Raw genomic sequence first — 72089 nt, 5'->3', positions numbered from 1 at the left:
TAGATAAATTAAAAAAGAAATTTATAACCTTATGTCAACAGTTTTAAACAATATACAAGGGTACAATAATACTTAATTTTTAATTTTTAACACATAAAGTATTTTGTTCTTGATGTTAGCTTCACAATGTAAGACAAAACTTTCATATTGTCAATAAAAACAGGACTTAGGCTTATATTTAAACTATTATACTAAATATTAAAAAACTAAATTACTTATTAAGGTTTTGCATTCTTTTTTACTGGTAGTTTTAATTCGTTCTAAGTTTAATTTTAAACCCACCTGAAGTAAAGACAGTTATGTAGTAAACAAATGCGTTTTTTTTTAAGTGTATTACTAAAGGCTACTCGCCAAATACTTAATCATTGAACAAAAAATGTGCAACCCCACTTAAAAAAGTCTAGACACACTCCTGGGATAACATGAAGAAAATATTATGTTCATAATCTTCGTAAGATATTTTGTTATGGTTTATAAAAAAGTTGTTAATCTCCAACAATACAGTTTCATTGTTGTCTGTGTTTAGATTTATAATTTAAAATTATCCTAATAGTATTAATAAAATTATTAACGATTTTTTAGCTATTGTTGCTCAAACATAAAAGCAGATGTATAAAGATTAAAGTTATAAAGCAGCTAAGATTTACAAAACAATATTATTTCTAACAGTTAAAAAACGATATACTTTTAGATAAAGTTTAGAATAAAATTTGTAAAAATTCATAACTTTTTTATCTTGTTTTCAAATTTTAATATTTTCTATTTAATATAGAATATTTTTCTAAAAAATTCCAAGTTTATTAATTTTTTTTCTTTTTGTTAAGGTATATCTTTCTTCTATTATACTTAAAAATTATATCATAATTGACTAGACTTTTTTAGTTCATACAAAAAGTAAAAGTAAATCATGCACAGCTATTTTTACTTAATTACAGTTTTTTCTATTAAAATATACTTTAAAAATGATAAAATATATATACGTGATGTATAACTTTGAGTGAGTATTGATTATGATTAAAGAAATAAAAAAAATACTTTTGTTTATCAAGCACAAAAAATTTAATAATGTGTTTGTAAAACTTATACTACTTCGTGGCTGTCATGTTTTAAAGGAGGCTAAATATTAAATATGACAACATTTTGTAACGAGTTTTAACACAAAATTTAATTAAGCAATTAAGTTTACATGATTTAAAATAGAATTAAAACATTAATTTATATGAAACGTTTTTATCTTACATGTGAAGCATTTTAGATAAAAAACATTTAATATAATATGTCAGTCGTGTCTAATTAGTTCTATATAGGTTTTTGATGTAATAACAAGCTAAAATATAACATAAGTATTTTAACTTTTAACATTTCTATCATACTAATGTTGTGAACTAAGAGAGAAAGTTTTTCAGAATAAATAAACAGTTTTCAAACATTTTTACAAATAGTTTATTACTCAAGATAATATTTAGAATAATAAAGTTGAATTAAAATAATATCAAAATTTGTATTTAATGCTTATTTTTGCATTATAATATAAATTTTATACCAAAAATAGACTATACAAATTTTAAAACCTTACTTTATAAATACAGTTGTTTTCAACGTTTCTTAAGTACTCATGCATCTAGATAGCTTTTTATTTTTTCATGTAAACAAAAAAGTAACATGTTTATCAAAGAGAAAACTAAAGTTTAAAAAGGTTGAGAAAAAATACGTAAAAAGTGAAATGCTTCATTAGGTAAACTAAAAAAAAGCTTTTAAAATAAAAGTTATATAAAATATATCTAAGTTTAGAGCTAATTTGAAAAAAGAGAAGATCTAAAGTTTCAATAGCCAATAAAGTATAATAAGTAGCGTAAAATGTTCATTTTAAGATTTCGTCAAAACTGGAAAACCTATAAATACACAAAAATCAAAGTTCATTTATGTTGGTTCCACACAGAAACGACCTCCCGCAAATAGTTTTCACAACTTTCCGCAATTCTGATTCGTTCACACGCTCATACACCTGCAGGTTTAAGTTTCCATGACAACGAGCAATACTACGAATTATGACATCACTCAACTGTGATTATCTATTTCTATATAAGTTATGATCAGCTATAAACCATTTGTGTAATTAAGATATTTCCAACTAAATTTTTCTAATTAAATTAAGCTTAGATGTCGGAGTATGCAATCTATAATCTATTAAAAAGGCAGATTTTTTAGAAAGCTGCTTAAAAAGTAAAATAATTAGTTTCAAATATTTGAGATTAAATTTGTACTAAAATTAAAAATTTATATTGAAATATTTAAATTAAATCAAATTATTGAACTATATAAATTTAAGCATTGTAAGAAACGCAAACAATTTTAATTACGTTGAATATTTTAAACGAAAAATAATCAAACTTTGTATAGTTTTTTTACTAAACTAATATCTTAAAAATATGTAGAGCTAAATACAAAATTTAATACAATTTTACTGCTTATCTTAAAACTTAAAAGTTACTTGAGTTATCGTAACAACGGTAACGTTTAATGATGTCATAGAGGGTGCGAAATTGTTAAAACTACTTCAAATTTCAATGTTTTAAATACCTTAATTAGTTGTCGTTGTTGTTAAAACTAAATATAAATTAGAATGGAGTAATAGATTATGACAGACAACAGTTTATAGCTCCTATGACATCAGTACTCATTTCCACTGCTTTTAGGTAGGTATTTACATAAGGCAACTGTTCTACTCGACGAGATAAAAAAAAATTCGGTCGCCGTCCAGAACAGTTAAAAATTTCCCATAGTGCCGCGTAGTTTTAAAATTGTACTGTAGAATAATGAAAAATGAAAATTGTCACAATAATTTTTAATAAATTTTTAACTTTTCAAGCACTACTGCATACAACTCAGCACGTTTTAAAGTATTTGTTATTAAAAAGTATCCCGAAAATTTATCCCTTTCTTACAATCTTAAATTAAATCTTTTAAACAAAATACCTAAACTTATAAACTATTGTAAACATTTTTTATGAAATCATGGTGCTTTCTTAGAAATATTTTTGTTCTAATTTTACTTTAAATAAAAAAAACTGTATTACCTAGACCAATGTGATTAATACAAACTTTATTTTATACTTTTAATTTGTCTTCCTTATTGAAGTTCTTTTAACTAAAAAAAAGTTGATACATGCATTAAAAAATGTAAACATTTTACATGTTCAATTTAACAAGTTTGTTAAAATAGCTGGATACTAATAAAACAAAACATAATTTAAAAAGTGAAAATACTTTTAGACTTCGATTGCTGTTTTTATTTAATCTCTTTGTTTTAGTGTAAAAACTTGAATTTAAAAAAAAAGAACAAACAAAAACTGCTATAGTTATTAATATACCTATACTTCTGTATGTTTATTATGATTTATATAAAAAAAAAATGCTTAAAATGACATGATATACTTTTTAAAACTTTTTTTTACTTAAAAAACAGACTTTTGATTAATTTATTTACTTTGAAATTGTTAGAATTTTAGTTGCAACATAAAATAATTTAGTTAAAAAACGAACTAAAATGAACTTTAAAGTTTAAAAAGTTATAGCTTTAATAGTTTTCAGATTATAATAATAACCTCAAAGTTTTACAAATAAAGTGTTTTAATTTTTTCCTAACACACTTAGCAATAACCACTCATTAAAAACCAAATATTTAAGTCTACTCTGTATGTATTCTTAAAGATTTTTACTACTTTGAATAGATTATTTTGACCTATGAAACTTAACAATTACTCCTACAGTGATGATGAGCACTTATAAACTCTCAGTTGTACTGAGAGAGATTAACGATAAAAAAAGCAGATTGGATAAAATAAATAATAACTTCATAAATGTCTTCAAATTCAAAAGAAAATAGTATATACTTAAATATTTTTAGTTTATTAATAAAAAATAGAAATATGTCTACTAAAAAAATATTATGTCGTTATGCCTAACAAAAGAAAAACTTAAATTTTTTTATCTGATATTAGTTTGTTGATTTTAATATTTAGAAAAGAATCGTTTTGCACGAAATGTTGAATAGAAATGTATTAATAAGAAATATGTAAATAAATAAGTAATGTGATTTTTTAGAGTATTGTATAAATCTTTATTGCCAAATGGAATACAAAACATCTAAAAAAAAACAAAAACTTCAAAATTGCCTTTAAAATGTAATTAAAACATATTAATAAACAATTATTTATATAGCGTTAAAAATCTAAAGATTTAGTAGTTTGTAGTAATACATTAGTACATACATACTTTGTGTTCACTAAAACTTGTAGACTAGCATACCTTAAAGATATGCACTACAAAATAACTTTCGTTAAAGCATTTAAAGTATTACTTATTAGAATTAACTTTATCAATGTTTATATTAATGTTTAATGTTTTATTATATATTCTTAAGGCTTTTAAAATTCTTCCGGGTTCTACAAATTTTTGCAATTTATATATTTTATTTCAAAGTTTTAGAGTATGTTAATTTGTAAGAAAATACTTAACGTATAAAAATCAATTAAGAGTAAAACTTAAATGAAGAAGAAACTAATTATCGTCCCATAACTAATTTCTTGACCCTCTGTGATGATTAATTACTTTAATAAACGTCATGCAAATGATAGATGCGTTTTGTCAAAGTTTTTTGACAAGTTTTAATGGCTGATTTTAATAGAAACCCGTCATAATTCCAACGAAGGATTCTGTTTACGTATTTAACTAGGAAAGTTTTAAAATCCCCAAAAGAAATATTAGTATTATCATTAAAGAACTGGAGTAGTTTTAGCAACCATTTATTTTATTTATTAATTTATTATTTATTAAATCTTTGTATTTTTTTAGTTTTAGCATGGTCGTAACACTTTTTTTTTTCTAAATTGTAAACAGTCTATTTTAACATAAAAGATTTACTTTACAGTTACATTAACTAACCTAGAATTAAAAAAAAAATTAAATTAGTTCTTGTAACTTATACAATTTAAAGTGATTGAAATTAGCACTACGTAAAAACATATATTTAAGCCAAATAAATTAATCAATTATGAATTAAAAAAAAAGCAAAGCTTTAAAAATTTATAAACCAAGTTTTTTAATAGACACTAAAATTTATGTCTTTACTTTCATTTAAAGTTAATAAAGCACCTTACAGCTACATCAACATTAAATTTTATTGTCCGTTTATAGTAAAAACAAAAATAACTTACATAATGTCCATGTATCACGTTTACAGCTGAATTGACAGTTTAACAAATACAGCTTTACACTGCTTAAAATTCATGAAACTTTTGAAACTGAATTAAAAGTAGAGCACTCCTTTTTTCGTACAAAATTCATGCTTCACAACAACTTTAACACTATAAAAAACGTTCTCTTGTTAAAAAAAATAAAATTATTTAAATTTAAATTTTTTATTTGAACTTCGGAGCTTGTCGTATTAAAAAAGAATATAATAAATCTTTAAAAAAGTTAAAACAACTTAACTACTGTGTGTTAAATTGTACCATAATTTGATTAGTCGTAAAAAAACTTTACTAACCTAGATTAACTGTGAATGGTTAGCGTTATTTAACATTGTAAACAAAGAGAAATTGTAACTTACATCAAAATAGAAAATTAGGTACTGTTTATTTTGGTAAGTCATGGTACTAACGTTATTTCGTAACAAATGTTCAATAATAAAAAATTAAAAAACCCTACTGTTTATCTAATGCCTAGTCTTTAGTCTATGAAAATGTATGCTAGTTATGTAAAACTGTTTTTTTATTATTTAGCATCATAACTAGCTTTTTTGAATTTTTTTAGCAAAGAAGACCTCTTTTAAATTATTTATTTGAAATAAAGTCTTACATCTAATGATAAAATTAACAATTTTAAGAGATTTAAAGAGATAAGATGAACTCAAAAACACTGTTTATTGTACTAATAATGTTTTTTCACAATTCACAGATCATTACAAATAGTTGAGTTTTTGAGTTTTTTTTACAAAACGTTTTTTTAACGTATATTTAAAATTTAAAACATTCGCATCTAATCTATTTAAGTGATTTTATAATTAAAGATTTTATTTTTAGTAGTTTGAGTAACGCAAAAAAAAAACTTTAACAAGTACCAAAATTAATATTTAATTGAACTTATAAAAAGTTTTGTTGTTTTGGTAATTGCTTAAACACATCAAGAAACAAAAAGAGAAAACTACTAAAAGTAATAAAACTTAAATTAATGGTATAATTAACCAAAACAGGCTGTTTTGTTAAAGAAAACTTTTATTTTGAAGCTCAAATATATTAGAGTGTGATGAGATAATATCAAAGTAAACATTAAATAAAATTATGTTAAAAATAAGTTAAAGCTTGACGTTAAATTATAAAACATTTTTTTGTAAATTTAAATAGTTTTCAAAATAAATAAATTATAATTACTTTTTTTTTTACTTACAGCTTTCTAAAACATTTTAGTTTAAGTGTATTAAAATAATATAATGTATATTATAATATACTTTAAAAAACTATTTTTTTTACAGTTTTCTCATTTTTACACTTTATTTTTGTAACTAAGAAGAATTTATATTCTGTTCTTTTCTATACACATATCCGACATACTAAATACGAACATAATATCCAATAGCGAACATTCAAAGGCTAACCGGATGTGATTGTCATGTAAGCTTTGATCACATGTAAGCTTGTCGAGTTAAATTGAAAGTTTAGTTTCTACAAAATGTTCTAATCATAGGCATAGCGTAAAGAACAGGAACAAAGTTTAGTAGTTTGTTTATCGTTAATCAAATATGTACAAACCAACAAAATTCAACGAATTTTCACAACATTCACTGAAAAGTTAATTTTGTAAATCACTTTGTTCAAAACCTTTTGTTATTCATTTCCTCGAGTTTAGAATTTATTGCGAATTTCCTCTAAAAATTTAATCAAAATCTATTAACAAGGTCAATTGACCTCTAAATAAGCTATTTTGTTTTGTAGAAAGTTGAAGGAAAGAGATCGATGTTTAGTTTAGGAAGTCAATTAACCTTTCAACAAAGTTACTTAAAGTCTATATATTTAATTGTGATAAAATACCACTAATCAAAGTTACACACATAGGTTGTTTTCAACTATTGAGTAAGTATTGAATTAATAAAAATATAGGTACTGCAACTTTTGTTTCAACTTAAACAAACTTTTATTACACTGCATTTCATTAAAGTTGCAAAGTTGCCTGTTAACTAAAAATTTAGTAAAATTAACCAATCACTAAAACTGAGCATTATTCGACTAAAACAATACAACAACAAATAAATCTTCTAAGTATTGCTTTTTAAAGACTTCTTATTTTATTATAACTTATCAAACGGATTTTTATATCCAAACATAAGTTTATTTAAAATATCGTTGTCGTACAACAAAATTTTCACATAAAATAAAGAAAAATTATACAAGTAAATTAGTTTTAGAGTTTTAATACTTGGTTTTACAAAATAAATTTTATGTTTACTTAAACTCAAAGACTAATAGTTTTAATTATTATATAAAACTTAAAGTCATTTTTGCCTTTTTTTTTACATATTTTTCAAAGTAGTACACAATCACATGAAAAAGTAAATTTATTCAAATATCGGAAAAAAAATTACAATAATGTTAGTTTGATAAACTGTTAAAAAAACATAAGTTTTTTATAAGTTCTTTAATTACTTTTATAAAAGATGTTTGCTTTTATAATAAAGTTCTTTTCAACCTTTTGATTTTTTTAAGTTGATATTTAATAGTTATACTACATCAGAACTATAAGGTGTAGTTTTAAATTTATATAAAACTGTAATCGATAAAAAAAGCAATTTTTTACTTAAAAAAACTTATAACTTTTTAAATACAGAGTATAACTTCTCAGAAAAGCATTATTGAACATTGAAGTATGTACTTTTTTTGTTAGAACAACCAAAAATACATAGGTTAAATAACTTAAAACTAATTAAAACTTTTTACTTTGTTGTTATTTTAATTCCAATCCTTTATAAGAAGTTAATAAATAAGTTTAAATGTATAGAAATATTTTAAAAGTAGTAAGCATTTGCGGTAACTTAACTGTAATAATTTTTATCGTTAGTAAATTTTTAATGAATTATAGTTGTTTCCTGCTTATGTTGTTAAAGTAATATTTTTTCTATCAAATTGTCTAAAAATTTTTGAAAAGCTTCAATATTTTTTGTGTTTTAAATTTTAATCAAGGTTAAGATTTTATGTCACAGTAAATAAATAAAAAAACTTTAAATAAAAATTAAAAAATGATTTTAAAAACACTAGTTTATTATTATTTTACTTATACCACTAAGAAGATTACTGGCAGCTGTAAAAATAAGAGTCAGCCAAAATTTTAGCGATTTTATCAATGTTTATTAGTGCTATAACTGTATAACTAAACTAAATAGTACAACTTGAAGTCTTTAAATTTTTATGATATACTATCAAACAAATAAAAGTTCGATATATAGTTACCGAAAAAATCATTATTAACAAAAATTTAAATATAAAAAAGCTTGAAACTAAAATTTTTGTTGTCAATAAAAAAGAAAAATTTATAAATACTACAGATTGACAAAATAGAATACGACTTAAGGTAAAAACCGAATTTACTTTATATATTAGTGATTAATCACAACTTTAACCAGTTTTCTTGGTATAGTTCTTTCTTAAAATAACTAAGATTAAATAAAACTTATTTTATATTTTAAAAGATAACTCATATATAAATATATATATATATATACATATATAGAATTAAGTTATTTAACTTAATAAATTAAATTTTTCACACTGAGCCCACCTTGAGGGCTTTATTATTAAATAAATAAAATAAATATAAATATAAATAAATTTATATATGAGATATCTTTTAGAATTAAAAATAAACGTTATTTAATCTTAGTTATTATCTATATTTATATGTATGTATATATGTATGTGTATGTATATATATATAGAATTAAGTTATTTAACTTGATAAATTAAATCTTTCACACTGAGCCCACCTTAAGGGCTTTATTAATAAAAAGGTTGATGAGTGCATAGGCACGAAACCCGAGTCCTTTGAGTTTTACATCTTTAAATAAACCTTTATATATATATATATATATATATATATATATATAGAATTAAGTTATTTAACTTAATAAATTAAATTTTTCGAACTGAGCCCACCTTGAGGGCTTTGTTAATAAAAAGTTTTATTCAAAGATGAAAAAACGAGAAGAACTCAAGTTTCGTGATTACTCACTCATCAGCTTCAAAACAAGTTTAAAATAAAGCACAAAACAAAATCACTAATGAAGGTAAAAAATTTTTTGCATAAATAGATTATGACGTAATTTTGAAACTATCAAAAATCGTGCAAAACGGCTTGTGCAAAAACATTGTCTGTTGGTAGATTAGTTTTTGCACAAGCCGTTTTGCACGATTTTTGATAGTTTCAAAATTACGTCATAATCTATTTATGCAAAAAATTTTTTACTTTCATTAGTGATTTTGTTTTGTGCTTTATTTTAAACTTGTTTTGAAGCTGATGAGTGAGTAATCACGAAACTTGAGTTCTTCTCGTTTTTTCATCTTTGAATAAAACTTTTTATATATATATATATATATATATATATATATATATATATATATATACGTATAAATATAAATTAAGATTACTTAATACAACTAATATGCGTGTTTTTAAAGCTTAGAGTCATATGCTGATGTTAGTATGATTGACACAAATTTCTTAACTTTTTTAAAATATACCGATGGTATCAAAACTGATATTAGGATTTATTTATTAAGTATATGTCAGCTAAAGAAGCTGTTTGATTTGATTATTAATCTGTTTAATTAAACCAAATTTATAGAAATTGATTTAATTAAAGTTTCTTGACTCATGCAAAATCATGTAAAATTTATTTCTAACGGTTTAAGATTTTAATGTAAACAAGCAAATAGTGAAAATTAAAGTATACTTTACTTATTGTATATTAAAATATATACACTTTAATGAAATATTTATATATAAACTGTCACCATATTTTAGTAACTTTTCATATTTAGTAACGTTCAAAATATTATAAACTGTTAAATGACAGACAACAACAAAGTTTAAATAATCATGTAATTATAATTGTAATAAATGTAACCACAGTATAACAATTTACAGCATGATCTGGCTAAGTATTTAATTTTTTTATATACCTAAGGTGGTTTTACTGAATTATGAAAAAAGTAAATTTCAATATAAATGATGTTAACTTATACCGCTCCATATTTATTGTTAAAGTTTCACAAACTCATTTAAAAACTTAACAACAGGATCTTAAGCTAAATCAATATGCTATACTTAGAATTATAAGTTGTCGAAGTAAACTTATATTTTTGAACCCATATACTCAAACTCAGTTTAAATACTGATGGGTTAGTTAAATTAATACAATTCCATACAGCTTCATTAATAGACAAAAAATGATAGTATTAATTAATAACATTATGTCATAGTAAACAGTACATATAAGGTCTTAATAATAACTAATTGAAAAAGTTACAGTAGCTTATTTATAATACTAAATAGCTTATTTTCATTAAAACCAAACGTAAGTATTAAAAAGTTTTATAAAAACCCATATTCTACTCAGAAAACGTAATCTAAGTTGTAACTCAAAACGTTGTATAAACATTAAAAAAAACCGAAGACAAATACAAGCAATATAAAAAATGCAAAACTCACGAAAATGCGCTTTTAAAAATCTAAACGTGATTTGTAACGAGTATTACTATAATTCGAAAAATATCTGGTCATAATCTTCGTAAGCTGTTTTGTTATGGTTTCAAACAAAAACAAACTTTGTTATTCTCCACCAGTTCGTATGATTGTTGTCTGTTATTAGTTTTAAAATTTAGATTTTAAAACTATCTAACAATTTATTGAACCCAGCTTTCGTTGTTATAGCCTTACAACTATACAGTAAAATTTAGAATTCAATGATAAAAATCCAAGCTAGATTGATTGCTCTTTTATTAGTTAGTTTAGCACAATAAAAAACTTTGAGAGAAAGTGAAAAACAATAACTTGAAATATTTTTGTGCAATCTACAACGGTGAAGGTCTTCAGTTTGGGATGTTTAGTGGTTTGTTTATTTTTTCTCACCAAATGTTTACTTAGCTTGAAAGTCAAACGAAAATATGGTAAACGCTTCCTGTTTGTTTTAAAACTGAAACTTCTACAGATAATTTTATTTTTACAGTAAATGTTTTATATAAAACCCTTTCAGTAAATACTAGAGTTATTACTTTTGCTTTAATATTTGTACATTTAAAATCAAAAAAAGTTAGACCAAATCATAACACTTAGTTTAATCTATTAAAATTTGTTTTTTTGTCTAATACTAATGACTGGCATAATTATGTTGAAACTTATAAAAAAGTTTTTGAGTATTACTTTGAATAACTTAATATTTTTTATACTTTGTTAGTTTTCGTTGTTTATATAAATCAAAAAAAAGAGCATATAATATTTAAAATTTACTTTAGTTTTTAAAAATATAAATTCCCGAGGTAAACTTATTATTAAAGACATAGTAATGTTTTTTATAATAAAAAGTTTCTTTAAAAAGTTTAAAAAGTGAAATAATAACAAAATTTACTAATAAATTTAGATAAACAGCTTAAAATTTAATCTCACTTTATGACAAGTTATTTTTTATCGAGCCAAAAATCAAAACTTTTTTTTAATTAAATTTTCAACAAAATTTTTTTTAAGTGCTCTAAATACTTTATTTTTTAAAACAATTTTTCTAAACTTAGTGCAACAAATAGAACTTCTCAATAAAGGTATGTATCAGAAAGTGTAAATATAATATTTGTTAACCATTTACAGTTTAAATACTAATTAAACGATTTAGATTACAGGAATTAAAATAAAATTAAAAATTTACTTAGTGCGAAACGTATTTATTTACATGTAATTCAATTTAGATAAAAAAGTAATTTAACATTACATCTGTGTCTAATTAGCTTTACTTAGGTTCTTTATTTAATTAAAAACTTAAATCTCACGTCTGTATTTCTTATTTAATGAAACATTTTTTTTATAAACTAGACTTACTTAAGCAACACAGTTATTTTGAATACTATAAAACTTATTTTATCTAGTAACATGTTTTTTTGATTTTAATATACATATTTTTTCCATAAGTTTGAGTTATAAAGTGTTTTTAGTTTGTAAAAAAACATTAATCAAGCTAAAAATTAAATATAAAAAACATTAAAACTAAAGTGTAATACAAAGCTACTATAACAATTAATTTTTTTTATTTTTTTTGGTCGATCAGTTTTTTTAAGTACTAGTTTAAACATACTGATACCCTCATATGTTTTAATAATCTATTATTATTCGAACTACAGTCACCTCTCGCGAGTATACGTTTCTTATGTCCACAGCAAAAGTGCGTAACTAAACGAGAAGTAGAAAATTTACCTACTATGTTGGTTGTTTTTTTTTAAACACGTTTGATTAAAGAAAGTTTAGAGACTTTCTTACTTTTTGATTACAAAAACAGTTTTCATAAAAGTTGTACTATTTCGTACCTATGTGTGAGAAGTTTTATAATAAAGTTTGTTTTTTTCTGAATAGTAAGCAAAGTTTTACTTTCACCTTGTTCCTTGCCCACCTAAGATGATACTTGTCTTGCATGAAATTAAATAACAATTTTTCTCTAATACCACTGTAAACAAGTTTAATATTTGGTAAGTAAGGGACAAACTAGCTAAAAATAAGAGATTTATTCAGTTTATTTTATACTTTATGCCATAAATAATTTAAGAAATAGAACATAGTACGTTTGAATAAAAAATATAAAGATGGGCTTAAATACCTTAAAGGTAAAGAGCAAAACCATAGAGTTCAATAGGTTTCTTACGGAAAGCACAAACTATAAATACAAAAATCTCAATTTTCTCCTCCTTAATTTATATGTTTCCTTCTATAATTGTCAAAATGTTTTGAAACAAAATTAGATTTAAAAACAACTTTTTTTATAGATTTTGATAACTGTAAAATGCGTAACTAAACGAGAGTACGTAACAAAACGAGTGCATAGGTTCGCGAGATGTGACGGTAATTTAATATATAATTTATATTAAAATATTTAAATTTAATCAAAATAGTGTAGTGTATAAAATTTAAGCATTGTTAGAAACGCAAACAATTTAAATTACGTTGAATATTTTAAACGAAAAATAATCAAACTTTGTATATTTTTTTACTAAACTTATATCTTAAAAATATGTAGAGCTAAACACAAAATTTAATACAATTTTACTGCTTATCTTAAAACTTAAAAGTTACTTGAGTTATCGTAACAACGGCAACGTTTAATGATGTCATAGAGGGTGCGAAGCTATTTAAACTACTTCAAATCTTAATATTTTATATACCTTAATTAGTTGTCATTGTTGTTAAAATTAAATATAAATTAGAATGGAATAATAGATTATGACAGACAACTGTATATAGCTCCTATAACATCAGTACACATTTCCACTGCTTTAAGGTAGGTATTTACATAAGGCAACTGTTCTAGTCGACGAGATAAAAAAAAATCGGTCGCCGTCTGGAACAATTAAAAATTTCCCATAGTGCCGCGTAGTTTTAAAATTTTACTGTAGAATAATGAAAAATGAAATTTGTCACAATAATTTTTAATAATTTTTTAATTTTTCAAGCACTACTGCATACAACTCAGCACGTTTTAAAGTATTTGTTATTAAAAAGCTTAACTCAGTATCCCGAAAATTCCTCCCTTTCTCACAATCTTAAATTAAATCTTTTAAACAAAATACATAAACTTATAAACTATTGTAAACATTTTTTATAAAATCATAGTGCTTTCTTAGAAATATTTTTGTTCTAATTTAACTTTAAATAAAACAAACTGTATTACCTAGACCATTGTGATTAATATAAACTTTTTTTTATACTTTTAATTTGTCTTCCTTATTGAAGTTCTTTTAACTAAAAAAAAGTTGATACATGCATTAAAAAATGTAAACATTTTACATGTTCAATTTCACAAGTTTGTTAAAATAGCTGGATATTAATAAAACAAAACATTATTTAAAAAGTGAAAATACTTTTAGACTTCGATTACTGTTTTTATTTAATCTCTTTGTTTTAGTGTAAAAACTTGAATTTAAACAAAGTTAACAAACAAAAACTGCTATAATTATTAATTTACCTATATTACTGTATGTTTATTATAATTTATATTTAAAAAAATGCTTAAAATGACATGATGTACTATTAAAACTTTTTTTACTTAAAAAAAAGACTTTTGATTAATTTATTTACTTTGAAATTGTTAGAATTTTAGTTGCAACATAAAATAACTTGGTTAAAAAACGAACTAAAATGGACCTTAAAGTTTAAAAAGTTATAGCTTTAGTAATTTTCAGATTATAATAGTAACCAAAAAGTTTTACAAATAAAATGTTTTAATTTTTTCGTAACACACTTAGCAATAACCACTAATTAAAGACCAAATCTTTAAGTCTACTCTGTATGTATTCTTAAAGATTTTTACTACTTTGAATAGATTATTTTGACCTATGAAACTTAACAATTACTCCTACAGTGATGATGAGCAATTATAAACTCTCAGTTGTACTGAGAAAGATTAACAATAAAAAAAGCAGATTGGATAAAATAAATTATAACTTCATAAATGTCTCTAAATTCAAAAGAAAATAATATATAATTAAATACTTTTAGTTTAATAAAAAAAATAGAAATATGTCTATTAAAAAGATATTATGTCATTATGCCTAACAAAAGAAAAACTTAAATTTTTTTATCTGATATTAGTTTGTTGATTTTAATATTTAGAAAAGAATCGTTTTGCACGAAATGTTGGATAGAAATGTATTAATAAGAAATATGTAAATAAATAAGTACAAAATATGATTTTTTTAGAAATTATAAAATTTTAAATTGTTATATTAATCTTTGTTGCCAAATGGAATACAAAACATCTAAAAAAAAAAAAAACTTCAAAATTGCCTTTAAAATGTAATTAAAACATATTAATAAACAATTATTTATATAGCATTAAAAATCTATAGATTTAGTAGTTTATAGTAATACATTAGTACATACATACTTTGTGTTCACTAAAACTTGTAGACTAACATACCTTAAAGATATGCACTTCAAAATAACTTTCGTTAAAGCATTTAAAGTATTACTTATTAGAATTAATTTTATCAATGTTTATATTAATGTTTAATGTTTTATTATATGTTCTTAAAATTTTTCCGGGTTCTACAAATTTTTGCAATTTAAATATTTTATTTCAAAGGTTTAGAGTATGTTAATTTATAAGAAAATACTTAACGTATAAAAACAATTAAGAGTAAAACTTAAATGAAGAAGAAACTAATTATTGTCCCATAACTAATTTCTTGACCCTCTGTGATGATTAATTACTTTAATAAACGTAATGCAAATGATTGATGCGTTTTGTCAAAGTTTTTTGACAACTTTCAATGGCTGATTTTAATAGAAACCCGTCATAACTCCAACGAAGGATTCTGTTTACGTATTTAACTAAGAAAGTTTTAAAATCCCCAAAAGAAATATTAGTATTATAATTAAAGAACTGGAGTAGTTTTAGCAACCATTTATTTTATTTATTATTTTCTTATTTATTAAATCTTTGTACTTTTTTAGTTTTAGCATGGTCGTAACACTTTTTTTTTTCTAAATTGTAAACAGTCTATTTTAACATAAAAAATTTACTTTACAGTTACATTAACTAACCTAGAATTAAAAAACAAATTAAATTGGTTCTTGTAACTTATACAATTCAAAGTGATTGAATTTAGCACTACGTAAAAACATATTTTTAAGCCAAATAAATTAATCAATTATAAATAAAAAAAAAAAAAGCTTTAAAAATTTATAAACTAAGTTTTTAATAGACACTAAAATTAATGTTTTACTTTCATTTAACGTGAATAAAGCACCTTACAGTTACATCAACATTAAACTTTATTGTCCGTTTATAGTAAAAACAAAAATAACTTACATAGAGTCCATGCATCACGTTTACAGCTGAATTGACAGTTTAACAAATACAGCTTTACACTGCTTAAAATCCATGAAACTTTTGAAACTGAATTATATTCACAGCACTCCTTCTTTCGTACAAAATTCATGCTTCACAACAACTTTAACACTATAAAAACGTATTCTAGTAAAAAAATAAAATTATTTAAAATGACATATTAAATTTATTATTTGAACTTCGGAGCTTGTCGTATTAAAAAATAGTTTAATAAGTCATTAAAAATGTTAAAACTACTTAACTACTGTGTGTTAAACTGTACCATAATTTAATTGATCGTAAAAAATCTTCACTAACCTAGATTAACTGTGAATGGTTACCGTTATTTAACATTGTAAACAAAGAGAAATTGTAACTTACATCGAAATAGAAAATTAGGTACTGTTTATTTTGAGTAGTAATGGTACTAACGTTATTTTTTAACAAATGTTCAACAATAAAAATTTATAAAACCTTTCTGTTTATCTAATGCCTAGTTTTTAGTCTATGAAAATGGATGCTAGTTATGTAAAATTGTTTTTTTTTTCAATTTACCATCATAACTAGCTTTTTTGAATATATTAAGTAAAGAAGACCTCATTTATATTATTTATTGGAAATAAAGTATAACATCTAATGATAAAATTAACAATTTTAAGAGACTTAAAGAGATAAAGTAAACTCAAAAAAACTGTTTATTGTACTAATAATGTATTGAGAATTAACAGATCATCACAAACATTTGAGTTTTTGTGTTTTTTTTTACAAAACGTTTGTTAAACGTATCTTTGTACATTTTAAACTTGTAAACAAGCTGTTTTGTTTAAGAAAAATTTTATTTTTCAGCTTAAATATATTAGAGTGTGATGAGATAATATCAAAGTAAACGTTGAATAAAATTATGTCAAAAATAAGTTAAAGCTTGACGTTAAACGATAAAACATTTTGTTGTAAATTTAAAGAGTCTTCAAAATAAATAAACTATAACAATTTTTTTTTATTACTTACAGCTTTGTAAAACATTTCAGTTCAAGTGTATTAAAATAGTATAATGTATATATATAATAATTAGTATAATCTCATTTTTACACTTTATTTTTGTAACTAAGAACAATTTCTATTCTGTTCTTTTCTATACATATATCCCACAAACGAAATACGAACATAATATTTAATACTTGAATATTTAAAGGCTAACCGGATGTAATTGTCATGTAAGCTTTGATCACATGTAAGCTTGTCAAATTAAATTGAAAGTTAAGTTTCTACAAAATGTTCTAATCATAGGCATAGCTTAAAGAACAGGAACAAAGTTTAGTAGTTTGTTCATCTCAAATCAAATATGTACAAACCAAAAAAATTCAACGAATTTTCACAACATTCACTGAAAAGTTAATTTTGTAAATCACTTTGTTCAAAACTTTTTGTTATTCATTTCCTCGAGTTAAGAATTTATTGCGAATTTCCTCTAAAAATTTAATCAAAATCTATTAACAAGGTCAATTGACCTCTAAATAAACCATTTTCTTTTGTAGAAAGTTGAAGGAAAGTGATCGATGTTTAGTTTAGGAAGTCAATTAACCTTTCAACAAAGTTATTTAAAGTCTATATATTTAATTGTGATAAAATACCACTAATCAAAGTTACACACATAGGTTGTTTTCAACTATTGAGTGAGTATTGAATTAATAAAAATATATGTACTACAACTTTTGTTTAAACTTTAATTAACTTTTATTACACTGCATTTCATTAAAGTTGCAAAGTTGCCTGTTAACTAAAAATTTAGTAAAATTAACCAATAACTAAAACTGAGCATAATTCGACTAAAACAATACAACAACAAATAAATCTTCTAAGTATTGCTTATTAAAGACTTCTTATTTTATAATAACTTATCGAACGGATTTTTATATACAAACATAAGTTTACTTAAAATATCGTTGTCGTACAACAAAATTTGCACATAAAATAAAGAAAAATTATACAAGTAAACTAGTTTTAGAGTTTTAATACTTGGTTTTACAAAATATATTTTATGTTTACTTAAACTCAAAGACTAATAGTTTTAATTACTATATAAAACTTAAAGTCATTTGCCTGTGAATTTTTTTTTTTACAAATTTTCATAGTAGTACACAATCACATGAAAAAGTAAATTTATTCAAATATCGGAAAAAAAAATTACAATAATGTTAGTTTGATAAACTTTCAAAAAAACATAAGCTTTTTATAAGTTTTTAATTACTTTTATAAAAGATGTTTGCTTTTATAATAAAGTTCTTTTCAACCTTTTGATTTTTTTAAGTTGATATTTAATAGTTATACTACATCAGAACTATAAGGTGTAGTTTTAAATTTATATAAAACTGTAATCGATAAAAAAAGCAATTTTTTACTTAAATAAACTTATAACTTTTTAAATACAGAGTATAACTTCTCAGAAAAGCATTATTTAACATTGAAGTATGTACTTTTTTTGTTAGAACAACCAAAACTACATAGTTTAAATAACTTAAAACTAAAAAAAAACTTTTTACTTTGTTGTTATTTTAATTCCAATCCTTTATAAGAAGTTAGTAAATAATTTTAAATGTATAGAAACATTTTAAAAGTAGTAAGCATTTGCGGTAACTTAACTGTAATAATTTTTATCGTTAGTAAATTTTTAATGAATTATAGTTGTTTCCTGCTTATGTTGTTAAAGTAATATTTTTTCTTTTAAATTGTCTAAAAATTTTTGAAAAGTTTCAATATTTTTTGTGTTTTAAATTTTAATCAAGGTTAAGATTTTATGTCACAGTAAAAAAATAAAAATACTCTAAATAAAAATTTAAAATGATTTTTAAAACATTAGTTTATTATTATTTTACTTATACCACTAAGAAGATTACTGGCAGCTGTAAAAATAAGAGTCAGCCAAAATTTTTGCGATTTTATCAATGTTTATTAGTGCTATTACTGTATAATTAAACTAAATAGTACGATTTGAGTTCTTTAAATTTTTATGATATACTATCAAACAAATAAAAGTTCGATATATAGTTACCGAAAAAAATCATTATTAACAAAAAATTAAATATAAAAAAGCTTGAAACTAAAATTTTTGTTGTCAATAAAAAAAATAAATTTATAAATACTACACATTGACAAAATAGAATACGACTTAAGGTAAAAACCGAATTTACTTTATATAATAGTGATTAATCATAACTTTAACCAATTTTCTTGGTATAGTTCTTTCTTCAAATAACTAAGATTAAATAAAATTTATTTTATATTTTAAAAGATAACTCATATATAAATTTAAGAACAGATCTACGGAGTCTATAAAATGTTAACACACATTAGAAAAAAAGCAGAAAAAAGCATGTATAATTATGTATAGTGTTTATCTAGGTAGTAACTATATCTAGGTATAGTTACTACCTAGATAAACACTATACATAATTTTACATGCTTTTTTCTGCTTTTTTTCTAATGTGTGTTAACATTTTATAGACTCCGTAGATCTGTTCTTAAATTTATTTGAGAGCAGTGAAACGCCGTTAGTTGAAATAAAGTTTTAGCACAAGAACATCTGTGATATACATTCCGATAAGCTTAGCTTATCAGGATCTCCAGGATTTAACGCCTTATAACGTTACATCTTATAACTCATATATATATATATATACATATACATATATAGAATTAAGTTATTTAATTTAATAAATAAAATTTTTCACACTGAGCCCACCTTAAGGGCTTTATTATTAGATAAATAAAATAAATATAAATATAAATAAATATATATATGAGATATCTTTTAGAATAAAAAACAAACGTTATTTTATCTTAGTTATTATATATTTCTATATGTGTATACATATATATATATATAGAATTAAGTTATTTAACTTGATAAATTAAATCTTTTACACTGAGCCCACCTTAAGGGCTTTATTAATAAAAAGGTTGATGAGTGCATAGGCACGAAACCCGAGTCCTTTGAGTTTTACATCTTTAAATAAACCTTTATATATATATATATACGTATTAATATAAATTAAGATTACTTAATACAACTATTATGCGTGTTTTTAAAGCTTAGAGTCATATGCTGATGTTAGTATGATTGACACAAATTTCTTAACCTTTTTAAAATATACCGATGGTATCAAAATTGATATTAGGATTTATTTATTAAGTATATGTCAGGTAAAGAAGCTGTTTGTTTTGATTATTAATCTGTTTAATTAAACCAAATTTATAGAAATTGATTTAATTAAAGTTTCTTGACTCATGCAAAATCATGTAAAAGATATTTCTAACGGTTTAAGATTTTAATGTAAACAAGCAAATAGTGAACATTAAAGTATACTTTACATATTGTATGTTAAAATATATGCACTTTAATGAAATATTTATATATAAACTGTCACCATATTTTAGTAACTTTTCATATTTAGTAACGTTCAAAATATTATAAACTGTTAAATGACAGACAACAACAAAGTTTAAATAATCATGTAATTATAATTGTAACAAATGTAACCACAGTATAACAATTTACAGCATGATCTGGCTAAGTATTTAATGTTTTTATATACCGAAGGTGGTTTTACTGAATTATGAAAATAGTAAATTTCAATATATATGATGTTAACTTATACCGCTCCATATATATTGTTAAAGTTTCACAAACTTATTTAAAAACTTAACAACAGGATCTTAAGCTAAATCAATATGCTATACTTAGAATTATAAGTTGTCGAAGTAAAATTATATTTTTGAACCCATATACTCAAACTCAGTTTAAATATTGATGGGTTAGTTAAACTAATACAATTCCATACAGCTTCATTAATAGACAAAAAATGTTAGTATTAATTAATAACATTATGTCATAGTAAACAGTACATATAAGGTTTTAATAATAACTAATTGAAAAAGTTACAGTAGCTTATTTATAATACTAAATAGCTTATTTTCATTAAAAACAAACCTAAGTATTAAAAAGTTTTATAAAAACCCATATTCTACTCAGAAAACGTAATCTAAGTTGTAATTCAAAAAGTTGTGTAAACATCAAAAAAAAAAACCAAAGACAAATACAAGCAATATAAAAAATGCAAAACTCACGAAAACGCGCTTTTAAAAATCTAAACGTGATTTGTAACGAGTATTACTATAATTCGAAAAATATCTGGTCATAATCTTCGTAAGCTGTTTTGTTATGGTTAAAAACAAAAACAAACTTTGTTATTATCCACCAATCCGTATCATTGTTTTCTGTTATCAGTTTTAAAACTTAAATTTTAAAAATAGTTAACAGTTTATTAAACTCAGCTTTTGTTGTTATAGCGTTACAACTATACAGTAAAATTTAAAATTCAATGATAAAAAACAAGATAGATTGATTACTCTTTTATTAGTTAGTTTAGCACAATAAAAATATTAGAGAGAAAGTGAAAAACAATAACTTGAAATATGTTTGTGCAATCTACAACAGTGAAGGTTTTCAGTTTGGGATGTTTAGTGGCTTGTTTATTTTTTTCTCACCAAATGTTTACTTAGCTTGAAAGTCAAACGAAACTACAATGAACGCTTCCTGTTTGTTTCAAAACCGAAGCTTCTATAAATAATTTTATTTTTACAGTAAATGTTTTATATAAAACCCTTTCAGTAAATACTAGAGTTATTACTTTTGCTTTAATATTTGTACATTTAAAATCAAAAAAAGTTAGAGCAAATCATAACACTTTGTTTAATCTATTAAAATTTGTTTTTTTGTCTAATACTAATGACTGGCATAATTATGTTGAAACTTATAAAAAAGTTTTTGAGTATCACTTTGAATAACTTAATATTTTTTATACTTAGTTAGTTTTCGTTGTTTATATAAATCAAAAAAAAAGCATATAATATTTAAAATTTGCTTTAGTTTTTAAAAATATAAACTCCCGCGGTAAACTTATTATTAAATACATAGTAATGTTTTTTATAATAAAAAGTTTCTTTAAAAAGTTTAAAAAGTGAAATAATAACAAAATTTACTAATAAATTTAGATAAACAGCTTAAAATTTAATCTGACTTTATGACAAGTTATTTTTTTTCGAGCCAAAAATCAAAATTTTTTTAAATTAAATTTTCAACAAATTTTTTTTTTAAATGTTCTAAATATTTTATTTTTCAAAACAATTTTTCTAAACTTAGTGCAACAAATAGAACTTCTCAATAAAGGTATGTATCAGAAAGTGTAAATATAATATTTGTTAACCATTTACAGTTTAAATACTAATTAAACGATTTAGATTACAGGATTTAAAATAAAATTAAAATTTTACTTAGTGCGAAACGTATTTATTTACATGTAATTCAATTTAGATAAAAAAGTAATTTAACATTACATCTGTGTCTAATTAGCTTTACTTAGGTTCTATATTTAATTAAAAACTAAAATCTCACGTTTGTATTTCTTATTTAATGAATTATTTTTTTAAAACTAGATTTACTTAAGCAACACAGTTGTTTTGAATACTATAAAACTTATTTTATCTAGTAACATGTTTTTTTGATTTTAATATACATATTTTTTCCATAAGTTTGAGTTATAAAGTGTTTTTAGTTTGTAAAAAAACATTAATCAAGCTAAAAATTAAATATAAAAAACATTAAAACAAAAGTGTAATACAAAGCTACTATAACAATTATTTTTTTTTATTTTTTTTGGTCGATCAGTTTTTTTAAGTACTAGTTTAAACATACTGATATCCTCATATGTTTTAATAATCTATTATTGTTCGAACTACAGTCACCTCTCGCGAGTATACGTTTCTTATGTCCACAGCAAAAGTGCGTAACTAAACGAGAAGTAGAAAATTTACCTACTATGTTGGTTGTTTTTTTTAAACACGTTTGATTAAAGAAAGTTTAGAGACTTTCCCACCTTTTGATTACAAAAAAAGTTTTCATAAAAGTTGTACTATTTTGTACCTATGTGTGAGAAGTTTTATATTAAATTTGGTTTTTTTTTAATTGGATTCAAAGTTTTTTTTTTCTACTTTGTTCCTTGCCCACCTAAGCTTTAACTTGTCTTGCATGAAATTAAATAACAATTTTTCTCTAGTACCATTGTAGACAAGTTTAACCTTTGGTAAGTAAGGAACAAACTAGCTAAAAATAAGAGATTTATTGAGTTGAATTTATACTTTATGCCATAAATAATTTAAGAAATAGAACATAGTATGTTTTAATAAAAGATATAAAGGTGGGCTTAAATACCTTTAAGGTAAAGAGCAAAGCCATAGAGTTCAATAGTTTTCTTATGGAAAGCACAAACTATAAAAGCAAAAATCTCAATTTTATTATATATTCCTTCTATATTTGTCAAAATACTTTGAAACAAAATTAGATTAAAAAAAAATCTTTTTTATAGATTTTGAGAACTGCTTAATGCGTAATAAACGAGTGTATAGGTTCGCGAGGTGTTACGGTAATACAGTTTATTGAGTTATTTTTAAGAATAAGTTAACTTACCTTTACTTATTTTTGTTTTCACGTGTTTGAGTTTTATGTACTTTTAATACAGAATTTATTATAAAAGTATATAAAACGATCATACGTAAAACCACTTCTAGTTTACCTTCTAAGAATTTTATCTTTAAAAAAAATCAAACAAATTAAAAAGTAAAAAATATATAAACTTTATTAAAAACTATTTTTGGTACATGTTTTTTTTAATGAAAGATATATAGTGTGACATGATGTAAAATATTTAGTTTATGTATTCATTAAGCTCTTATGCATTTTTTTTGAGTTAAAATATATCAAGCTTTGCACATCAAATAAACTTTAAAAGCAATAAATGACCGTGAAAGGTTCTTTTTCCAAGTTTCAATCGATTATAAATACACAAAAAATCAAAGTTTGTTTATGTTGGTTCCACATAGAAACGACCTCCCGCAAATAGTTTTCACAACTTTCCGCAATTCTGATTCGTTCACACGCTCATACACCTGCAGGTTTAAGTTGCCATGACAACGAACAATACTGTGAATTATGACATCACTCAACCATGATTAGCTACCATACACTTTTTTGCATCAAAATTTATGCATCGTTTGATTTGTAAAGAAAATTGAAACTCAATATGAGTAGCTGTAATGAAATTTATTTGAAACTTATTGCTTAAAACTCATTGCTTGTTATAGTTTGAAATTTAGCAGCTTTAAAATTTTCACTGGTTTTGTGTATAGAATAAAAAATAAAGGCAAACAGTATCAGTATAAGCAGTATAAGTATTTTATCACAAATCTACAATGATCTTTCAAGTTTGAATACAAGTATTTTTATACTTTACAAAATTATACTGCAGTTCTTCTTCATCGTTTAATTTTAGTTTTAAAAGGGTGTTCTTATTATTGCAGCTTTACTTATGCTCAATTTAACTACATTGTTTTTACTTGTAGAACATCAACTAAATTAAATCACAAAAAATACACTACGTAGTAATTTTATAACTGACGTTAAATTAGAAGGTTAAAGAGAAAAAATGTTTACACTTAACTAATAAAAGTTAAGTAGTTTATACATTAAAACATGTTGCAAGAAAAAAAAAAACAGTAAGCGATGAACATTAACAAAAATCAACTGATAATAATATTTAGTTTAAATAGTTTTAATAAACTGTTACATATTTTTGGTTTTAAATTAACTTCTAGTGTTTTATAGCTTGTATTTTTTTAAAAAACTTAGTATTTTTGTTTCTATTAATCAATTACATAAATCCTTTAAGTTCTAAAAATTTGATCTTTAAAAAAGTAAAAATAGAAACTAAGTAAAATATTTTTATACACTTTAATTTGTTCAGTTTTATTTGTAAAACCTACTTATCTAATGTTTTACAGTTTTTGTTATAATCATAGCATATATAAATAAAAATTTTAAAAATAGTTTAGAACATAGTCAGTTTAGATAAACTCATTTATTTTAATAAACAAGTTTAAAAAGAACCTTTGAAAAATTAAAACTTTTTAATTGATAATGTACTCAACATTTCTTTTCTATTAAATTAATAAGATATTAAACGTTTTTTCGATTTATTACGTTATAAGCGATTAAAAAATAATATTTAATATTCTAAATTCTAAATTTAAATTGATTTATGACAGTTTGTAACACTTTTTTGAATTGTCTTCAAGTTTCAGGATTTACTTTTTTTATAATTAAAATCTCAATTTAAGCCACTTGAAGCGATGTTGAGCAACAACAAGGTCTTAATCATGTTGAGAGAGAATGCCGATGTTGAAAAAAAGTTACTGAATTTCCCCAACTGTTCTCGATTTTGACAACTCAATGCACACTGCATGCCTAGAGCTTAATTGCAAAGTTTTTGTTGTTAGTAGTTGAGGTTTTACTTTCTAAGTTTCAAACTTTCTTTGAATATTAAAAGTAACTTATGCACTTTACATTGTTTTGAGTAGATAAGTTTGTTTATTTTTACGGAAAGTATGTTAAAAGAAAAGTTTACAATGGTATTTGTTTGATGTATGCGTTTTTATATGGTTGTTTTTCTAACCTTCAGCAGCAAAAAAACTTATGACTGAAAAATAAAACTTTTTTATATTTAATTTTAGTAAATATTTTAAAAACACTTAATCGAAAAACAGCTGTTTGACTAAAAAAATTACATAAATACATCAACAATCGAAAGTATTTAGTTTTATATTTTTCTAATCTAATTGTTAAGCGTATTCTAAGTGATTGATTGCAATCTAAACAAAGTTGTGAAGCCAATTCAAACATGCAAAGCTTAAATGTCACTCATCATTGAAAAAACTTGCGCAAACATGAAACTTCAAGTTTACTTCTCACCAGTAAAGTTTTCTTACAGCTCCAGTGTCGCCTTTTTCGTAGTCATTTCAGTTTTTCGTTTCAACGGGCTTATTGCCACTAATCAGCGTGGCGTCTCTACTCCTCAGAAGATGAATTTTAAAATAAAAACTCAAAATTTCAAAGATGAAAGGTTGTTGAAGATGAACACTTGAACTTGCTCGTATTTGTTTGCTTTTTTTGTTTGCGTCTTCTTAGGTTTCGGTCTTCAAATATTTGCTAATTGCTTAATGGAACGGCAATAAAGTGCTTGTTATAAAGCAATCAATATTTTTTCTCTCTGTAGCGATGTTGGCCAGGGCATCTACAGACCTCTTGGGTGGTCTGTTGGCTACCGTCAGCTGTTGCTAAGCTCCCTATGTTGCTGGTAAAACCATTAAACAGTTTTGAGCCATAATCGGATTTCGGTTAGCAGTAAGTGCGCAGATTGCTCGAACGGCGCATTTACTTTTTTAAAGCTTTTCAACCAAAAATTAGTCAAAACGACTGTTGATTGTTAGTTTTGTTTTGAGTTTGACATTTAGAACAATAAATTTTTTTGTTGATATTTTTTCAGTAGTCAACAAAGAAAAGATCAGCGCAATGCAAACAAAACCACCCCTGCAAGGTTCATACAAGGATAACACGGCTAAACGGTGTTGTGTTAATTCAGTTACGGTCGCAGCCTTTCTTTGGCCGCAAAATCAGGCTGGGCAGTTTCGTTTAAAAGCTGCCAGCAACCTTTAATTCGCAAAGTCCACAACGTCTGAACGAAAGAATTTCAATGCCGTCTTAGGAAAACAAAACGTTTAAACGCGAAGCGCGGTAGTGATTATCCTGCTGTCACAGGCTTTATGTTCGTTTTTTTCTTCTCGATGCTATCTTGTTTATATAGGTGGTTGCCGGTGTTGTGTAGGAGCGTGTGAAAAAGGCTGGTTCGAAGGAAAACAATCGTCGGGTTTGTATGAAATTGCCTGTCAGTGTTGTGACGTTTGGGCGTAATCAAATTAAACGAATTATGCCCATGTCAGAAGTGAGATTTGTGAGAAGAAATTATGCATATTTTTTATTGTTTTATGTAGAAAGTAGTGTTTTATTTGGTTAATTAGCTTTAAGTTGAAGGTTTGTAATAATTTAGATAAAAAACTAGTGTTATAATTATAGAAAATAACGAAGTGTGTTGAGTAAAAGACTAATTTTAATCTAATTTTTTAATAGCATATGGTATAAGTTAGAAAATGCTTAATTACAAGAAAGAACAACTTAAAAAGTAAAATCTCATTTCGAAAACATGTGTAAAAGCCTTAACTAGAAACTATTGTTTTTAAAATAGTTCGTTTGCTTGTTTACATACCAACTAGTTTATGTAAAACTATGAATTGCAGATTTTCAATTATTTTATTAAGTTTTTAATAAAACGATGAGACAATTAGAATAAAAGTTCAAAAAGTAAACAAAATACCTCTGAAGAAATTAAATTTGCATCTTATTTATTGTTTACGTGTCAGAAGAAGTCATTATGAGTGTGTTATGCAAGAGACAAAGTTGCCTCCTTTTAATTGCATTGATTTTCGGCTTAATGACAATTTCAAGTAAGTTTGTATTGGATTGTTGGAAAATAAAAACGTAGTGTGTTTTTTTAGAAAACCAAAAATTTACACAACTGTTTTTAGTTTAACTAAATAATATATTCCTTAAGAAATTTATTAAAAGTATGGTAATTTTTTACAATATACAATCGTTACTGTTTTTATGCACTCTTTCTTAATTAAGCAAAAGTTTGAAAAGTCTTACTCAAAAATAATATTAATTGCGAATTGTTTTTATAATAATACTCATTAAAACAAAGTTAAATTAGTTTGTTACTAAGTGTAAATAAAAATGAAATAGTTTATTACAAACCTTAATTAACAAATACGAGAAGAAAACGTTTAAAAATCGTATTTTATAATCACATTTTATGTAAGTATTTATTGTAGTTAAAAGCTTCAACTTTCTTCAACAAGGCGTTTTTATACAACAATTATTCAGCATTTAAAAGATAAGAAAACAATAACAATAAAACGAAGCTCGAAACCGGTTTTTCCTCAGCTGGGGAAAATTTCGCATTGCAAAGCTTAATGAATTATTTATGAAGCGAAGTAAATAGATTACAGAAAGCTACCGGCGGCTGTAACAATAAGAGAAAGCGTCAAACTTAGCGACCTTGTCACTGTGACTTTTCCTTTACGTTGCTTTTTAAACTGGAAGTTGGAAAGTTTTAAAATGTTTTTTGAACAAATGAAACTAAATTTCTGTCACAAACTAAACGAAATTTGTTTCTTTTATTAGTTTTTAGTCACAGCAGGAGAGTTTAAAAACTATAAATTTAGCTTTAAACTTAAAAAAAAAATAATTTTATGATGTTTAAAATGCTACTACTATTTTACTACTTAGTTTAAAAAATAATGTTTACAAATTTTAATATAACACAGAATTATTACCATAAGGCTTAAAATTAAAGGTAAATAATTTCTAGTTTAAACTAGGAACTATTTTTCTACGTTAATAGGTGTAGCCAATTAAAGCTAACACATACTGAAAATCATAATTTTCTGCACATCGCTATTTTGCCTAAAATAAGTCTTGATAATCAATATGAAAAGCAATACCACTAATGATGATAAAACTGGGGTTTGCATATTTTTGACAACCCTGTAATACAGTGTTTTTTTCACTTGATATCTTGTGCCACTGTCACAATGGTTCAAGAATTTTCGCAATGAAATATTTAGTCTAAGCCTTTAATTTTAGGTTTGAAAAAGTACATTTTTCACCACAAATGACAATTTCAATGTGCTGCAAAGTCGATTTAAATTTTGAAATTTTTTATTTTATATATTTATTTACAAGTATATTCACAACAACTTTTTGCCAATTTTCGTACTTACATTGATTTATTTTTTGAAAGTCCTCTAACCTTATGCGTTTTTACAATCTTTCAGCTAGAAGTGTTTACAACATGATTTTGATAAATCTCTGAATAAAAACACTATTAACTAGTAGTGGAATTTTTATATAGCAGTTAAACGCATGGACTAACATTCGTGTTTTAAGTAGCTCAGTGGGTGGTAAATTTTCACTAGGGATTCTAATTGCCTTGTTAATTTAACACAATTGAAACAGAGATGTTACCATGTAAACACTATTATAACTATTGATTGTCTTACTGAACAGCTTAAAATTTTTAAAAAACAACTAACCACGGAATAATCTTTGTCAACTTAATTGACTTCTGTGTAGAAATTTTTTTAAGTTTCACTTTAAGTTTAACTTCATTTCAATTATTTAATCGTTTTTTTTTCTAGAAAAAAAAAAAACAGATTACAACTAAACTATTGTTTACACTTTTCGGCTTAATTTTTCATTTATAATGTTTTATATCAAAGTTGATGTATACAAAGCTTACAAAGGCTTTATATTTAAATGAAATAAACTGCTGTTCGTAGTATAAATAAATTTGAAACATACTTTAATAAAAATATACTTAAATACATATTTATTATATAAATAAATTAAATGAAAATAAAAAAAAAGTCCTACTAAAAAATATACTTTTTAACTTTTTATAAGTCTGTTGCGTATTTATTGAACAAACTAGACGCTGCACCAAGCATCCTTATACTTCGACTACCGAGCTTTATTGATTAGATTGCAAACTCTAAGCAATTTAATTGGCAGCTGTAAACAGCCAGTCCCTTTAAAGAAGCTGTAATTGCTCGTGTACGATAAACACGAGAATCTGAAAACCCGCGAAGCCGCTTACCGAAACGCAGCGAGCCAACAACTTAATTGCATTTTCACTTGATCGCCTTAGAACTTTACAGCCGAAGGATTTCGACGCTTCGAGTTTCAAGCAAAACCGATTCGCTCCGTTTGCCAGGCGAAAGCGACTTCGGAGCGCAATTTCAACCAATAAACCGAGCAAACAAAGTTGCAATGTGGTCATGAGCAAACTTCAATACAAAATGCAGTTTAGGTGGTCAGTTTAAAAGGTTGCTCGTAAATTTCAAGCGTGTTTTTCATGTACAAACAAATGCAAGACAACTCCGCCCCTTTAAATTACGAGCGTGCAAATTGAAAACTACCGAATGTAAACTTGTTTTTTTTTCATAAGAAGCAATAAACAACATTGCAAAATAACCTTTGTCAACTTAATTGACTTGTGTCGGCCGTCGTTTGTTTTATTTTTATCACAAACTGTTTGCCACCAGGAAGTAGTTTGCAGCTGCCAGAACAAAACTACTTGAAGTTTGTGTAATACATGGAAAATAAACTTTCAATAAGTGTATCGTGCCAATACAGTTGACACTTGTAAAAAAATAAATATTAGTTCATTTTTTGGAAAACTTCCATTGAAAAAAGCACAATTTAAGAAAAAATATTAAAATTAGGTCATAATAAATGTTGTTTGTTTATTACAAACTTTTACATTGCTACGTCAAAAGCGTAACAATATTTTTCTTGTAAAGTTTGAAACATGCAAACACAAGTTTAATTGTTTTTTAACTAAACTGATACAGTTTAATAAAATTAAAACAAAATAGAATTCACCATAACTACTTGATAGAAGGAAGCTTTTATATATTGCATCAGAATATTGAAAATACAGTAAAAAATATTCGAAGGCTGTAATTTAGGCGCGAAAACTAATACGAGCGACACAATAGAATGAGGTCATTTCTTTCGCATCAACACTGTATTTACACTCCGAGGAGAAAACTTCCTCGTAAAGTTAACGGTCAAACACCCGAGGTGATTATTTGTACAAGCCGGGGGCCCCTTTTCACCACAACAGAGCCAATTTCATTCCGCTTCGAAAGTTCAATTTTTATCGAAAGGCAAACAAGATACAATAAATTTTCAGCCGCCGCGTCGCTGCTAATTGGCACGTTGCTAAACACGTCGGTAAATCGTCGGTGGGAAAGATCGAAACGATACCGTAAAAAAAGAAAAAAATTCACTCAAAGCGTAGACAGCCGTGTAATTACAATTAAAAGGGGCTTACCTCGCATAGAATTCCTGAACGTTCACTACATGTATTTTACTTTTAGTTTCATATTACCGTATTTCAAAAAAAAACCGTGGTTTTATAGAAGTAAAGCTATTGACGTTTTACAATAAAAGGTTGCTTTATTGAACGAGTGAAGTTTTTATTTTCATCGATGTCTAAGCAACTAAATATTTCATATAGATCTTGTTGTTTAAGTAGTTGTTGAATTATAGTAGTAAAACTTAAATAACTGATTTGAAATACATAGTTAACAACTAATGTTTATTTAATTTTAAAGGTTGTGATGAATGTAAGGAAACAACGGATAACAGAAAAATAGCTCCTGCATTTCTAGAAGAACCTCAAGGAGTTTATTACAAATCTTCAGCAGCGGTTAAACTTTCTTGTCAAGCCAAAGGTGTCCCAATACCCGAAATTTCCTGGCTCAAAAATGGAAGAAAACCCGACAATTGTTAGTATTTTGACTAGTTAAGGACTAATGCTTAAGTATAAATTGAACAGTTACAATTTTTTTTTTAAACATTTTTTGTATGTAAAAGTCAAATAAAAACAATTCCAAACAAAATAAATAGATACTAAATTTAAGGTTTAACTTTTATTTATAACACAGAAACCTTTATTTTTGCTGTGGTTATAGTTTTTACACTGAATTAAATGATTTTCTTGAGTTAACTATTTTACTTAAGTTAGATTTAACTTATAATTTTAACTTACAGTTAGAAGCATCACACCTTCCTTCAAATGTGAAGATGGAGTTGTAAGTTTTTTTATAAATATTAAATAATGAAAAATTATACACTTAAAAATTATTCAGGCAAAATCAACGTTGGACTTCAGTAATTTGTGGAATGAAGGCATCTCAAATGTTGGTGAATGGACTTGTGTGGCAAATAATAAATATGGATATATAAAAAGCAAACCTGCTAACGTCTACATTTCATGTTAGTAAAACATTTATAAAAAAATATCAAACTTTCTTAACATAACTTATACAAATCTTTTGTCACAAAAACAATCATACCAAACAGATTATTTTTTTTTATTTTAAACTCTTTTTATCGAGCTAAATGATTCAGCTTAATATTCTGTCATAATCTTCATACAATGACAGTAAATTTAAGTTTAGTTTGTAAATTTTAGAAACCCAACAAAATTAACAACGTTACCTTGGTATAAAGGGTGCTCAGTTTTGCTTAAAGCTTACTTTTATGATTATGAATTGCTGTCTCAGTAAAGTTATTGTTGACCGTTCAAGTTTTTAATGAAAGGTTTAGAATTTCATTCACATTCAAATTTTCGTTACGCCAGGGTAGCTTTTTTACAAGACAATACTTTTTGTTAGCTTTTATTGCCTGTAAAAATATTTAATTATTAGTCAATGGGCACTTTATTTCCTGAAATGAAAGTTAACATGTAGAAATGATTTTACGTAGCCACAAGCTTTGTTGTTAAACATGTTAAAATGAATTTGAAACTTTAGAAAGTTCACGCTGACAGTTTTTTATGTAGATTGATTTAAGTTAATTAAAAACAAGTTCGTTTGAATACAAACTTCCTTCAGATGTCTTTTTTTTTATTTACAAATGTTTTTAATTTTTAAATTACTTCAACCTGTTAAAAAAACGTTCAACAACTAAAAAAATTGTTTTATGTCAAGCGTGACATATCAGTAAAGCTAAAATAATATATTTTACAGTCAAAAAAATAATAAAACGTATCTTTAGTAGTTAGTTTTCTTTATATGAATGACCATAATACTTATTTAAAAAACTAATTTTTTTAAGTATAAATGTTTTATGATTTAATTAAATTAAATTTAAACCAATTAAGTTTAAGTAGAATAGTTATACTTAATTTTCAATTGTAAACAAAAACATTTCAGACCTTTACAAGTTTTTAAGCAAATGTTTTAACCTTTCAATTAAAATTGTATTTTAATTTAGTTTAATAATATAAAAAAATATTTTGTTTACAGATATTTTATCTGTAGTTTTATAAAGTATTAATTTCATTAAAAGCAAATTATAACTTTTTAATATACCACAATTCATTAATTGTTTTAAAAGATTCTTAACTTTTTGAGAAACTTTTTAGGCACTAAAATAGTTAAATTATTTTAGAACACAAGTAATCAGTCTTTTTTTATAATTTTTATTACCTTAAAAACAATCTAATTTAGTGATAGCTTTTGTATTGAAAGTAAAATAATAGATTGGTTTATTTTTCATATTGCTAACAATTCAACTTAAAAACATGTATATTATTCAAAGTTATCTAGTTAACTTAACGTTATTCCTTATTATAAAAACTATTCGTGTTGTAAGTTAGTGATTTCTTTTTACTTGCTTTCCTTCGCAACAAGCCAATGCCTGATAAAAGAGTTTGTTTTGCTTGAATCTTATGAACTTTAGCCCTTTGGCACGGCAGCAGTTTGGTAATTAGGCTAACAGCGTGGCATGAAACGAGTTTTTACAGTTGTTAGTAGTTGGCAGTTGACAACCGATTAATATAAAGCTTCTTTTAATTGGTTCCATTTACTACTCTATTTCTTTAAGTTTTTTTTTTAATTGGAACAGAATAAGAAACAGGCTTTTGAATCATATATTACATAGGAGAAAATAAATAGGTGTTTATTAATTTTTCGACCGGACTAAGAAGTTTTTTTTAAGTAGGATTTATATAAATATAAAAACTAATTAAAATTAGCTATAAGTTTTGTGTAACTAAATTATTTCAATTTAAATTTATTAGATGCAAACTGTTTTTTTTTTGTATTGGTAATATATTGTTGCACAAACTATTAACAAAATTAGTACTAGTATATAAAGTACTAAGATACTTTTGTTTCAAACATACCAATAAAAAGCTACAGATTAATTTTCATTAAATCTTTATTATTTTATGATCGTAGGCTATATAATCTTAAACGATTTTTATTTTGTTTGTTTTTATTCACATAGACATATTTTTTTTTTTAACTTAGTCTTAAATTTTCACTTAAGTTAAAAAATATAGTAGTTTAATTTAAAATTTTATTCACTTATTGTGATAATGCATACTAAATACGTAAAAAAAGCGATGGTAGTATGACCTTACTCTTTGTTAAACGGATGCTCTAACTGCATGTTTGTTGACGCTCATTAACTTAATTAAACTCTGTCAGTTTTTGAGTAAAATAAAATTAAAATGTTATGTACTAGGGTATAAATTTAATTTTTTAATTAAAACTTAGGACTAAAACGTTCGAACTACTGCTTAATATCATAACAGTTTACTTTACTTTTATTTCAACAGCAATTGTTTTTATTTTTTGACTTTACCGGATGTATCCAATTAAGTATTCTAGAGATAAATTTTACTGTAATTAAAACGAAACAATACGTTGTAGAAAACTCATTTAAAGTAAAATAATTTTTAATCAAATTATAATTGTAAAAACTCCCTTACCTCTCTACGGGAGTTATTACGTCATAAGTACTTTTTAGCTGGTTTTCTTTGATTTTCAAAAACCCTTTAAATATAAAGATTAGAACAGATAAAATCTATATAGTTTTGATGTATCAAGTTGATTTTTTGTAAATAACTATAAGTAACACAACAGTGATAAAACATTATTACTATTTTCACAATATTCAACGAATAAAATGTAGTGTTAAATATTTGAAAACTTTTCAAAACTGCTCTACGTCTGAAAACATAAGCAAAAATAATTTTTTAAAACTTATAGTTTTTGTATTTAAACTTTTCATAATTTGAAAGTTTTAAAGCTGTTTCTCTTGTTTAATCTTTGCAGTTTAATATATGTTTCATACAGTCAAATACATTTTTTTTCCTGTTCTAGATACACTTGTAAAATTTAAAACGAACAACTAATAAAACGTTTTTTATGAAACTACTTACCAAGTATTCTTTAAGATTATGAAATATTCGGATTAAAACGACTTATTAGCAAAATTATACCAGCTTTACAAATACGTTTCAATTTACCCGTATAAAAATTAATATTAGAACTAGATAAATATGATATAAAAAAATATCAAAGTTTTAACTGTCTATGTTTTTCATCATCTTGTATTTTGTTTATTACGTATAACTCCTACTAACTTTCGTTTACCTATTTATTATTTTTAGAAAAACAAAACATACAATTAACAATGCTAAAAAAATTTCAAACAAAGAATTTTCACTAAATTATAAGAAAAAATAAAAGCTTGACAAAATTGTGAAAACCTCATTGAACTGCACGAAATTTTTCGGTGCGCACGTGTCTATTAACAGAGTGCGATTAACACCCGATGAGTAATAAGCTGTTAATGTGTTAATAGTAAAGTTTGAATGATTCACCGTTATCAACCGAACTGTTAAGCTTAAAAGAAGAATGAACTCAAAAAAGAGCTGGGAAATAAATTGTGTATAAGCTTGAAATTCGCGTTTTAGTTTTAAAAACTTAACTCTCATTGAAGTATAAGTTTAAAAAAAGTATGAAAATAAAACAAGTAAACAAACATTAAATATGTTCATTGTAATTTTTTCTTCATTTTCTTGTTTAGTTTAAACTATTCGGAACTAAAATATTTATACATTAATACAAAAAACACTGTATAAGATTTTTTTTAAATGATATTTATAGTTTCATACTTGCTTTTGCTTGAAGATTAAATTGTAAGACTTTGAATAAAAATAGACTGTTATTAGCTGAAAAGAAATTACAAAAACCGATTTAAACTTTGTTTAATGCAAAGGTAAATACAGATAATTAAATTTTCTTTATAGTTTGCAAATATTAAAGTTCATTCAGTAGGTAGTTTAGATTTAATCATAAAGGTAAATATTCAATGAAAAAGTTAACTGGTTTTAAAAGGGTATAACAATTATCAGGACAGACGTTATCAATAGTTAAATCATAAATTTTTATCGATATTTGAAATGAATGGAAGTTTGCTTAGTTATTAGAAGAAATTAGTTTTTAGGGTTCTGATCTCAAACTTGGTATATTTTTTACTTAAATAGTTGAACAACTTACAAATGTGCAAAAAAGTAAAAATCCCGTTTTTTTTCAAAAATTGAATAACTGTGTATTTAAATTCATATTTTTTATTAACAAGTAAAAGTTTTTTAACTTGACTCCTAATCTTTTTTTTTCTTGTAGCACTATCAACATTTCTTTACCATTAAAGTAACTTCTCAAGCACCCAAAAGACAAAAAACTGATAACGAAATTAAAAAAAAAACTTTGTTTGAATTTAATGCTCAACATTATTCTTCTCAAGAAACTTTACTGTACCGCATAAAAGAAGCCAGCTTGCTACTTGAGCGTACAGTAGCTTAAAAAAGGACAAAAAATATTAAATGTTGTCTTTGTCAAAAACGTCACAAAAGACATCGTTTGTCCCTTAAGGTTAATAAAAAAAAGTGAGAATCTTGAACGTGGTCAATGGCAACCCCCCAAATTACAAACGAAAGGGGCGAAAGGGTGACCTTAGAGCTTGGAAAATATGGAGAAAACAAGAAAATTATTTTATAAGTGCCCACTCGAAAGCAAGATGCCTTCCCCGAAATTCTATTGTCCGCTCATTATTTGTCGTCGTTTCATTCATGTCGCGGTGATCTGCGAAAACTTTTTAATGATGACATGGGGGGCTTTGTGGGTGAGTTTTCTCTTTGCACGCAACCTAATGACTGGAGAGAGAGGGGGGTGATATTTTGTTGTGTTAAAAAATGCTTTCTCCCGTAGGCTTGTTTGTTTTGAATATCTTGGGACGTTTTAAACGTACTTCACGACTTTGTTGATTAAAGTATTAGTCAGTATTATTATATCTGGGTATGTGTATAGGCTTGCTTTAAATACCTTGAATACAAAACATTTTAAAAAGAATTGATAGTTTATCAAGCTAAAAAAACTGTTTTGTATATATAAGATATTTAAAGTTATAAATTAAAAATTGTAAAATCTTAGTGTTGTTATACTTTGCGAAAAAAGTCCACTTGTAAAATTATTTACACGAACACGAGCAGTTTTTTAATCATAAAAGTTTCCTTTGAAGTTGTTTACAGCGAAATTAGTCAATTTCGGCGTACAATTTTACTTGCAGTCGCCATGTATTTAACTACTCCTGTTGCAGTATCGGTTACAAAATAATGAAGCTATAACGAGCTCGGTAGCCACTTTCTCGAACCAATATAAATTATTGTACCATGAGTATGGCTTTACGAAAAACGATTAGCTAAACACCTTTTAGTTTGAAAAAAATATTTAGAGCTTCTCAGTTAACTAACAAAAATAATTCTTCTACAAAAATTTTTGAAATGATTAATTTATATTAGAATTAAAATAAGCAGGTGCTAAAACTTTTGTATGAGTAACAACTAGTAAATTAGTGTGACAAGTGTTATTATGACGCATATACTGCACAGATATCGAGAATTTCGTAGTCATGCCGTTTGATGTTGCTGCTTTGAAGGGAAATTCGGCCACTATACGGTGCAAGAAACCTGATGGACAGCCGGAACCACAAATCACGTGGTTTTATCAGAAATCAGAAGGTTCCAGGCAGGACCAAGTTCGGGATACAAGAAAAAAGGTATAAAAAATACAACAGTCTAATATAGACAAAAAATAATACTGATATTTTCATTAAAACTTTTAATCTACATTAAGGTAAAATATTTTACAGTTACTCCCAAGAGACAAATCAAGTCTGATAATATCTGATGTGAAACCTGAAGATAAAGGTTTATACACTTGTGTGGCGTCAAATTCAGCTGGTACCAGGAAAAGCATTGCTGCTCAACTAACTGTACAAGGTTTTTTTACTACTAGTAAATTTTAAGTAAAAATAATAAGTTTTATGTACCTACGCTGTGCTAAATTTTATAATCATATCCTTCTTAAGTTTAAAAATAGGTTAGCCTTCTATTTACCTTACATCGACTTTGTGCCAAAGTTTATTCTTAACTTCCATTCATCGGTTGAGGTTTAATTCTTAATCCTGATAATGCAGTTTGCAAAGCTAATAAAACCACAACACAATGCAAACATGAAAAGTGAAGTTGGCTGCCAACAAACGCTTTCAGATGCATTAAAAGATTTTTGAGTGGCCCGCTTGCAAACTTGAAAGTTTCTTATTCAGCAAGAAACAAACAAAAAGCTAATTGATCATGTGAAGTTTCTGAAATTTGAAAGAAACACACACATGATTTCGTGTCTTTTGAAGTCTCATAAAAAGCCAATAACATCACGGCAACTTTGTTTTTTTTTTTCCTTCTCAAGTAGATGCAGGCACTTTTAAGTTTTTCAGCTTAATTCCGTAAACTCTTTGACCCCGCCACAACGTTTCGAACATTTTTTCCTGTCATGTTTTTTGTTGTGCTGTCTTTGAAACGATTTTTTTTTGGTTTAAGAAGTGACAACTGAAAAAAATTATCAAAAAACTAAACATTTTAGTTCTGAACAGTTTTCACAACTTAAATTAGTATCAGTATTGTTTTAAGTATACATCAACTAAATTTTAAATTATAGCGATAAAGTGCTTGCGTAAAAAATCTGTATTCGCTCTTTATTTTTAGTTTCAATAAACATCTAAAATACTTAAGCCGTTAGAACAGTTAAATAGTATAAGTTTTTTAATGGACTTAAAACGAAATACTTAAAACCTACTATGCACGAAAAAATGCTATTTAAAATATTTTCTTACGCTGAAAATTCAACGATAAAAAATCAATTTTTACCATATGTCAAATACAAGCATTTTCGCTCATCTGAAATATCTTAATTATTTGATAGTTTAAAACCTATTTTCAGAAAATAAGTACACTTTGGTAATTGTTAACTTTTATATTAATAGTGATGATTATTTTATGTTATTGACGTCACAGAAATGCCTAACTTCACGGAAACTCCTGATGACGTGTCAGTTTACGAAGGAGAAAAAATTGTTGTAAAATGCAAGGCATCAGGAAACCCAAAACCATGGATTTCATGGTACAAGGGATCAAAAAGACTTCAAGATAATAGCAGGTTTGTGAAATTAATTTTTAGATATAACGCAATTTTAGTGATAAAATGACGTAGAGTTACAACTTAAATCCAAAAAAAAAACTATTGTTCTATCATTCAAGTTCAAGAAAAATTATTTTTTTTTAGAATTTCAAAGGTTTGTTAGTTTAAGTTTGTATTAATTACAGTTTTAATAATAAAATGACGTAGTTTAATTGACAAAAATTTAAGAAGAAAATGATTATGGTCTTTTTATTGAATAAATAGTATTTACTACTATTTTATAATTTATAACGAAAATTAAATATGATTTTAGATATGAAATACTACAAAATAAATTGGTTATAAAAAGTGCTCGAACAATTGACACTGGTAGTTACTCTTGTGTTGCGAAAAACAACCCTGGTACTAAAAAGATAGAATTCAATATTCAAGTTGAAGGTAAAAGTTAAAACAAATTTTAAGAAACCGTAAAAAAATCTAAACACTTTTTAACTGTTTAGTAATTAAACTTTTAAGAAAACATTATAGTACTGTAGAAAACATGTATTTTTGCAAAATACGTACAAAATAATTTTAAGCTTCGTATTTAAAGGGGCTTATTATTCATACAGTTAGTGCGTTGTAAATTTAGTCATAAAAATAAGTTTTTTAAAACTAAATTTGTTTGAACTTTCAGATCAACCAGGTGTTGTATTTTCTGAATTATCAGTCAATGAAGGTAGCAATATAAAAATTGATTGTCAAATTAAGGATAGTGGCGATTTGAAATGGAAACTTCCAAGAAGTAAGCAGATTAATAGATGCTTTTGTAAATAAGCTAGACTTAATGCTTTAATAATTAGACCTTTAATAATAATAAAATATATTTTTATTATAATTTTATAATAAAAAATGATAAAAATAATATTTTTACAGGGTTAACAGACTTGCAAAATCCTTACAAATCAAGATTTTTGGTATCAGAAGAAGGAGACAAACTTGAAATAAGAGATGTAAATTTAATAGATGCCGGGGAGTATAGATGTTTTGTTGGTGAAAAACAACACGGAATTAACCTGCATGTTACAGGTTCAAATACATTAGTATAAATTATTTTTTACGGTTTAATTGTATTGCTTTATGTTTTTTTTACTAACACATAAGAGTTTTATTTAGCTGAACAAATTATATAAGAGACAAGTTTAGTTGGTAAGCAAAATAGTTTTTACTTCTGAATTTTACTTGATTTCACTGTAAAAATAGGTTCAAATACAAGTCATTGTTTTCAATAGACTGCAAATAAGCAAAAACACAAAATTAAAACTGGATTTAAAATTTAAAAAATCTTTGAAGTACTTAAAATTTTAGTTGTATTAATTTTACAGCTTCATCAAGACCAGTGCCTCCCATTGTGACAAGCGCTTCTGGTGATACATTTAAATTTTTGGGAGAAATGGTCACTTTCAAGTGCTCTTACATGACCAGATCGCCCGAAACAGTCAAGGTTGAGTGGTTAAGGGACGGCAACCTCATGTCTGAATCTGCTTATGGGGGTCGGATCAGTTTCCATGACGACCCAAAAGAAAACAACTCCGGGCTAAAGATTTTTCAAACAAAGGTTAGAGATCAACATTTACTATGCACTCTCAGTCATCAGTATATATTGTTAAGTAAACAAAGTTTATTGATTTCGCCAGTAACCTTTAATACTATTTCAAACACACACTTTATTGTAACAAAAAGTTAACGCTGCTTTGAAGTTGTAAAAGAAATTGTTAACTGCTAAAATGTTAGTTCTATAAATGTATGAATGTGTTTTGCATATTTTTTTTATTTGTTTTGTAAAATAACTTGCGTAATATTCAACTTTAATAGTACTGTTAAGTCAAAAACTAAAAAATATTTCCTATTTGTGACAATTATTCGGAAAATCTGAGTTCCCTTAATTTTTAGAACATAACTTAAAGTTTTAAAAACAATTAGAACTAATTGAAATCAATACCACATGTAGAAAACTACAAAAGTAAAAATGTAATCTATTTTAAATATTATTACTATTTATAAACTAACAGTAATACCTTTTTATAACAGCAATCTGATAGCGGGCTTTATACGTGTGTTGTCTCAGACATAAATGGAAAAACTTCCTTTCCAATGAAACTCAAAGTTGCTTGTGAGTTTGTTGCTCATTAAATTAATTTGGTACAGTAGCAAATAAACAGTTAACAATAATATCACTACTACTTTGAATGTTTTATAAGTTGTAGTTTAACTTTTAGAAAACTAGTATATTTGTATTATTGTTTACATGATATTTCAAATTTAAACGTTTTATATAGACCACATCTCAAAAACAAACTTAAAACTCAAAAAATAAACAATGTATCTAAAGGTTTATTTATAAGGTTATTGTGGTAAAAAAAAAGGATTAGATACTCTAAAAAAAACAAGATTTTTAGAACTTGAATTGTCAGAAATTTTAATATTAGAACTTGAGTTGTTGTGCACCTGTATAAGTATATTAAAATATAAACTTAAAAATATTTTTTTGAGAAAAATTAATTGTGAAAATAAGAATAATAATAAAAAATGATAGTTTTATATTCAGCACTAGGAGATCAGTTTCAAGACACTTCGGACGCTGAAGAAAAGATTCCAAAAATTTCAGGTTACCCTGAATTAGTTTCATCAACAAGTGACTCATTAAAATTAAAGTGGAATCCTTCAATATTATCAGTTGATGATCAACCAGTTTATTTCGAACTTGCATACTTTCAGTGAGTCACGTTGATTGGTATTAGATGCTCCTTTGAGTATCATTAAGTTTTGATAACGAGTGCTTAAGATTACTTTCAGAGTAATTAAGATTTTATATGAGCTGCTGATATAACAAAAAAAAAAACTATCAAGAACTAGAGCTGTAATGACTATACCTGATCAAAATAATTAATTTATTACAAAACAACAAAAAAAAGTAAAATTAGTGCTACTGTAATTTGTCTAAGATTTTTATGTTTGTAATCAATCATAATTACTTTAATTGCTAAAAACAGCTGCTTTTTTGTTGAAAATCAAAGCTGTATTTGCTTTTCCATAATTAGTTGTTCTATTTAAAGTTAAAACTCTGTACTGTTTGAATAAAATTTGAATGATAGTTTAAAACAAAATTCGGCTAAGAAAAAAAACTTTTAGAAAAAAAACTTATAGCATTTCAATATTTTGATATTTCAAATCGACGTCGAGACAAAGCACATGTGTTTTTTAAGCTCGGTTTCAGTTTTGTGAAATTCAATAGAAAATTAGTCATGACATTTTGGCTGTTTCAGTGCCCAAATACAATATTTGTTTTGATAAAAATGTTTTGTTGGTATTCTATTAAAAAGCTCAGCGTCAGCCGATGCCAAACTGGAAGATTTTTATGACCTTTTTAACATTGTAGAGAGCGTACAGAAGTGAAATGAAAACAAACACAAAGCTTGTCTTTTTTGTACAAATTAAAGTTTACTTCTGTGTTTGCAAAGTATTATCTACTTCAGAAAGTAATCTTGGCAAACGTGACCAAAATAAAAAGCATTTAAACGTAATGATAAAGCTTGTTTTTGATTAAGCTTTTAAAGTGAGTATAAATATTAAGAATCACAACCTTCTGATATTAGATAAAATACTTGATTTTTTCGTTTAAATTATTTAAAACAAAATATGTTATTTTCAGGATAGGACAAAAGTTAAAAGAATGGAATGTGATGCCAAGAACACTTTCTACTGAAGTTGAAATAAATAGACTTCAACCATCAAAACCATGTTATATAAAATTACAAGCTTTTAATGACTATGGAGCAAGTCAAACATCAATTGTACCAATTGCCTACTACACACAAGGTTAATTACTTTTAGAAGTTTAGATAACTTTCTTTAAACTTTTGTGCAAACAAATTATTTATTATAGTTTCAAAGGTTAACGTGTGTTTAATGACCTAATGTTGTAAAAACTATTAACCGTATTATTTCTTAACTTTGGTGTTTGAGCTACATAGATTTTGAACATGGTTTGATAAGAAATTTGAGGAATTTCAGCCAAAAATTAATAAATTTTTCCCAGCTTTGCAATTTTTTCAAATGAATACCTCAACATTAACCTAAAAGCTTAGGTTAAATCCTGGTGTTTACTAAGCTTACACACATGTGGAAAACTAAAGTTCAGTCGACACCAACTTTGCCGCCTTCTATTGTTAAACTACATATAAAAGATAAAGTATTAATTTTTTGACCTTTTTCGAATTCAAAAGCTGATGAAAATAATATTTTTCCCATACTTTATCAACTTACGACATTAGACACAAGATTTTTAAGTTATTTGTAACTTTAGTTTAAATAAGCGTTAATGATGCTAACAATTAACAGTTACATTTTTTTATAAAACCACGCAGAGTTTCAAGCAATCTTTGAAGTGTTTGTTCTGTTTGCTTTGATTCCTTTCTTTATCTAAGCAAACTCTTGAGTGGTGCTTCAACTGCTGTACTTAATCCGTAGTTACACACTCAGCGTTAAATTATATAAAATGATTAAATAAAGCTTCTTTAACAAGCTTAAAGTTTCTCCACCATGTTTCTATAAAAATTTTTTCAAACTGCTGTTTCTACAGAAATTGAAGTTGTCAACACGACTGCAAAAGAAGAATCGTCGATAACAAAAGTTGAAAAACTAGAGGCGTCGCTCGTCTACACGTCCAAGCGGCAGTTCTTGCAGGTCAGCTGGCAGGCGAAAGATGGCTCGTGCGGTGAAACTGACGGATTTCAAATCAGGTCTTATTTGTTCAATGGGGTGAACGGCGAAGTCGTTCTCGACAACGTGCCTTGCAGTCAAAGGTAAGTTCAGGAAAGATTAAGTAGTTGTAAAAAAATGCTAAAAAAAAACAGCAAAAAAGCAGTTGCCTAAGTAAACTTAGAAAAAAAATCAATAAGTTATTTCTTTTACAAAACAGTAAAACAAACTTAATTAGGTCAAATGTATATTTAAACAAGGTATATTAAAAGCAAGTAGCATATTTTTTGTAAAAAAAACAAAAATTTAAAATGTGAAAGGAAATATTTAAAATGATGATCGATTGTCATCACATGTACTTTATTTACAGGATATACAACCTACCTACTGCACATGGCTTCAGTTATGCTGTTGAAATTTTGTCTTATACTAACGATTTTGTGGACAAAACAGGAATTTTAGCAACAATTTCGTCTGAATTACAAGGTTAAATAACTTTAATAAAACTTTTTAAAACAGTAAACAACTAGTATTTATAAAGTATTTTTTAATATGAGATAAGGATATTAATAAAAAAAGTTAGAAGTTTTACCAAAAAAAAAACAATACTAAATTTAGGAAGATGTAAATAAATAGAAACGAAAAAACCAAACTTATAATTTTCAATGTTATTATAGTCAACATTCTTCAACCAATCGATATAAGAGACCACCAAAAAAGCGATGATGGTTTAGAAGTAATTTGGGGTCTTCCCCATTTACAAAAACATTTCAATGACGTCATTGACTATTACGTCATTACTTGCAAGGGGGAAAAGAAGACTGAAGTTTTGTATGTTGAAGCTGAAGAACTTTCTCAACAAGCTGAAACTAACGTGACTTCAACTTGTTCGAGCTTTGGTTTTAATGAAGTGAAGGAAGTAAAATTAGAATTTGTAACAAAACTAGGAGGTGGTCCGTCTTCAAAAGCTTCGTTTGTTGGTTAGTTTTTAAAGAGAAAAGCTCGTTGTTTACAATTTCGGTGTTTGTTATTAGTACAAGCGCAGAGTTCGAGTTTTAGGCTTGTATCAAAATACACGCTCTATTTGTTTCCAATTTTCTCTATCGTTATTTACAAAACTCTACTTTCAGCAGCAGAAAACAAAAATGAAGGAGAAGTGGTTACAGTATCAACAACAACAACGACAACGGAAAATCCTGAAAGCAGCACTATGCCCCCACAACAAGATTTTTGGACAACCACCACGGGTTATATTGTGATGGCCTGTGTTGGATTGCTACTGATTGTAGCAATCATTGTATTTTTTTATGTACGTCGAAGAAAAAACCTCAAGTCTATGAATAGACCCAGTAAGTATATTAAAATATTTAATATTAATATTTTATAAAGTTTACTTTGTAAAGTTTGTTTTTATATAAAGTTGTCGATAAAATTTTACATAAGGTTTTATGCTGTTTTTTTTTAATCTCAATTTTTTTTCTATTCAAACAATTTTGTTTTGAAACAATTTTTATTCTTTATTATGATACTTAATTTAATTTGGTATTTACAAAAACATATATTAAAAACCTAAAAACCGTAAAACAACCAAGTGTGTTTGTTTAGTTTCTTATTTAACTATTTTAGTAGTAAGAAATATTTTCAGTTTTTCTACTTTTAATGGCTTTCAAAAAAAGAATTATAAACGCTTATGCAACTTTGTCAAGCAAGTTTAAAAGAGTGTGGCTTACCGATATAACAAAAAGAGAATCACGCGAAGTTAGACAACTTGGCTTGAGTTTAGTTCGCCGCATCCGTGTTGTCAATTGACGTCAAGTCGCAAACTGCCTGTCAACTGTGAATCTTACAACATTGTATTTGCAAGCCAAATGATGTTTATTCCATTTAAATATAGATTTTCTATTACACCCCTATTGATTGTTTGATTGTCAAATAAACTCTGTTAAGCATTTATAGCCAATACAGTGCTTATGTATTACTGTTGATAGGCACTATTAGCTAAGTTTATAAATTTGATAGTCATTGTTTTTGTATATGAGTATTTTTCTATGAAACATTGTGGTAACTAAATTTACAAAATACTTAAAATTTTTAATCAAAATTAAAGAGAACAAAATATGAAAAAAAAAATTTCAAAAAATAACTTAAAAATTGTTTATAACAAAACAGTTTTCAACTATAACAGGTAGTCACAGATACAATCCACCTTTACACCAGTTTGATATGGGTATCCTTGACAAGCCCCTACCTTCCCCTAATAACCAAACAAACTACTCTAAAATGGGTGATCGTGTTATTGGTAACGGTGGTGAAAGTGTTTATATTTCACCTTCCGGAATTTCCCCAAATAACTACAACAATATGAAGATGAGTGCTTCTTACCAACAATCAAGGTATTCTTTTCACTAAATGTTTAGACAATATCATAATAAGAGCTGATCATAATTAATTTTATTTAACTAAAACAGTCTACCTACACTAAACAAACTAGTACTTTACTTAATAAAAACAGTACTAATGAATAGTTAAAAGGATATACTGTATTTGCGAAGATACAATTTGACCTTTAGGCTTAAATTCAAAAGTTTACTATAAGGTCATTCTAAAACACTATCTATTTCATTAATGATTCTGATTAAACCATAACTCATACTTTAATACTTTTATAGAGGAGGATCAGTAAGTGATACACTTCAGCAATCTCCTGTTTATTTATATATGAATGGAAATAATACAACTTTCAATCAGCAAAATTACTCAACACAACCTCGAATGTAAGTTGTAAAAGGGGATAATTTCTGTTTTTTGTAGAGTTACAAGCCTAAAAGAAACTAGTTTTTAGACCTTTTAATTGCTGTTTAAAAAATTAGTCGTAAAAAATATGTTTCTTGCAATTAAATAAAATTAAATGTGATTAGTTTGAAAATAATCTGGCCTCAATAGTTTGTAGCACCTACCATAGCAGTTTTTTTAGACTTAGATACAATCTTAAGATTCACATAACTTAGTTGGAAAATATAGAATAAAATGAATACACAGCTGTGATAACTAGTAGATACATATATATAAATGTATATTTATAATATAAAAAACAACTAATTTTCAAATCGTTTACTTAGTTTCAATGCTTTAAGCAATCCTCAGAACGAAATAAAGAACAAAGTAAGATTTTCAAAGTATCACATAAAATAACACATCGTGACGTTTCAACTAAAATTGAATAATTTTAGTTAGCCTATTTTAAAAACAACTTATGTACAAGTTAACTTATTTTTGCTTTGTTTGTTATTGTTTTTGGAATAATTTTGTTGTTAATTTTTTTGTTATTATTTAGTGGTTTTTGGTTATAAATGTGTATGTACATAACTTAGATAATATTTCTAATTTGTTGTAAAATTTTAAGTTGTCTTTGTGTTACTTTTTTTTTATACTTGCTTACTAAGATTTTCTTTCAAACTAACCTTTCGTTTTTAGCCCGCAAGAAACGGTTTCAAACCAGCATTACAAAAAAGCACCGCCCAGTCCGCAGTTGTCACAGAAGACCAGTCAGCTGTAAGTTTGTAAAAATCGTTGTAACTATTACTAGAAACAATGTATAACTTTAGAAAAATGAAAAGAAACTTGGTTTAGTTTAAAAGTTTTTGTTTTAATGAAGATTAAATGAACTTATGTTAAAATAAGCCTAGTTTTGACGTGAGGTCTATTTTATATTATATTTTGGTTTTGTTTTATTCTGAAGAAAGATGAAACTAATCCGTTAAAATAATAATTATTTTAAACATTTATTTAATATTATCTGACATTTATTATCTGACATTTTTGCACGAAAATAACATTTAAAAGTACTATTTCGTTAGAATTTTATTACAGCAACAAAATATTTAATTCATCGTTAAAGTTTTATGGTTAAAAACAGTATTTAAATTAGTTGCTATGTTTACGTAGAAAACTGTTTACAACTAATAGCTGCGCTGTGTCAAGTATAAAGTGTTTAAAAATTTTAAAACTGTTTAAGAAATATCTGTAAATGAAATTTAAACTTTATCTTTTAGAAGTCTGAGTAGTGGAAGCATGCTACATTCTGCCGGCGGAAGATCTTCTAATTCAGGCCAGCAGAGAAAAACAAATTATCCAGAAGACATTTCACCTCAACAACAAATTAATTTACCAAATTCGCAATCAGCTTTTAATAACAGCAGTAACCTATTATCCTTCCAAAATCAAGAACGATATCAAAATTACACAAATCACAGGTATGTATAGTTTTATCTAGTGATTAACAATTTTTTAATTTCTTATTTCGCCTAAAGACTTTAAATCTGTGGCTCTCAACCTTTTTTCATATATGTTATTTTTTATAAAACGTAGTTACCAAATTTAGCCCAAAAATAAAAAAAACTGTTTCTCAAATTTCAATAGAAACTTAGAAATTTTAAGTTTTTGAACGGACAAATCCTGACATTTGCTAATATTTGGTTAATTTTACTATAAGTTTACTGAAACTAAGACGACAAAAACCAAATTCAATTAGAATCCTTGTTTCATAAAACTACCAAAACATTTATTGTGAGAAACTTAACCCCTTTAAACAAGGAAATTTACTCCAGGTTAAGAATCGCTGCTTGTAATAAAAGATAAAATTAAGAGTTTTGAACGTTTCTGTGGCTTAAAGCAGTCAATTTAACTTTTAGGCGCCAAGGAGATTATCAAAACAATCAACCAATTTTAGTTGCAAGTGCCTCAGCTATAAATTCTAACATGAATGTTCCACAAAGAATACCTCGTAAGTTTATAAAAGTTGTTTTATAAGGTTATTTTTTATTACCAGTAAATATATTTTTCAGCCAAAAGTGTATCTATGATGAACTCACTCGGAGGACAAAACGTCGTTTCCATGACAACTGACGACCAATACGCTTCTTCAGGTGAAGAATCATTTGACATGCCGTCTGCATCTCAGGTGGGAGTAGCGCCACCTAGCAACCATCACTACAACCACCGTAGCAACCAACAGGGTCAATTTCATCTAGCAACCGTGGAAGAAGTAGCAACAGCAAGCAATCGTATCCATGACAACGACCCGTTGCTAGAAAATCCCCATCAAAACCACCAACAAATACAACAAAACCGTAACCATCAAAGACGTCCAAATCACGGAAGCGCGACGAATTCTTCTGTGACGTCATACAACCATCACACGGGCGACAGTGGAATGAGTGCTGGTCAGGCTAGCAACGAGCATAGCAGCGTTCGTAGTGACGTACCACGTGACCACGTACCTGCGTTTATAGATGAAAAATTTGTTGGGTCGCCACAAATGAGTTCAGTATCTGTTCATAGCGGATACAACAGCACAGCTTCGAGTTGTTGGCAGTTTCAGCAGCCGAAAACAAGAAATCATCCAGCAAATCAAGTGATTCCTGAAGAACCTGACTGCGAAAAACTAATTCACAGTAAGTTGTTACATTAAACTTGTTTTTGAAAAATATTTTTTTTGTATATTCTAAGGAAAATATTTTTTTAGACCGTTTCATTGTTGTACCATTTTTATATGCTGTAGTATTAGTTAATGAAGGCAAAAGTTAAAGATTTACCGATTTTTGTTTTTACTTTCTATGAACAAAAACTTTTCCAATATGTCAGTAGTATCTAGTAATTAACTAATTGAGTTACAAAAAATGTTTAAAAAGCCTTTAATAAATTTTGACTAAGTTTAGTTGTAAAAAGATATTGTTGTAAAAATTATTTTTTGTTTTAAAGCATAACCTTAACGTATAAAATTATAAAGTTTATTTCATGTAAACTTTAACTTAGAAATTTAATGAAGATAGGAGAACTTTTAGTTTTCAAAGTTACATCTCTTGTCACACGAACAATTTATATTAATTTATGCATTTTTTTTATACTTGCTCAATACTTTTAAAACAAAGACAAACATACAGATACAAACCATCATGGTAACTACCACAACACGGCGCAAAAGAGTCAGTTGGGTTGCTTAGCAACAGGAACAGCCCCTGTAAGACTTCCTTCACGTCAGGTCCATTATTTAACTTCACCCGTCGAAGTTTCTACCTCAGATTTCTACAGCGATCAAAGTCAATGAAGAGATAACATTTATATAAATGATCTTTTATCTTTAAAAGTTCGACTGTTTACTGTAGCTTATATACTTTACCGACTAAAAAAATTGAATTAAAAAAAGTCAAAGTTATCAAAAAAAAAAGATACTTTTGATGTAGTTTATTTATGATTTCTAAATTCATTTAATTAATATTTTTTAACCAATGGACAATGTGAACAAAAATAACACTCTGTGTACCGTTTCAAAAAGTTTGGTCTACAAACTGAAATAGCTTAATTTCAAGACTAATATATAATCTTAAGTAGAATTATATTTTGTAGCAAAAGAAATGGTGTTTATAATTAAAAAGTATTTTAATATCTTCTGTGGTATTTTATACGTTCAAGTTTATTGAATATTTTGAATTTTATTGAATAACTTCTATTTACTATACATAAAATACCTATATTTATATATAGAAGTATAACTATACTAATTTTGTCATCAATCATTTTTGTCGTTTTTTGTGAATGTACTGTTATTTTTTCTTTAAATTTTTAGGAAAATTTTGTGTATTAAACTGATTGCTTTTAAAATATTCCTTAGTTGTTTTAGTTTGTTTCTTTTTGCTGAAAGAATAAATATTGTTAGAAATTAATTATTCTAAGAAGATTTATTTTCTTGCTAAAGTAAGTCTGAGTATTGTTGTTTTGTTTAAATTCAACTTATTATTAAAAAAACATGCTTGATAATTACAAGTGTTAAACTGAACACGAGCAAGTAGTTATTTAAAATAAACAACTATTACATAATATGACCGTTTAAATATTTAATACTTTATAACATAAAGTAATCAAATTACATCTTTTAGATACATCTTTTATTAAAGTTTTTCTTTTTAATAAGCTTTTTTACTTATTGACACAAAGTATTATAAATTACAGAATAGCCAACTAAGTTAACTTAATTTTTATTTTTTTTATAAATTTACGAAAACAACCAAAACAAAAAGTTAAATATACAGTTGTGTGTTTTTTTAAAAGTTCGATTAATGAATTCTTAAAAATATATAGTTTCATAAAATTTAGTACAAATACATCGAAGAAAAATTAATAGTGCTAAAAATTCATATTAATTTGGTATAAATTTACTTATTGAAAATTCATATACACCAACTTAATTTAGTTTCAACAAGTGAATAAAAAATCAATTATTTATACTATATATATATGTATTTTTACTAAAATAGTATGTACTTTTAGCACTGTTTTTTTTCCTTCAATATATTTATACTAATTCTTAAGAAACTATATATCTTTAAGAATTCATAACTAAAAATAAGAAAACTAACATTAATTTAAAATATTTTTTTTCAAGGTAAACTAATGTTAGTTGTTATTATTTTTATGCATATGTTTACAATTTTTTCTCAATAAAGAGCATTAAAAAACATAATAAATTTACGGTTTACTATACTATAATTTTAAAGTTAAATAATAAAGTTAAGTTTATATTTGTGTTTAGAATGTAAAAATTCAAAGTATATAAAACATTACGCTTTCAACAAAAAAATAAGTTTTACACCAGAGTTTAAAAAAGATATAAACAAGAGTTTTGTTTTCAAATGTTTTCAGTTTATTAAGAAAACGGTTACTAAAAGTTAATTTTTTGAAAAACCTCTTTTTCTACTTTTCATAAGTTTTTATATTAAATTTACATTAGCTAAACACTAAACTGTTAGAATATCAAATTGCCGAAATTTGATCTAATTGATTTAGGTACTACTGAAACTTGATGAAATTTTATGTTGTAATTGTAAAATCTTATCAATGTTGAAAGTTATTTTTTTCTTGCATATAAAATTACAAATATACTTTGCAACGTTTAAAAAGCACTTTATCATGAAAATTAGACAGCGTTCTGTTTGTATAAAATAAATAAAAGTTACAATGCTCTATCAAAATAAAGTTTTATTGTCCGTTTTACATACAAATTAATGTGTGACGATAGTGTTAAATTTTCTCGTATTTTTATAAGATTTTGTGTAAAAGCTTTATACTTCGACGAAGCACTCGATCAAAATTTTGACATGGGAAAAAAGTTTTAATACTCCTTTTTGCACGTTGTAAAAAAACGTTTTACAATAATAAAAGAATGTAAGTGCAAGTAAAGAATTTTGAAAAGTATAAAGCAAAGTTGATTGAAAGTTTAATTTTTTAAAGAGTTCTGTTGTTTTAGATCCAAAAATACTGTTTTTTGATTCACACTGATTTAGGGTTAAACTGCATTTAATATTAGATTTGTGCCTTTCAGACAGTATTAGTTTTATACTAATTTTCATAAAGTTTACCTAAAACATAAACATTTTCTGCATAAGTAGCCAAGAGTCTTTGTTTAACAAAGCAATTAAAGTAACAATTTGAAGCAATACGCCTCATACAAGTTTAATTGACATTTGAAAGACTAGCAATCTAGCAATTTTGTACTTAATAAATGTCCCTGTTGTAGTTGATGTAATCACTTAAATAACTTAAGACTTTTTTTTTTGTTTTAAGTAGCCTACATTATAATTTTTTTCGTTGCTTATAAAGAAAAAAAATGCAGCTTCTAACATTACAAAGAAAAAGTAAATCTGATTAAAATAAAATTTTAGTAATTATTATAAGAGCTAAGTTTAGTTTCTTGCAAGATTCAGTTTGCTTATATTACCTTAGTATTCCTTTTTGAACGTAAGTATATATTAAAATAAAAGATTTTAACCATAAAAATAAACTTAAGTTAACATAAGTATTTAATATTATATGTTTTGGTTTTGAGATAACAAACTAAGAGATTTCAACTACTGGAGGAGAAATAATGAATTTATTTTTTCAAGAATTTGTTTTACAAACTAAGTTTCGGCCAAAGACCTCGTCATTGACTGTAACATATCTTTTCAGATTTTTTTAAGCACTGACGAGGTCTTTGACCGAAATTTAGTTTGTAAAATAAATTCTTGAAGGAATAAATTCATAAGTTTAACATAAGTTTTTAATTGTAAATCTTGTCTTTTTTATGTTTGTATGAAAACTTTATTACATAAAAATACGATTGTGAACCTAAGTTTTTATATTGTTTTGTAATTAATACCCATACGAACGTGTAAAATATAGTAATAAAATAATTTTTCTTAACGTTTTCCTAATGTAAGAAATATAAAACTTTAAACAAAACAATTAATGTTCCATTTATTTCATTAAAGATAAGAATTATTTTATCAATAAAACCTTAATGATGTAAAATAAAACCATTACAAGATATTTCAAACGCTAAAATGAACATAAATACATAACATTAATACTACATAATTGACATAATTAAATTATTTTAAGTTGTTTGAACCTTAGCCTATTGTTTAAATTCAACGCTAGCACTGAAATAATCGGTATTTTAAGTACACCTAAGAAAGCGAAAAATTTTACATATATTTTTCAACTTTTATTTTTGTTGTGTTATCTATAACTCAATAACAACTGACAAATATCTTGGAAACTAAAGAATCTTAACTTCATGTTAGAACATTTTGATAAATAACAATTAATCGTAGATAATGCTTTTGCGATGCTTTTGAAATTGTTGATAAATTTAAAAAAAGGCAATACTGTATCTATATTTTATTGTGACAAAACAACTCTAAGTTAATAAATAATTTCAGTTTGTTGGGAAAAAAATACGTTATAAATATCTAAAACCATAAATATTTATTAGTTTTTGATTTGAAGTTGTTTTATTGTTTAAAAATAGCATAATTTCAGTTGTAGCTTTATTTAGTAATAAAAATTGTTTTAAGAGTACAATTTTAACAAACTTTTAATAATAAAAATATTTATGTTATATGTTATGTAGACAGTTGTTTTTATTATAAGTTTTCATTTTATGCTTAAAAAAAGGAAATTGTAGAAAGCTTTATATCATTTGTTTACTCATAAATATTTAAAATATATTTTGCTTTGAATACAAAACGTACTTTATTTTTATTAATACAGCATTAAGAAGATGATATACACTTTTTAGTTGTAAAACTGCATTGTAAATAATGATTAAAATTTCTTTAGTTTTCTAATTCGTTTGAGTTATGTAAAGTTTTATATTAAACAAAAGTTTAATCAATGAGCAAAGCTTTAAAAATTTAGATAATGTTTAGTACATACAAACTTTGTTTTACTTAATTTTTAAGTAATCCGTAGATTACAAGACTTTTTAGCTTTGTAAACAACGTAAAACATTCCAAAGTAACTTAAAGCTAGAGGGTCAGTAGAAAACAACAAGTAGAAAGTTTATGTCGAGAATTAAAAAAAAAAGTAAGTGTATTTAACTGTTTTAACAATTTATGTTATATTGTTTTGCAGTTTGACTCAATCTATAAATGTGGTTAAAAGTTGTTTGTTATATCAACATAGCATAATGTAAATATCTGTATTTTTAGTTGAAGTAAACGATAAATATCTACACGTAAATCAACAGAAGCTTTCTAAGACTGAAAACATAATTCTGAAATTATATTTAACCTGTTATGTGTATAATCTTAAAATTGTAAGCAACAGAATGTAGTTCTATAAAAAACAGCGAATAAGTTGAAAATATGAAATTTTATGTCCTGGACAGGACGTTAAAAAATATCCATTCGGATAACTGAAATGTTATTTCGTGCTTCCTAGGACCAATTGATTAATTTTGACAAAGCGCTTTTATTTGTCGTTTAATAACAAAAAATACATATATATAAATATTAGTAGTTAAAATTAAAAACTATAGTTTGCTAAGGTTTAAGTTTAATTTTTATTTTAACATTCCAAGTACCATTAAATAAAACATTTTGTAGCTGTTTGAATTAGTTAAAAATGATCAGAAAAGTAAATAAGCATGTATTTATTTAAAGCTAGATACAAGCTGCAATATTGACTTTAAAATTTTACTAAAAAGAAAAGTTTTCAAACATTTTAAGACTTTGACTACAAAATAATAACCGGCGTTAAAGTAGCATTTAAAAAAATACATCTAACTATATTAAAAGCCATAGTTATTGTTGCAAATAAATATAAAATATTTGTAGCAAAACGAAAAAAAAATCCCTATATTTTATTACCATTAGAAATTAAATTTTACATAGTACTTTAATAAAAATAATAACAAAGTATGAAGCAATAAATTGTTGCAGTTAAAATGAAAAACAAATATGAGAAAGCTTCAAGTCGCTTAAACCTTGAAAATTAATTTTGTTAAGATGTAAAGTCTAAATCGTGTTTACTAATCTTTAAATATTTTTATATTGATACCAAGTTTTTAGACTTTTATGTTTGTGTTTTTCCAAAGACTATTGAGTGGGAAAAATAATCCTTTTAAATTTATTCACAATCAAGGCCTTATTGTAAATAGTATACTATAAATAGTTTTAAACTACACAGCATATATTGATTTTAACTTTGAGTAATCTTAGTATTGGGTATCATAAATCTCTAAGGAAACATTCTTAAGCTTTGCAATTGTTTTTATATTTAAAACGTGGTATAATTGATGCTTATCACTTAAGATTGTTTTTGTATTCAGTAATTCAAAAATTTGTTGTACTTAAACTATTATTTATTACCTCTAACTCTGGGTGTCTTTCTGATTTTTTTTAACATGATGCTCAAAAATTTTTTTTATTAGTTGAACGTTTAATCTACCAGTTTCTTTAAAGCAGTATATAAAATATTTTGATGGAGACTACAACACTTAAATATAGTTTGTTAATGACTTCAGCTAATTTATATTTAAAAATATCATTAATTGATATAAACTTTTGAACTTCATTTAGAAGTATCTAAATGTTTATGTTCTTTTTCGGTATTAGCGCATATTTTTCAGTATATTCTAATAAATACATAATGTTTAAAATCTTTTTGTTTTGTTGTGTAGAACTTGAAAGAAATTCATGTTCTTCTGCCTCTAAGTGTGAAAGTTTTATACTGTTTTAGTTTTCGAAGTACAGGTCAATAGGATTAAATTGTTTATGGACCATAACGTGTATTTTACAAAAACAAATTATACTCTTATGTAAAACTACGTAGAAAATCCAATCAACTATCAATAAACGAGGTGAGTTTATTGTTTGTTTTTAAACAATCTTGTATAATAGCTAGGATAATGTTACGAAGTGCTTAATTTCTGATTTTATATATATACTATAGGTTTACCATAAAGATTGAACATTAGCTTATTTTTGTACCAAAACAAAAAGAAAACAAAATAGACACACTCTGATGTAGTTTTTCTATAGAGATTTTTAAAGAAAAACTTTCTCGAAAATAGTTAGAGAAATGAATTTTTAATTGTAAGCTTATTTTACTTAGTGAAAAGTTCAACTTTTTCATAAACATAGCAAACAATGTAAAGGTTTCTTTAAATAGATTAAAAATATGTAAATAATGAAGGTGTTACAGAAAACATTTTGGAAGTAAATAAATACAAGTAGTTTTAAAGTAATTGATTTTGTTACAAAATTTAAGCTTCAGTTATTTCTTTACCATCTAATTAATTTTTATAGCTGTAGCTTTGGTTAGAAAAAATAATAACACAAAGTTATTCTCTTCAACTTCAGACAAAAATCTAAAAATTTTATAATACAAGTTTGAATTAGAAATTCTATTATCCTCTACCAAGCTTACAGTCAGCAGTACAAACATAATTGCTCGTTTCATTAAAGCTTTAATATCTTTTAATATATACAGAATTAAGGTCAATTTTTTGTGGAGGTTTATAGAAAATATCGTTATCTAAAACGAAGCCTTTTATATTTTCGATTAACGTGTTACTAAACTAACCCTTTTTTGATACTTAAAATATAGTTAAATGAACTCGATTATACCAAAATTAATTGACAACATGAAATTTACTAAAATAATGGCTTTTTAGTATTACAAAATCATATTTTAACGCTAATCTTTATTTTCAACCAATAAATTAGCTTCGCTATACCAAAATATTTATTTTAGTAAGCTTTGAATAAAAAGTAACGAACATCAAAAAAAAACATATTTCTGCTTAATTTGTTAAAGCTTAAAAAAAAGATTGTTTATTTTAGAAATTTAGAGTGTTAAAGTTTATTTTATTTACAAAAAAAAAAACTTTAATTATAACATAATAAATTAAATTCATCATTATTGTATGTCAAATTATTTGATTAGCCTATAAAAAAGTAACAAATCTGAAATAAAGTTACTGCATTAAATTGTTTTAAAAACTTCATTCGTTGCAGAGTTTATACTTTTTTTTGTAATTTGGAATACATTATACTTATCGAAAAAAATTACTGTTATTATAAAAGGAATATATATAAATCTTAAAATAAGCAATTAAAAAAACATTTTTAAAAATAAAATTGGTAAATAGGATGTAGTCTTCAATATATAGTTTATTAAAAAATACTGTGAGTTATATATGTTTAATAAGTTAATAAAAGCAATCTAGTTTGTTAAGTTATGTTATTTTAAAGGTATTAATAAGTATTAATTAAAGTACTGTTTAGTGCAAAGTCTTAGTTTTTTTAAGTATTTAATATATTTAAGTGGTGCAAAGTAAGATTTCTTTACCAAAGTAGGAAGAGAGAAATCAATATTTTGTAGAAAGTTTGAATAAACGCTTCGATCAAAACTGATAAATTAAGTGTTGACAGAATTAAATCTAAGATTTATTTTTTCTTTCTAGCGTCCGTTCATAAGTTTCATTTAAATGTCAATTCTTTATCTTTTCAATCTTTCTTAACAAAAGGTGGCAGAAAACTCACTGTTTGTTGAGTTTATTATTTCTACTGTGTTGCTAGCATTGTAAATAAAAAGTTTATTTGTTACCGTTTAATAAGTTTTAAGTTTTGATACTCATTTCATTTTTGAACTATGTTTGATTCTTACTATTAGTTTTTTACTAAACCTCACATTTTATGCTTACTTGATGTCTATCAGTCTACTTTCATTTATTTACTTTTCTCTAATTTAATAATTAATAAACAAAAAAAAAATGTATTTTTTTTTTAATTTTAGTGTAATGCAGATATAAGATTGTTTTATAATCATACAATTCATTAAAACATCAGAAGTTTTTTTAGTGCCATTTAGACTAATTGTTACAAATGTGTTTAAAATTTTATCTCAGGGTTTAAGTCTCATATCATTTAACAAAACATTTTCAATTTTGATTTATAATTTTGACATATGGCAACAAAGCAAAAATAGAAATTTTGTAAACTTTATCACATATAAAATTTTAGTTACCTTAAGAGCATCAGTTTCCTACAAAGTTTTTATTTTTACTGTTTTTGTAATTATATCCACAAATAGATATTCTTTAGTAATAAAGTACAAAAGTTTGCTTTGCTAAGTTAATACAAGAATTCATCATAAGCATGTCTACCTCATATGTATTGTTAAGGACGAAAATAGTTTGGTAGTTTAAATAGAAAAAAAAATAGTTAAGAAAAATTACTTAGTGGTCTATTTACAATATAAATTGTATTTTAAAAATGTTTTTCGATTTTGATCATTTGCAGTAGGTTGTACTTAAAACTATAGTACAAAGTTAATTTAACTGTATCAATTTTCGTTTTATAATTTTACTGTGCAATTAAGTCTTTATTAGTACTTTAAAAATAATATATTAAATCATAATGTACTTAACACAGATAGGATCTTTTAGCCTTTAAATGTGAAATGGTTTACAAAATCAAAATATATATTTTATCAATAACTTCAAACAATGATTTTTTTTAGTTTTAAATTTATAAACATACAGAAATTATTCTAGTTTTATCGTTTTGTGGCCGTAGAAAATAAAAGTACTTAGTTAATTAGTTTGTATTGATATAAAGTTTCGGTTTTCGTTATTTAGCTGTAAATTTTTTTATTAATTACTACACACTTTTTAACTAAAAATATTTTATAGCATTTTTCTCAAGAAAAAAATTGCTGATACTAAAAAAGTTTTTATTTATTTTTGAGCAGTTGAGATTTTTATTTCTTATAGTTAAAGTTTACATGTTTTTGTTTTAACGTTAGCTTGTATTAAATTACACTTCTTTATAATTATATTCTTATCTCTCATAGCGCTAATTTTTCTTCTTATTGTTTAAACTTTCGGAATTCATCACAAACTTACTGCTAAACTGTGTTAAAAACTGCTGAATGAGGTAAGTTTTCATGGACTAGTACAAATATGTTTTTGTTGACTATAACTTTCTATATCAGTTGTCAATATAGTACAATATAATTATAAAACTATTAATTTTATAACAAACTGAACATTTGATGAAAAATACAGTACCGTTAAAACTTATTTATATTTGCGATACTTTAGCTAGCTTATTAAGATAAGTTTTTACTTTTTACTTTACAGATAAACTTATTTTTATCAAGTGTTTTACTCTTACAGTAAGAAAAAAAAAACGACTAATACAAAGGTTATTTTGAGTAACAACATAATTAAAGCATTTAAAATAATGTTAAATACTTTTTGTACGAACCTGACTTTATAAGTTTGATTTAAAACAACTCAAACTTTTGTAAACTTTTTTTAATTGAAAAATAATGGGACATAAAAAAGATTATGAATTGTTCTTTAAGCATACTTGTTTTTACAACACTTCTAAAAATTGTAAGAAGTGGAAGCTAAATAAATATAAAAAGTAAATTTAAATTTATTTTATTTAAACTAACATTACGTACAAGCTGTCAAAACGAAAACAAAAAATCAGTGTACGTTTTTAACGCTTTGAACAAACTTAAATTTCAAACTATAACTAGTGTTGTACCATCTAACCAACTTCTGTTCATTTTTTGAAGTATATTATTGATTTCAATTTCGTAGCCGTCAATTGCTTATAAATGTTTATTCTTAAACTTATTGAGTTTGAAGTAAAGTCTTTACTAGGTTTTATGTTTTTAGTTCTTTGTAAAACACGATATAGTTGAAATTTTTTTTGAAATTTCAAAACTTAGTGAGTTATTCTAAACTAAAATATGGTCGACATTCCTTATAACTCTTTTATAAAACTAAATTACATTTACTATGATTATAAAAAATTATTTGTAAAATAGTTTGAATTCAAATAAATCTTAACTGTTCTTAATTTGCATCAAATTCAAATGCATTTAAAAACTAAAATAAACATAAAAAAATTGGTAAAAATTTAAACCAACATTTTGTCAATTTCAAATAAAACTAGAACTAAAGTAGTGTTTTTTATTATAAAACATTTACATTCATCATATACATAAACTTTACTTTTATGTACTAATGGTAAGTTAATATTTAAATTTTCGGTCACCTAATACAAAATTTAACAAAATAACATTCTGTTAGTTGTAAAAAACTTTTATTAAGTATTCATTAACAATTATCGGACTATTAAAAAAGAATTTTCACGAAGTATTGATACTTTATCAAAATATATTTCAATACATTATCATTATGTAAACTAACATAAAACCTTTTATGTAAAACCATAATTGTTTTAAAAATATAATACAGTTAAAATTTTTGCTTTGTTAGAAATTTAATTAAACATTTAGTTTACAATAAAAGATATAAAATCCTGTTTTGTAAATTAATAAATAATTGTTACAACTAAAAAAACTTTTTTAAAAGATAAGTAAATTTTCAAATGTAAATATAAAGTTTATAAAAAACTTTTGGACTCTGTGTTGTAAAACTGTAATACTAACTAAGGATTTTTTATATATTATAAGTTGTACAAAGCTTATTACTAAGTAGCAAAATTGATGAATGAGCAAAACTTTAAAAAATGTAATTATGTTTAGTACATAAAACTATAGTTTTACCTAATTTATAAGTAATCTGCAGATTACAAGACTTTAAAGTTTTAAAAACAATGTAAACAGTTCAAAATTACTTAAAGCTTCAAGATCAGTAGAAAACAACAAGTATAAAGTTTATGTCGAGAATGACGTTGTTTTCGTTGTAATAAATTAGTTTTTGGTTGTACAAACTATTTATTTTATATTTTTTTTGCAGTTAGACTCAGTCTAAAATTGTAAGTAGAAGCTATTTTTGATATTAACGTAGTAAAGTGCGTGTACCTCCTAGCTAAAATAAACGATTAACACGCAAATCTAATGATGCTTTCTTAGACAAATCAAATATATTATTTAATTAAATAGTTTGAACATCTTTTGATTTTTTGCTATGTTGAAGACTTTTGGTTTTCTTCACTACTTTAAGCTACTATGTATTTAATCTGCAAATTGTGAACAAAAAAAAAACTTCTTTTGCAAAATGTGACTAGGTTATAAATAAAACATTTAATTTTATTCTTTTAAATTATAATTTTATAACATTTCATTTTTAACAGTCTAAACACAAAAGAAATTTTTGAATTATTTGAAAAACTAGAAATAAAGATTAATGTAATCAAAGCTAAAAAAAATTAAAACTGAGTCATAACTTTTTTTTGAAAAATAAAATTATTAAAATACTTTAAGACCTTGACTAGAAACCAATAGTCCACAACCAGTAAGCTTGCTGTAAATACACCTAATTATATGAAAGATAGTTTTAAGTTTAAGTTAATGTAGCAACAAGTATATAAATATTTTCTAACAACACACAAACAAAAAATCTAACTACTTTTAATCATTTTTGACGTAGAAATTAAACGTCGCCTAGGTACTTTAATAAAATAATCACAAAGTATAAACATTAAAAATATTATAGTGAAACTGTAAAAATAAAAACTAGATAGCTGTATATAATTTTAAACTTAATAACCAACTTTGGATACGTTGTAAATTCTAAACTGTTGTTATTTAATTTTATAAAAAATATTACTATTGAAGCTAAATATAAAAAAAATTAAACATTTATAAATATAAACATAAATAAAATATAGAACTTTATGAATGCTATTTTTAAGGACTATACATTAAGACAAACAACGCTTCTCAAGTTGTTCACATGCAAGATCTCAGGTTTTAAAGTTTTATTACCGATTTATAAAAAAAAACTAAAATAACACATCATGTTTTTTGTTTAAACTTAATTAGCTTTATATACTTGGTAGTAAGACTTACTAGAGAAAAACTGTTAGGCTTTCTCGTTTGATTCTACAGTTTAAACCAGGTATGACTGATGGTTATCAGTTAAGACTTTTAGTCAGTCACTCAAAATTTAAGATATTTGAACTATTATTTATCACCTTCAATTCTAGGTGTGTTTCTGAAGGTGTAAATATCTAAGCAAGAAGTTCAATTTTTTTCTTACAAATTGAACGTTTAATCTTAAACTTTCTCTAAAACAGTAAATTATATTTACAATGGAGGACTATAAAATTATAATATAGTAATGTACTGAGTTAAAGTAAAATATATTCCAAAATTACATTAGTTAATGCAATATTTGGTGTTTTCATCACACGTATCTAAATTATAATGCTAATCTTTCAGTGTAAATGCGTACTTTTTAATATAATCTATTATAATAAATAGAAAAGTTTAAATCTAGGTTATGGGTTTGTACCATTAAAAAAAAATCTAGTTCTGCATAATCTCAGCTTGAAAATTTTCTACTGTTTAAGTTTACGAAGTACAGGTCAATAGGATTAAACTGTTTAAGGACCATAACGTGTTTTTAACAAAAACAAATTATGCCCTTTTGTAAAACAACGTAGAAAATCCAATCAACTATCAATAAACAAAGTTAGTTTATGTTTCAATGTAAACAAAGAGAATTTTGTATACAAGGTTATCGTTACGAAACGCTTAACTTGTGATTCACTTTATGTACTATAAATATGACAAAATACACATTTTTAATTTTTTTTTGTAGTTATAATAAATATACAAAGTTGTTTTTTTTTCTGTTTAAAAAAATCTAATAATCTAAAACGAAGCTTTTTAAATTTTCAATTAATGTGTTACTAAACTAACACTGATTTTGATACTTAAGGTAAACTACAAAAATTTAAGTTCTCCAAACGCTGAAATTAATCCATCGTCATAAATATTTTTCGATAAAAGTACTAAAATAATGCATTTATACTATTGAAAATTCGTATTTAACTGTTAGTTTGTATTTTTATTTTTTCGTTTGTTTAACTAGCTTACGCCTGCCACAATTAAATATTTTTATAGAACTAATCTAAAATAGTAACTAAATACAAAAGTGTTAAAGAAATATATTTCTGCTAGGTTTAATCAGTGTTTAAAAAATGTAAACTTATTCATAAAGTAAAGGTTAAGAAAATTATCTTATTAAAATAGTTTACTTAAATAATAAAAGAATATAAGAATGTTACCATTATTCTTGCAACTTTTTATTAGATTGTTAATGTTGTTAGTACTAAAAGCAATTAACACACAAAATTTAATTAGTAGTTTTTTAATATATAACATTTGTGTTTGTACAAATCTGCTTAAATTTATAATTATATTTAAGTTTATCATCTGTTTGTTATACTTTTGTACTATGGTATAACAAGCCTAATTTTAAATTAAAATAGCTAGATTAAAGTAAGGAAACAAACTTAGGGAGTATTGAAGCTCTTTATATAAACCAAAGTATTTTATAATAAAGTCCGTTAATACATCGTAGTTTTCCATACCTGTATACTGTTTTTTATACTTTTTATATTTTAAAACTTTTTTTTTAATTTTAAATTGAAAAAGAACTACATTACACAGGTTTTTTTTCTAAAACTATTAGATAGTTAAAAACAAATCTAAGTATTCTAAACATTGAAAATTTATTAGAATAATCAGGAAAAAGGCATTATTTTGTAGAAAGTTTCAAAACACTCTTCGTTTGAAACTTATAACTTAATATTGAAAAAACTAAACCTGTGATTTTTTTTCTATCTACCATACGTTCATAAGTTTCATTCAAATGTCATTTCTTTATCTTTTCAATCTTTCTTAACAAAAGGTGGCAGAAAACTCACTGTTTGTTGAATTTATTATTTTTACTCTCTTGTTAGTATTGTAAACAACAAACTTATTGGTCACCGATAAACATGCTTTTATGGTTTTTAGTACAATACTTAGTTTAATATTAAATAAACTAACATGATTCTATAATAGATCGGCTTTAGATACGTAAAAGTTCAAGATAAAAACGTTATACGTTTGTGAGGAAGTAATGAAAGCTTGTTTTATTAATCGCTAATTAATTTAATTTAGTTTAATTAAAAGTCAAACAATGTTTATAATAGATAAGGTTCGCTCTGTTGTTGTCAATACTTTGAAATATGCATACAACTGCATCTGTCGATCATATTACAAGTCTTAGTAACATTTGTAATTAGGTTACAGAATATTATGTTCCAACCAATCTTAGTACAGTTAAACAAGCAGCAATACTATTTATTTAGTACCAACCAAGTATTACAGCCGCGTAGGTGTGTAGAAATTTATCTCAGGTTTAACGTCATAGATTAGTGCTTTTTATTTTTGTATAAAGGCTATATGAAAACCGCTTTAATTAAGCTTAATTGTAAACCTTTTGAAGAGAACATAATCATCTTGATCTTTAAAACTTGAAGGAAAATATTAGCTAAATCCATGCCAATTTTTTACATGCTTTAAGTTTTAAAGTTTTTAGAATTAGTCAATTGTCTTATACTACTGTAATACTTATGTTGTTTTTTTTAAACATTAAATATATTTTTTTTATAGTCAATCAAAGTCAACTTAGTTGCTATAGCTAATAGTTTTAAACTTTGTAGAAAAATATATAATGTTTTAAAATATGAAATTCAAAACTTGTTAGAATTTTTAAAAATAATCATAATAAAGTATAAAAAATCTTTTTATAGAAACAAATATTTACGTTAAAATTCTTAAGTTTATAAATTTTACTACACTATACGTTTGATAGTACTGTAATATAAGTATTTTTTATCGACACTGGTGTGTAATACTTACTTTAATAATCTTTTTGATTGTAAAAATGACATCAGCAGTTAATTTCATACTGTAGATTGAAATATACTTTTCAATGTTGACACAATAAACTTTCGTTAAATAGTTCGTAACACTTTTTTTATTACAGCATTAGTTTTTAAAATTAAACGACCGTTTTGTTTTGTTACATTAAGTAGTTATTGTTATGCCACTAAAAAAAAATAGGTACTAACATTTTTTAATAATATTGATTTATTATGTAGTTAGTATTGTGTATCTTAGTTATTTTTATTTTATTTTACTCCTTAATCTAATTTTATAATTTAGTTTGTGATAGTTTTAAAATAAAAACATAGTTATTTTGTTTTAAACACTTCAAAAAAAGAACTTTGTTGGAAATATCACAGTCGTACAAAAAAGAACAAGTAGTATGTATCGTTTGTACTTAATACTATAAATTAGATAAATTATGAAATTCTAAATTGTAAATAAAAACTATTAAACTGATGTTTTCATCACGTTTAGACTAAAGTTGGATAGTTTTATAGTTTACATTTTTATTAATACGATCTAATCAAATGTGTTTCACGGGTCGGATACTTTTTGATAGTCATGCAATAAAAATAATCTTTTTCAATTAAGTTTTTACCAAGCAAAAAATGTACTAAATATCAAACTAAAAGCACAGTTTAAAATACACAAAAAAAAAGCTGACTTTAAAATAATTTGCTCAAAATATTAGAAAAAAATTAAAATTTACTGTAGTTAAAATTAGTTCATATAGAGAGTGTTACGTACCTTGAACTATTTTTCAAAAATTTTTTAAAAACAAGTTATTTTACCTTTGACATTATGAAATGCTTGTTACACGAGATAATGTTAATCTTTTATAGGATTTGATTAATTTTTCTAAATAAATGTTTTAAAATTTTTAAGAAAAATGTTTGCAAGTATTAAAGCAATTTTAAACGGCCAATTATGTTTTACATGATGTTGAAAATTCTGTATCTTTAACAACTTTTAATAAGTCGTTAAGAAAATAAAATATCTGTATTTTTATGAAAAATCTTAGATATAACTCATGATTAGTAGGAGATAATCAGCTAAATACTTTTAAGTAATATAACAAAACTAAGCTAGTAAAAAGTTTCACAATTTTCAAACTTGATAAATTAGTTTTTTAACAACATTTGTATTTAGTACACAAAAAACTATAATATTTAAAACAAACGATAAAAGCTACACAAAAGATAAACTTTGCAATTGCCTCAAAGAACCTTGCCCTTTCAACAATCAATTCCTAATTTCAAACATAACATACAGAGCAACAATAGCATCCAATAAAACAACAAAACAGCACTTATGATTTACAGAAAATACTTTCAAACAAAGGTATAGGAATCACAAATCTTCATTCAACAACAAAAGACATCCAACAGAACTGGCAAACAACATTTGAAACTTAGAAAAAACAATACAGACTACAAAATTAAATGGGAAACACTAAACAGGAAAAGATAAAAATTCAATACTAAATTAGACTGCAAGTTTTGCAACTTAGAAAAAGTAAAAACTGATAATTCAGTCAAGAACAAAACATAAACAAGAAAAGCGAAAGACAAAATATATACATTCATTACCAAAAATACTTTTTTAGCAAAATTAAAATTAACTAAATATTAAATCAAAGTAAAAATAAGCCGCGAACACGAATATTTTAAAGCATTTTTCTAATACAGTTTAAAGCGGTTTTCTAATACAACCTTTCTAAACTTTAAAAATGCATAAACTCTTAAACTAACAAGATCAACGTATTTTTTCAAACTTTACTTACTGGAAATAACCTTCATTATTACTACGTCAATATAATTATGAAATTTTTAAATTCTATTTTTTGTTAAACATTGTTAATAAACTTTAGCTTTACTGAAGAGTATAAGAGGTTATATATCTCATATACGAAACGGTCGTATAAACCTATTATTGTTTATCAAATAAATATTTATAGTATATATTTGTCATATGAAAGTAATAGTAATATATACATAATTGTGTATAAAAAAATAACTGGTTTTCAAAATGTTTACAGCTGTTTTAATACCCTAGCATATCATTAGAACAACAAAATAAATAAACAATATTTTTTATTATATAAACATACATCTTTTTTTATATTATATACTAATTAAGTGCTTTAAAATATTATATAGATCTACTTTTAGTCGAAATTACTTTATGCTAATTTGTGAAGTCGCATCACATAACATATTTTTAACTTTTTTGTTTTAATTTTAGTTTCATGTTTTCAAGTCTGATATAAAAATACTATGTCACTATACTAAATATACTGTAAACACAAATTGAATTTTTATTAAAATTGAAAATTTGTACTTCATTGTAGTTTTTTATTGAAAACAATCATTTATTGTAAAAAGAGTCCTTTTTTAATAAATAGTTATTTAACACTTTGAGAAGCGCCAAAGACAGTTTGATAAGTAGTGCTTATTTTCATAAATACGAAGTTAAAGGTATAACTGAGATTTTAAGTTAAGTTGTATTTCCAAAAGCACTCTACGCTACTTAAAATTGAAGTCGGTGTATCAGTAAATAAGCTTTTATTTAAATAATTTTTTTAATTGAAATTTATCTTACGCAACAGTAAGCAAACAAAATTTAACTAGTCGGATCTTAAGTGACGCCAGTAAAAGTATTTAAGTAAGGATTAAAATTGTCTGTTGAAAGCATTAAAATCGGTGAGTTAAAGCAAAAAAAAATTGCAAAAACAAAAAAATACTTTTAAGGCTGAGGTGCTGCACACTTACATCAACTTTATATGTTAACAAATTTTATGTAAAATATATATTACAAAACAATTCTATTTATTAGGTTACATGTAATTGATAAACAGGAGAAAATAAACGATTTATTGCTTTATTTTAAAATAGAGTTTCATGAAGCTTTCACAAAAAAAAAAAAAGAACATAACTTTTAAACAAGGTATACACTACTTCTCATTTACTTAGTAATAAATATTAATCAACGTTAAAAGTTTCTTTTAATAATTAAAAAATTTAGAATTAGGTTATATCAGTTTTATTTTCATTTCAAACTGATAGAAATGTACTATTTTAATACAAATTTAAATACTATTTTTCTACTTTTTTTTAAATTAAATTTATAATGAAAAAAATAGTATTATAACTTTCAGTTAGTTTCCTTCAAAAGGTTGTAATTAAATAGCTTTAAAATATAGAACGATGTCATTTATATGGTAAAAAGTGTAGTTTTAAAATTTTACTGTACGTTTGACTTTTTATAGAAAAATACTTGCGGTTTAAATTTTAGTGTACTTTATACCGAAAACTAATCTATAGTTGTGGAAAAATTGATTAGGTAAAAAGTATGTACTTATTGAAGAAAGTAGTATATCATAAATTTTAAACAGTAAATTTTGTTTTTTAAGAGTTACACAATTTAAAAACTTATTGAAATGTCTGTAGCTTTTCATATTTTTCACAGAATAAACAAAAGTACATAAAAAAGTACTTCTTAGTTTGTATGTATATAAAATACCTTTTTTTGTTGATTAGCTGTTTTTAACGGTAAGCTGTCAAATTATCACGAGCGTACGAAAATGCACGAGGGCACAAAATTGCACGAAGATACTTTAGCACAAAGATATCTTACAAATATATAAAAAAAAATAATAGAAAATAAATCTTAGTAATGTCAAAAACAAAGATTTAAAAATTTAATTGTACACAAAAGATATTTTTTAACAGTTAATTTAAAACAGTTTATTATGTTTGCAAAAAATTAAACTTTTAGTTTTCAAAATTAAGTTTTATTAGCTCGTAATAGATTTTAGCATCATGTGGTGTACGACTCGATAACCATAATGTTGATTAAGCTTCTGAACTATTTTGTTTGTCGTTCAATACACTATGATATATAAAACAATTATTTCTTAAACACTTATCATTTTTTCTTTTGAAAACGTGAGTTACCTTAGTATTTGGGTGCCATAACTTAACCGGGAAAATTATTTTTTAAATTTAACCTAGGTATGACTGATGTTAATCAGTTATGAACTGTTTTTCGTAGTCAGTCAACAATTTTTTTTTAGATTATTATTAATAACCTCTAGTTCTTAAAGTGTAAATACTTAAGCCAAATGCTCGATTGTTTTTTTACTAATTAAACGTTTAATCTAGCAATTACTAAAAAGATGTATATAAAATTTTTAGCTTATGACATTAACATTCAAACAATGTTATTAACTGTTTTAAATCAAGTTTTTATCTTTAAACTACTTTAAATAATCAAATTAATGTTCATTTGAAGAAGCCCTCTAAAGTATTTTAAAGTACAAAAAGTAGTCTTTTAGTGTAAGGTTTTAATACAAAACAAAGTTTATTTATCAACTCTTACATAATATACGAATTAAGATAATCTTATACATTTTGTAAACAAATGAAGCTATGGTTTTGTATGACTTTAGATTGTTTTTAATTTGACAAACACAAATTTTATTTTGTATTTTTATTATTTTTTTTGCATTTTATGATGTGCAAGGGTTCCTTAAAGCATTTAAAAATAAAAACTTATTTCAAATTTAGTTTAGATGATACTTATAATAAGTTGACACAAAATTTGAGCTATAATAGGTAATAAATTCGAAATTTCAATTAAAATTTGTCTGAGAAAAGATTTATTTTGTATTATTTTTAAACCAATTGACCAGAAGTCGAAAAATTTTTTTTTTTGATAATGTTTTAAAGTCAAAAATTAATTATGTGAAGCTTTCAAACAAACATGAGCAACAGTTTTGTTTAACATTTAAAAAATAATAAACAAATTATTTTACAACACAATAAAAAAAAAAATGACTTATTAGACATTTTAAAAGCAATAAACTAACTTTTAGAAATTTAATTGAAGTTAATTTTGCTTAAGCTTTTCTAATAAAATCCGAAAATTTAAAACTTGATGAAGTTGAAACTATTTTATGCAAAAAAAAAAATTTTTACTGGTGTTAGAAAATATCATTTAATTGCAAATCATTCTACTTGTGTCAATTTTAAAATGCCTCGTTACAAGAGATTATGTGCACCTTTTATAGGATGTAAATCATTTTTTATAACAAACTATTTACACTTTCTTATCACTAGCTTATATGTAAGCATTTAAAACAGTTTGAAAATGTCAATTATGTTGTGAAATCTGCTCAGAAAGTCTGTAAAAATCGTTCATAAATTGTTAAAGAAATTAAAAGTTGTTTTTTTTTGTATAAAATCTTATATTTAGAATTTGATCAATGTAAAATAATTAGATTAAGTTCTTAAGATAAAATAATGAAATTTAGGCTACCAAAATATTTTACAACAAAAAAAAAACAGTTTAGTAAGTATTTATTTAATAAAAATTTATAAGTATAACTTAAATTTTATTCTTAATTTATAACAACACGTTTAATATTTAATTGATATTTTAGTAAAGAAATTGAAAATTTCAGAACTGTTACTTTTTAATTATATACTTTTTGTCTACTTTTATAAGCAAAAATAACATGTATTTCCGTTTTGTAATATAAACCAATTAAGCAACAGCTACAGAAGGTGAAGCTTATGACAATGTTTTATTTGTGTAGCTTTGTTATCGTTTACTAAACAAATAGATTTGTAAGTTTTAAAAAGGTGTGTTTTCTATTCATCTTTAAAGGAACTCTATTAACTATTTAACAAAGAAAAACGAGTTTTTTTAACATCTATCGATGGTGGTTTAACAAGCTCATAAGTATATTGTATATTCTTAAGCAAAGTACATTGTTAAATTCTTATGAACTCTTTTTTAATCATATTTTGAAATAGTTAATTTCAGTATAAAAAAACTATGACTAGTAAACTAAATTGATAATATCTAAAGGAAACAGATATAAGAACGCTTTAGTATAAACATTTCCACACATACTTATGTGTAATGTTAAGTTGTAAAGGTATAGTTTAGTTTGAAATACCAAACACCAAACTTTAAAAGTCGCTGTACATTGGGTTTTCTCGGTGATTGTTTTAACTCGAAAACATTTCAAGGTCTGATATATCAATGACTCTGTCACTGTACCAAAACACAGTGCGCGCAATTTAATTAAAAACGACCTCTTTTAGTATTTGTTCAGCTTAAACACTTGTGTTTCAGTATAGCTTCTTAATATGTCTTAACTTTTAAACGTGAAAAGAATCTTGTTTTGTCTAAAATCTACTGAATTCTTTAAAAAAGCCGCAGACATTTTGACTAGTTGTGTTTGTTTTTATAAATACGGAAGTTTCGAGGTACGACTTAAATTTTAGTTTTAAGTTGTATAACCAAAAGTACGCTACGCTACTTAACTTTAAAATCAACGCATCAGTAAATAAGCTTTTTATTAACTTCTTTATACATTAAATTAGTCTCAAGCAACAGTAAGCAAACAGAAACTCAACTATTTGAATCGAATTGACGTCAGTAAAAATATTTGAAATAAGATTAAAATTGTCTGTTAAAAGATTAAATATTGTTGAAGTTTTATAAGAACTATTTTAGCAGTCAGATAAATATCTAAAACATTGATCTGTTTTTATAAATTACGTGTCGCTTGTTTTTATGTAAACAATATATTATAAAACTGTATGCATAGCTAAAATTTTTATTTTTTCTGGCATTAGACGAAAATTAAAGCAATAAAAAATCAAAGTATATTTATTTTAAAGGTATGAAATATAATGATTGAGAAAACTTTGTTTTTATAAGTAATACTCAAAAACTATTTACAAAACGTTCTACAATTAATAAAGCGTTATTAGTTTTATAGAAAATCAAATTATATATTACCGAAATAAAAACTGTTTTTAATAATAAAATTTGTACTTCAGAAAGGTCTTAAAATAAAGAATGTTTTTATGAAAAAAAAAAAAATTAATAAATATAAAATAAAACCAACAACTGCTTAGATCTAAATAAAGTGGAAATGGCTTTTATTTCCGTATTCAAATTTTATCTATTTTTATCTAATAAAAACAACAAAAGTTTTGTTTATTTTTAAACGTAAGTTTTCTTGGTGTTTTACAGTTTCTTACGTTATCAACGTTTTTATAATCAACATATCAAAGTTTTAAATAAGTTTTACTTAAGAAATTATAGTTGATAAATAAAAACTATTTTATTAACACATCCTAAATCTTAAATTAAAAAATATTTAAAAACAGTTAATTATAAAAAAAATATCATAAAATAAATTAATTAAAGATTAATAACTTGAATGTAAATTAAGTTGTAGATATGTGTA

The 72089-nt window shown here is 24.8% G+C and overlaps 1 protein-coding gene across 2 annotated transcripts; it reads left to right on the top strand.

Annotated features, from left to right (window-relative positions):
* Nucleotides 1-27394: 27394 nt before the first annotated feature.
* LOC145831561 (roundabout homolog 2-like) lies at nt 27395-50099 on the top strand. Of its 2 annotated transcripts, none has more exons than XM_082938852.1 (25): nt 27395-27580; nt 31319-31492; nt 31758-31798; nt 31856-31982; nt 37456-37622; nt 37716-37845; nt 38917-39058; nt 39354-39478; nt 39717-39824; nt 39956-40108; nt 40405-40637; nt 41111-41192; nt 41628-41796; nt 42732-42898; nt 43662-43884; nt 44151-44266; nt 44458-44760; nt 44914-45129; nt 45966-46173; nt 46450-46554; nt 47255-47332; nt 47833-48033; nt 48472-48563; nt 48625-49233; nt 49723-50099. In XM_082938852.1, the coding sequence occupies exons 1-25, from the start codon at nt 27508-27510 to the stop codon at nt 49884-49886; spliced, it is 4206 nt and encodes a 1401-aa protein (XP_082794978.1). In that variant the 5' UTR covers nt 27395-27507; the 3' UTR covers nt 49887-50099. The 2 variants fall into 2 exon arrangements, with proteins under 2 accessions (XP_082794978.1, XP_082794977.1); XM_082938851.1 differs by having other exon boundaries at nt 44911-45129.
* Nucleotides 50100-72089: the final 21990 nt, after the last annotated feature.

Source organism: Thalia democratica, chromosome 3 (genome assembly GCF_965202585.1).
Source record: "Thalia democratica chromosome 3, ktThaDemo2.hap1.1, whole genome shotgun sequence".
NCBI lineage: Eukaryota > Metazoa > Chordata > Thaliacea > Salpida > Salpidae > Thalia > Thalia democratica.
This window is presented reverse-complemented; position numbering and strand designations above follow the sequence as displayed.

Coding starts and splice junctions, on each gene's coding strand:
- LOC145831561 (XM_082938851.1), top strand. CDS start 27,508: ATGAGTGTGTTATGCAAGAGACAAAGTTGCCTCCTTTTAATTGCATTG. Junction 31,983..37,455: donor TGCTAACGTCTACATTTCAT/GTTAGTAAAACA, acceptor TATACTGCACAG/ATATCGAGAATTTCGTAGTC. Junction 48,034..48,471: donor CAAAATTACACAAATCACAG/GTATGTATAGTT, acceptor TTTAACTTTTAG/GCGCCAAGGAGATTATCAAA.